The 72089-nt window shown below is 44.0% G+C and overlaps 1 protein-coding gene across 1 annotated transcript; it reads right to left on the bottom strand.

The window, feature by feature from the left end:
• Nucleotides 1–1350: 1350 nt before the first annotated feature.
• Nucleotides 1351–45017, bottom strand: ATOH8 (atonal bHLH transcription factor 8). The gene is made up of 3 exons (XM_069976377.1): nucleotides 44198–45017; nucleotides 27063–27254; nucleotides 1351–1965 (listed from the first exon to the last, which is right to left on the bottom strand). The coding sequence occupies exons 1-3, from the start codon at nucleotides 44765–44767 to the stop codon at nucleotides 1960–1962; spliced, it is 768 nt and encodes a 255-aa protein (XP_069832478.1). The 5' UTR covers nucleotides 44768–45017; the 3' UTR covers nucleotides 1351–1959.
• Nucleotides 45018–72089: the final 27072 nt, after the last annotated feature.

Here is a 72089-nt window from a genome sequence, read left to right on the forward strand (position 1 = left end):
TATTGTGAAGCTAGCAAAGTTGCACATATGGCGCACAGTGACAAGTAGTGTGGCTCCCCTGCGCTGGGCAGCACGGCGGTAGACGTTACTAAGTAATCTGTGTATCACACAGTGAAAACAATTGTCTATGGCTCTATCACAACCCTGCAAATACTTTTGCTTCTGGCGGTGCTCATGTGGTTTCAATCTTGCAGGCTGGTATAAGTGCTGGACAGTTGCTTGCATTGTATAGATTTCACATCTATCTGCCAAGATCTAATGAGCAAAAAAATTCTGTAATTTACTATGATTTTGGACTTTCCATGTATTTAGATAAAGTCAAGCGTATCGGAGACTAAACTTTCAGTACACGTTATGGTCCTGATTTCGGAAACTTTAAACATAATCTTAACAAAAGAGCAGAGGAATTGATCCATGGCTGTATGTTTGTACCTCTCTTAGAACAAATAAGGATACTAAAATAGTGCATAGAAGAGAGGGAAACCCATAGCCAAATGGGATTAAAAGGAGCCCTCAACTATGGTGCCATACGGGACAAAAGTTTTTGAGAAAATTTTATCGTATCATATTTGAGAAAGCATTGTATTTGAGAAAATATCATAGTAAAATTCTGTATCAACCATGTGTCTCCATGGTTACAGACTACAAACAAACCCTGTGTAGTCTGGTTCTGCAGTCATTCTCCTTTTCATCCTTTACTTCTTGAAAACATAACATTTTCTACATATGATTGAGGACATGTTAAAAATAAGGCTGCATTCCGTTAAATTGTCCGTGGTTGTGGATCCATGACCACGGACAATTTTAGGAGCCATTCAAGTGAATGCAGCCACTCACGGGATCTGCACAGCAAAAAAAATATAAAATGTCCTATTGTGGATTGGAGCACAGATCACCCCTCTCGCCCAGCAGCAGAGATGACAGGAGTGCAGAAGACAACTACTCACCTACTCCTGAACATGTGAGCCGGTCGGCATGGGGGGGAGTAGCCAAGTAGTTGTCTTCTACGCTCCTGTCATCTCTGCTGCCGGGCGGCGGAGGGGCTGCACTCATCTTGGGGGATTCGTCCCTCCTCCTGCGTGGATCGCGGCATGGATCATGTGAATGAGGCCTAAGTTATACTCATGTACCCTGATCCCCTACCGTTACTGTTCTGACTCCTTCGGGTTCATGCTTGTCACCACTGCTTCCTGGTGATGAGCCGCTTCATCACTTGGTCATCCGAGATCTTGATCCCCACATAGACATGCATTCTCAGCTATACTCTAGCCCCCATACATACCAGTTGGTCAAATGATCTAAGTGGGTTGGATCACCATTAATCTAATGGGAATAAGAGTGTGTACACCATTCATTTACAATAGCAATTTATAGTGTATTTAATTGGCAATAGCATCTTATTATTATTTCCACTACGATCCATGAAGTCCCATGCAAGTCCATCATTCCATCAGGACTTTCATTAATAAATCTGGATCAATATGTGACAAAAATATACAGTCAATAAAGCACAGTCTGGTGGAAGCCTCTGGTAGTCAAGCATCATGGCCCTTAAAGGGGAACTCCATCATACACACATGATAATAAATATGTTTTGTGTAGGAGCTGAATGGGAAATCTCAGCTTCTTTGGAGGGGGGGGGGGGAGAAAAGTAAAGGATGTATTGAGGCAATAAAATGACGCAAAGCTTCGCAAAATCTTTGGCACAAGAACAAATAAAATCAATCTGGCTGTGCGATGAAGTGACAGAAAAATATCCCAGGCGAACACGGGGGGTTATGGCGAGATTGCACAGGATAAGAAGCTGAGCGGTGGTTTTTGTTCGCTGTCTTTGTGTTAGAAGCTCGAGATCCAGATGTCGTTGTGAGGAGTCTTAGCCAGGAGCTGTCTGCAGGATTTACCATCCGACATTCGCCAGAGGAGAGAGAGGGAACCCGCGCTAGAAGAGGACGAGCGTCATTACTCCTAGGAGAGAACAGAACACATTAGAGGGTTATACTGTCCAATATATATCTATATACAGCTGCTCCTCAGAAATGCTTTAGATCTATCTATCTATCTCCTATCTATCTACCTGTCTGTCTATCTATCTCCTATCTACCTGTCTATCTATCTATCTACCTGTCTATCCATTATCTATCTATCTATCTATCTATCTATCTATCTATCTATCTATCTATCTATCTATCTATCTATTATCTCTCTCTCTATCTATCATCTATTTTCTGTCTATCTTCTGTCTATCATCTATCTATCTCCTATCCAGTGTCAGACTGGGGTACCTTGGGCCTACCAGGGAATATTTTATTCTAGGGGCCCAACCTACATACACCAGATATACCCAGCGCCAAACCTTTCACATTACTATAACGACTTTGTACAGTGCTGTGTATGTGACCGGCAATGCTCGCTCACTGTTAGTAACTGATCAGACACTCTATGCTAGGGTTGGGGAAATCGTCAGCCTTTCAACTGTTGCAAAACTACAATTCTTCAGCTGTCCAGGCATGATGGGAGTTGTAGTTTTGCAACTGCTGGAGGGTCGAAGGTTCCCCATCCCTGCTCTATTTAAACAGCACAGCCATCCACATAAGTTTCTTGAAAGGTGAAGTCCAATGAAACTAACTGGGGGATTATATGTCATCCTGAAGCTGCTAAGCAGGGATGCAGACCTCCTGCTCAGGGGCCTACCAATGGGTAGGGCCCACTGGGGGATTCCCTTGCTACCCTGTGGGCCAGTCCGAGCCTGCTCCTATCTATCTATCTATCTATCTATATATCTCCTTTCTATCTATCTATCTATTCATCTATCTATCTATCTATCTATCTATCTATCTCCTATCTATCTATCTATCTATCTATCTATCTATCTATCTATTATCTATCTATCTATTATCTATCTATCTATCTATCGATCGTCTATCTATCTATTATCTATCTATCTATCTCCTATCTATCTATCTATCTATCTATCTATATATCTCCTTTCTATCTATCTATCTATCTATCTATATATCTCCTTTCTATCTATCTATCTATTCATCTATCTATCTATCTATCTATCTATCTATCTATCTATCTATCTATATCTATCTATTATCTATCTATCTATTATCTATCTATCTATCTATCTATCTATCTATCGTCTATCTATCTATCTATCTATCTCCTATCTATCTATCTATCTATCTATCTATCTATCTATCTATCTATCTATCATGTGGTGGTTAGAACATCCAAAACCCTGTGATCAGATATTTAGATAAATATTTTCCATATGATTCATCCCTTAAAATGTTTAAACAAACTAAATAATAATAATAATAAATTATTATTATTATTATTATTATTATTATTATTATTATTATTATTTATTGCTGCTGATCATAATCAGAGATATAGGGCTGTGACAACCTTTCATTTGTCTTCAGAAACATTGCGTTACCCCAACATTAGTAATATGGGCGGGGCTGTGACAACCTCCTATTCATCTCCTGTTCATTTATTCCCTGCCACTATTTCTGCACTTTGATGCCAATACTCTTCCATGTATCCCTCATTCTCATGTATCCTGGGATAAGATCTCATACTCATCGTACATGTGACGGCTTCTCCTACCATTTTGCAGAGAGCTCTCTGAGCAGCTGATAACGTTAGCAAAGATTGTGCAGAGGAAGCAAGACATCTGAAATGTAATAAGCCTGATGCCAGCATCTCCTTCTGGGACACAGGCACATCATCCATCTCCCGCTGTGAGATGATGCTGAGAGGAGCCGCAGGAACAAACAGCAAGCTTAAAATAGACACAAGGACTACGTAAGGAAATCAGAGCTAAAATAAAACCTAAAAAGTACTTTTCACTTCAAGGCCAAATGCAATGGCTGATTTCCTATGAATTAAAGGGCAACATCATACAACTTAGATTTTTAAAAATATGCTACCAGCAGCCATGTACAGCATAAATATGACATTAGGGACAGTTAAAGTGCAAAATACTAATAAATAATAGCACCAAGTCTATGTTCACACTACGTAAAAGTACGGCAACAACGGCCATACTTTATGCACTGGGGAACATTTCCTAGATTTCTATGGGATCCCGGACGGAATGTATACACATTGTATACGCTCCCTCCGGGATCCCGTGCGGCGCCACAAATGACTGACATGTCAGTTTTCTGCGGCCGCAATTCAATGAATTGTGGCAGTAGGAAACCCTGTCAGTTCACACAATGAAGCGAGCAGCTCCGGTCACTCGCTTCACTGTGGGCTATGGGAAGCTCTGATGCAGGCATCAGAACGCTGCGGCCAGAAAGATCATCCGGCCAGTACTTAAGTACCATCCGGGATGATCTAGGCAGAGACTTGCCATGTGAACATAGCCCTATACAGTAACAGGGCTGGACCAAGTCGGTAAAGGCCAATGGGCTACACTTTATATGTCATATAGAGCTTAAATAACTCCGCTATAGGTGCCAAGCAGATAATGAATTCTGTCAGCCACTTGTCAATCAGCTTTACCGTAGTATTATACTGGGATCACAATAGTGAGGTGATTGGGTGGTGCAGGGTCGGGGATAATTGTCCCTTTTTGTCCCTTTAAAGAGGATAGGGTTACACAGCGATGTTGGCTGTGACATGTTTTAGTCACGGTAATGTAAGAACAGAAAGTGGCTGCAAATAGATAATCCATTCTGAATGGTATTCTGGTGATGTTGGGTGGTGGCTACTTGTGGGTCTCAATATAGTCCCATTCATGTACCATGGAGCATTACACAGAGATTTACCAAATCACTTGAACTCTTTGTCTTTTTTAAACCTTATTAACTATGTAACTATGAGCAGTGCATAATCCCTGATATTGCAGCCCATATTTAGTTGAAGGTTTTTGCCTTCTTCTGGATCAACACAATAAGGTTATAGGTTGGACTTGATGGTCTCTTCTCTTTTTTCAACCTTATTAACTATGTGACTATCAAGCCCTATTGTAATCTAGCCAAATGGTCGTTAATTAATAAAAAAAACCTGTGCTGTACCTATAAAGTGGTAGGGCCCTATTACGCCGATCTAAAAAATAGGTGCTCGTTTATTAAAATGATTGGGTTGTAGTCGGCCCATGTAATAGTACCCTTAGTTCAGGTCTATGGATAAGTGAACTGGACCCAAATTCTAATAAAATGGAAGAAAATATTCCTTACCAAAGCAGAGTCTCCTCCATAAGGACTATAGAATAGTATGGGGGCTCTTTCTCCTGGAGGAGAGCTCATTTGCATGCTGTTCTCCCATTAGGCACTGCCTGAGAAAAAATAATCCTCCTTACACCACAGGGTCTCTTCAATTAGAATCAGTACTGTGACTAAGCTACAGTACTGAAAAGGAAAATGTAAGGCCTCCAGGTGACAATTGGTTTCTTGAGCCCTGCGTGCCTTAGAAAAGAACTGAGAGAGGGAAATTCAATAAAAACTGATATTTCCTTATTTTCCTGATTTTTGCCTGATCCCAACATACACTGACAACATGGACAAAATGAGATGTGATTAGGATTTAAAGGGTGTTTTCCATGAAGATAAAGAGATCTCAAGCAATGCCTTATGTTAAATAAAACATATTTCAAATGTACAAATATTACTGAAAATGTCATTTTTGAGAGATATAGACTCACTAATCCCCAATGTGCCTACATTATTTTGATAACCAGTTGCCCCTAGTTAGGACCCACTTTTGGGTATTAGCTAAGTTGGGTCAGTTCCTGACTTGTCCCATTAGTATTGGCAGTTAGTCTTCACTGCACATGCGAGCAAAGAGGATTGTGGGAAAGTGTGTACACTGTTGCATGGAAACAGCAGGGTTACAGTTCAGAGAAGAAACCAGGAAGTGATCAGATCCATGAAGGAGAAGAACAGTACAGGTACGTGAGTTACGTTACTTGAAAACAGCACATATATACTGCTTTACATATTTGTGCGTGGTACACATCTGATTTGACTAACTTAGCTTTGTGTAACAAATGCATATTCATTCTGTGGCAGAAAATGTTATACGGTGAAGAAAAAAAAGTTTATTACCAGCTATTACCTGCAGGTGGTGCTGTCTACTATAGCTGCTCATTAGTTATCAGTCTCCTTCATTTTAAGTCGGAGGATTTAGTAACAGCCCTCAAACACTTGCTTGGCCCCAATGCAAAATTTGTAACAGGGCCCCTACCTACCTGCTGTCTTCACATAGATGGTCTCCTGAGCCCCCTGAGGAACTAGTGTTATGGCTAACCCTGTACCCCCTATATCTGACGTCATGCAGAAATGCAACAGAAGGATCTAGAAACAAGCTGCTTCATATCTGATTCCATATTGAAATAAACTGTAGAAAGGGATTGCATGGGAAAACCATGTGTGAACATACCCCTAGAGTAAGGGAACTTGCAGCCCTACAGTTGTTGCAAAACTACAATTCTCATCATGCCTGGCAAAGCTATGGTTGCCCGGGTATAATGGGAATTGTAGTTTTGCAACAGCTGGTGGGAGGCAAGTTCCCGCTCTATGGGATTCCGGCCGGAGCGTATACAAAATGTCCAATGATTGAATTAAGAATAGAGAAAACAGGGGTCATGCAGGATTAGAAAATCATAGCTGCTTCCTCCTGAAACAGCGCCACCACTGTCCTCGGTTTAGTGGTGGTATTGCAGCTCAGTTCCTTTGAAGTGAATGGAGCCTAGTTGTAATATTACATACAACCTGATGACAGGTGTGGCACTGTTTATGGATAAAAACAAGCATGTTTTTCCTGGAAAACCCCTTTAAAACTTGATGCAGACTTCACTTGCAGATTTCCATGCATAAAGCCCAAAGAGTTTATGCTACAAGTGACGATATCCTAATTGTGGATTTTCCTTAGTCATAACCTATATTAAAATTGGCAAGTGGCCCCATTGCTTCAGACTTAGCTCAGGATTTCCTTCAGATCCAAATCCAAATTGTGGTTCGTCAAATGACAATCTGCACCAATACAATTCTTTTAGCCCTCTAGTATGTGAAACACCTTTAAGCCTAGATGATATATCAATAGTGTTTCCCTATGTCTGCATCCCCTACACCCCCCCTTTATAATTCTATATCCTCCTCGCCTGCCTCACTCATTTGGCACTGGTTGTGGCACTGACAGCCCGGTCTTCGGGGAGGCATATACAATATTTGGATTGTCACCCGGCGTCACAATCAGAGTGACAGCTCGTCTCAATGGTGCCAATTTGTGGACAGCTGCATCTGTTTTGTGTTCGGGCAGCTGAGTGCTGGAGCCGGCAGTCACAGGCGAGCGGCTTTCCAGCTGCTGGAGATCTGCAGGTTGACCACCTCCGCCTCAGGCTTTGCGTTCTGCACTTTACTACTATTGAACAAAATATCTCTTTGAATCTCTAGCCCTGTCCCAGCAGCCACCCAGGGTAATGAAGCGAGGGTGGCCTATGGCGCTTGGGCTTTGTAGTTCTGCTTTTAGTGATCCAGAAAAAAAAGTATTCATTATACACACTGATCCTTGTAAAGGGCTCTCTGACTATTTATTTTCTAAAGAATTACTAAGCCGTAGCAGGTAACTTTTAAAGGGGTTATCCAGCGCTACAAAAACATGGCCACTTTTCCCCCCTCTCTTGTCTCCAGGTCAGGTGTGGTTTTTAATTAAGCTCCATTTACTTCAATGGAACTAAGTTACAAACCCGACCTAATCTGGAGACAAGAGAGGGGGAAAAGTGGCCATGTTTTTGTAGCGCTGGATAACCCCTTTAAGATATTTTGTGTGTGTGTAAGGTGTAGTGCTATTTCTGGCCACTTATATACCATTTTTCACCAGTTTTCCTCTTTCTAATTTATCCCTGGGCTAATAAGTGGAGTCTAGTTTTTATGATGTCTCCCATACATTGCGCACACACAGAAGATATTCCTGCTCTTTATCTCTTTATAATGTACCCTAAAAAGCAGCAGCAGCATAGAGGGCATTACAGAGCAGTAGTGAGCAGTAAAAAGTGTGAATCACGCACTGGGTGAAATATAATACTTAGCTTGTGCAGTTCTTTTGCACTCTGCCTCTGAACCATCCTACCATCAAATGCCTCATACTTCCCCTTCCCAAACTTGTATGGGCAGCATGTAATGTTATCTCTCAGTGAACTGCTATTCACTAGTCTAACCACAGGATGGAATTGAGTTTTTTTTTTTTTTTAAAGAGTAAAGAAACGTTTTGCAGCTTGTGTAGTCCTTTTGCATGCTCTCTGTTGGCCTCCGCTCTCTACCATCTCACCCCCCCCCATACTGAGTTTGTGGCTATTGCGAACGACTGAACAACGTCTTATTACACCGAACGATGCACAGACGATTCGCAAACGATCAACTATAAAAATAGGTCCAAATAGGTCCAACGTTGGCCGTTAAATCGTCGTTTGCTATTACACAAAACAATTATCGTTCAATTATGAACGATTTAACGATTTTTCGAACGATAATCGTCCTGTGGAATAGGGCCCTTAGGGTTGACCCCTGAGATTAGCAGCTGTGGACCCTAGCTTGTGTGTGCTTCTGATCTCTGCTACCAAGGATCTCTGACTTTTTCTTTTTAGAACCCTTGAACCTTAGCTACTGTAGATCCTTGGTTGAAAGATTAAGATCCTCATACATGATACTGTGAACAAATAAAATAACATTTCAATAATGGCGCCATCCCAAAAACTGGTGAGTCACATGTTAATATAGGCGGAATAGGCAAATTCAAGTGCAACCTACTTCATTATGTTCCGTTGTATTCACGTGAAATAAACACGTCTGTGGCTGTGTACACACTTCTACACTTACATCATGCAAAGTCAAAGTAGATCGATAAAATTCAAACTCAGATCCCCTTTATAACGGGACAGATGTGCTAATCCCAGAGCCACCCTGACGCCTATTCCTGTTGTATGCCATATATTTCCTGTATTATTAACTATTATACCCGCCACACGCTGCACCTTTAATTATTCTGCTCCCTTCGCCTGTCAGCCCCAGCAGCTGTTTAACATAACTTTATCTTTGATCAAGTGTCTTAAAAATCCCCCAAGATTTGTTGTAACTTCACTGGTTGTTTTTTCTGAAAAGCGCAAGGATTAAGAGCTTACTGTGTTATTCCTTTGGAGACTTCGGAAAACGACTATACTCTACTAATCCTGTGGGATGTACATCTAAATATTTATGAGGCAGGTTACCGGAGGCATTCTGTCTGACCAAGACACCGATTATGATTATTATATATCAAAGCCGCTCATATACCGGCCTGTTTGGTCCCCAATTTGACCAAAATACTAATATACAAGAATAAAACTACTATGATAATGCTCCTATATAAAGAATATAACTACTATAATACTGCTCCTATATACAAGAATATAACTACTATAATACTGCTCCTATATACAAGAATATAACTAATATAATACTGCTCCTATATACAAGAATATATCTACTATAATACTGCTCCTATATACAAGAATATAACTACTATAATACTGCCCCATATACAAGAATATAACTACTATAATACTGCTCCTATATACAAGAATATAACTACTATAAAGCTGGGTTCACACACTGTATATTTCAGGCAGTATTTGGTCCTCATGTCAGGTCCTCATAGCAACCAAAACCAGGAGTGGATTGAAAACACAGAAAGGCTCTGTTCACACAATGTTGAAATTGAGTGGATGGCCGTCATATAACGGTAAATAACTGCCATTATTTCAATATAACAGCCGTTGTTTTAAAATAACAGCAAAAATTTGCCATTAAATGACGGCCATCCACTCAATTACAACATTATGTGAACAGAGCCTTTCTGTGTTTTCAATCCACTCCTGGTTTTGGTTGCTATACAGCCTCACAAATACAGCCTCAAATATACATAGTGTGAACCCAGCCTAATACTGCTCCCTATACACAAGAATATATCTACTATAATACTGCTCCTATATACAAGAATATAACTACTATAATACTGCTCCTATATACAAGAATATAACTACTATAATACTGCTCCTATATACAAGAATATAACTACTATAATGTATGGTGGAGACGGAGCGGCTGGCACTACTACCTGCACAATCAGACTGCGATGCAACGGACAGGCAAGCTCTAAACTGGATAAAATATACGGCTAGTGGAGGTGCCCAGTGCCAAAGAAAAACAGTCCAACTAGAATAAGATAGAAAAATTGAGGCGGTCACTCACCACTTTAGATGCCGAGGATACTTTATTCATCCAGAAATGAACATAGCAGGGAAGGGGGAAGGTGGAGGAGCGGGTGCAATCAGACAAACGTTTTCGCGGACTTCCAGACCTGACGAAGCGGAAGTCCGCGAAAACGTTTGTCTGATTGCACCCGCTCCTCCACCTTCCCCCTTCCCTGCTATGTTCATTTCTGGATGAATAAAGTATCCTCGGCATCTAAAGTGGTGAGTGACCGCCTCAATTTTTCTATCTTATTATAACTACTATAATACTGCCCCATATACAAGAATATAACTACTATAATACTGCTCCTATATACAAGAATGTAGCTACTGTAATACTACTCCTATATACAGGAATATAACTACTATAATACTGCCCCCTATATACAAGAATATACCTATTATAATACTGTTCCTATATACAAGAATATAACTACTATAATACTGCTCCTATATACAAGAATATAACTACTATAATACTGCTCCTATATACAAGAATATAACCACTATAATATTGCTCCTATATACAAGAATATAACCACTATAATATTGCTCCTATATACAAGAATATAACTACTATAATACTGCTCCTATATACAAGAATATAACTACTATAATACTGCTCCCATATACAAGAATATAACTACTATAATACTGCTCCTATATACAAGAATATAACTACTATAATACTGCTCCTATATACAAGAATATAACTACTATAATGCGGTTCAGGGAAGAAACAGAGTGCTGCACCTCACACCTATGGCTGATACTAGTGCCCCTAGGCTAAATAAAAAACACATCAGAATTTTGTGTATGAATTGATCAAGCCATACTGCCCCATGTACCTCGTGCCGGTATCTGATACACATGGGTCCCTACACTAAGTCCACACCGTGCCAGTCAGTGGCCACCAACCCCGCAGGCGCGCACAGTCAGGGAACGGGGGCCATGGGACGGCCCTGCGACCCCCATGCCACAGGACCAGACCCAAAAACACCACACCAGAACCCGGCCAGCGCCGCCGGCGGAGAAGGTCGCCCCCAAACAGCACAAGTCTGGATGAGGTATTGCGCTCACCATAGCTGCAGCAAACAGAATGGGAAAAAACAGGAGGGATTAAAACCATGTGCACTCAGGTGTCTCCTGCTAATTGCGGTCATGTGGGTCTCACCAGGAGGAGTGCAAAAACACGGAGAAAAGAGAGAAGCAAAATGCGGTTCAGGGAAGAAACAGAGTGCTGCACCTCACACCTATGGCTGATACTAGTGCCCCTAGGCTAAATAAAAAACACATCAGAATTTTGTGTATGAATTGATCAAGCCATACTGCCCCATGTACCTCGTGCCGGTATCTGATACACATGGGTCCCTACACTAAGTCCACACCGTGCCAGTCAGTGGCCACCAACCCCGCAGGCGCGCACAGTCAGGGAACGGGGGCCATGGGACGGCCCTGCGACCCCCATGCCACAGGACCAGACCCAAAAACACCACACCAGAACCCGGCCAGCGCCGCCGGCGGAGAAGGTCGCCCCCAAACAGCACAAGTCTGGATGAGGTATTGCGCTCACCATAGCTGCAGCAAACAGAATGGGAAAAAACAGGAGGGATTAAAACCATGTGCACTCAGGTGTCTCCTGCTAATTGCGGTCATGTGGGTCTCACCAGGAGGAGTGCAATACACGGAGAAAAGAGAGAAACAAAATGTGGCTCAGGGAAGAAACAGAGTGCTGCACCTCACACCTATGGCTGATACTAGTGCCCCTAGGCTAAATAAAAAACACATCAGAATTTTGTGTATGAATTGATCAAGCCATACTGCCCCATGTACCTCGTGCCGGTATCTGATACACATGGGTCCCTACACTAAGTCCACACCGTGCCAGTCAGTGGCCACCAACCCCGCAGGCGCGCACAGTCAGGGAACGGGGGCCATGGGACGGCCCTGCGACCCCCATGCCACAGGACCAGACCCAAAAACACCACACCAGAACCCGGCCAGCGCCGCCGGCGGAGAGGGTCGCCCCCAAACAGCACAAGTCTGGATGAGGTATTGCGCTCACCATAGCTGCAGCAAACAGAATGGGAAAAAACAGGAGGGATTAAAACCATGTGCACTCAGGTGTCTCCTGCTAATTGCGGTCATGTGGGTCTCACCAGGAGGAGTGCAAAAACACGGAGAAAAGAGAGAAGCAAAATGCGGTTCAGGGAAGAAACAGAGTGCTGCACCTCACACCTATGGCTGATACTAGTGCCCCTAGGCTAAATAAAAAACACATCAGAATTTTGTGTATGAATTGATCAAGCCATACTGCCCCATGTACCTCGTGCCGGTATCTGATACACATGGGTCCCTACACTAAGTCCACACCGTGCCAGTCAGTGGCCACCAACCCCGCAGGCGCGCACAGTCAGGGAACGGGGGCCATGGGACGGCCCTGCGACCCCCATGCCACAGGACCAGACCCAAAAACACCACACCAGAACCCGGCCAGCGCCGCCGGCGGAGAAGGTCGCCCCCAAACAGCACAAGTCTGGATGAGGTATTGCGCTCACCATAGCTGCAGCAAACAGAATGGGAAAAAACAGGAGGGATTAAAACCATGTGCACTCAGGTGTCTCCTGCTAATTGCGGTCATGTGGGTCTCACCAGGAGGAGTGCAAAAACACGGAGAAAAGAGAGAAGCATTTTGTTTCTCTCTTTTCTCCGTGTATTGCACTCCTCCTGGTGAGACCCACATGACCGCAATTAGCAGGAGACACCTGAGTGCACATGGTTTTAATCCCTCCTGTTTTTTCCCATTCTGTTTGCTGCAGCTATGGTGAGCGCAATACCTTATCCAGACTTGTGCTGCTTGGGGGCGACCCTCTCCGCCGGCGGTGCTGGCCGGGTTCTGGTGTGGTGTTTTTGGGTCTGGTCCTGTGGCATGGGGGTCGCAGGGCCGTCCCATGGCCCCCGTTCCCTGGCTGTGCACGCCTGCGGGGTTGGTGGCCACTGACCGGCACAGTGTGGACTTAGTGTAGGGACCCATGTGTATCAGATACCGGCACGAGGTACATGGGGCAGTATGGCTTGATCAATTCATACACAAAATTCTGATGTGTTTTTTATTTAGCCAAGCGGCACTAGTATCAGCCATAGGTGTGAGGTGCAGCACTCTGTTTCTTCCCTGAACCGCATAACTACTATAATACTGCTCCTATATACAAGAATATAACTACTATAATATTGCTCCTATATACAAGAATATAACCACTATAATATTGCTCCTATATACAAGAATATAACTACTATAATACTGCTCCTATATACAAGAATATAACTACTATAATACTGCCTCCTATGTACAAGAATATAACTACTATAATACTGCTCCTATATACAGGAATATAACTACTATAATACTGCTCCTATATACAAGAATATAACTACTATAATACTGCCTCCTATGTACAAGAATATAACTACTATAATACTGCTCCTATATACAAGAATATAACTACTAATAATACTGCTCCTATATACAGGAATATAACTACTACAATACTCCTCCTATGTACAAGAATATAACTACTATAATACTGCTCCTATATACAAGAATATAACTACTATAATACTGCCTCCTATGTACAAGAATATAACTACTATAATACTGCTCCTATATACAGGAATATAACTACTATAATACTGCTCCTATATACAAGAATATAACTACTATAATACTGCCTCCTATGTACAAGAATATAACTACTATAATACTGCTCCTATATACAAGAATATAACTACTAATAATACTGCTCCTATATACAGGAATATAACTACTACAATACTCCTCCTATGTACAAGAATATAACTACTATAATACTGCTCCAATATACAGGAATATAACTCCTATAATACTGCTCCTATATACAAGAATATAACTATTATAATACTGCCTCCTATGTACAAGAATATGACTACTATAATACTGCCACCTATATACAAGAATATACCTACTATAATACTTCCTCCTATATACAAGAATATCGCTCCTACGGATAACAGTATGAATAGTCCCAGAACCATGTATCTGACTGGAGGTAGCTCCGCACAGGCTGCACATCTTACCATACCCTACTTCATGCCATGCCCAGTGATGTATGTAGTGTTCGGTGATGACTTATAGACCCACATCCCTGGCCTCTGAAATGTAAACCCTCTTCTCCGCTATCAGCGCACCACAAACAGGACAATCCAATGACAACATTCAATAAAAATGATGAAAGTGTTTATCATTGTGAAGAACAGAGGATGATGCGTTGTGAGGCATAAATCTGCTGACAGCTCACTAATGGCCCTAAGTGAAAACTTCTTTCCTCTTCTGTAAGGAGAATTAACACCATCCACTCCTTGGGAGCCCCTGCATTGTGCTTGGGGGGCCCCTGTATAGGATGAAGTGACCCAATGATAGCGTGGACCCTCAGCCAATGGTCAATATAGATAATTGATATACAGTATAACCAATGATGTAGCTAACGCTGTACATAGGAGATAGTATATAGTTTGGGGAATACCTAGTGTACATTCAGGCACACACACATGCATACATTTACTGTTCATACAATATGCATTGTAGTCATCAACCTCTGATGCTTCCATCAACATCTGACTGAGACAAGCCTATATACCGAACCATGGGACGAATAATACCGTAATATACCCACCGTAATAACCTACAAACCCTCCTTCCCTTGAAGCAACAGCATATTAACATGAACAGTAGATCGATACCAGATGCCACACGTGAGATTAATCACTCAGCGAAACAAATAGCTTATTAAATTTGTAACCCACATCCATACACGTCGCCTTCAAGATATGCAGGTGGCTTTGTCAGTCGCTTAAAGGAAATGAGTCAGATTTTTCCTTTTAATTTTTTTTTTTAAATAATAGAATGTTATGATAAACAGTTATGTATGAATTTTTATTTTTTTATTTATATAAAGTTTTAAAGGGAACCTGTCAAGAGTCGTCATGCACAGGCGGCATAAAACGGAGACAGGAGAATTCATTATAACATTCAATGATTTACCTTGAAACTGGTTTCTAAGACTAGTACTGTGTTTCCCCCAAAATAAGCCAGTGCCTTTTTATAAATTTTTTATTTTTATTTTGGAGGAGATTTATCAAATATGTCGTAAAGTGAAACTGGCTCAGTTGCCCCTAGCAACCAATCAGATTCCACCTTTCATTCCTCACAGACTCTTTGGAAAATGAAAGGTGGAATCTGATTGGTTGCTAGGGGCAACTGAGCAAGTTTCACTTTACACCATGTTTGATAAATCTCCCCCTATGTCTTATTTTCGGGGGAAGTCTTATTTCTCTCGCCCCCCAGACCCCCTATCCCTAAAGGACTCATCAACATCCTCAGTGTGAGCAGCAGCGGTACCACGAGCGTTCGTGAGGACATGCATCACGAGTGTGCGACGGGACGTGGGTCATGGACTAGTATGCCTGTGGTCTGCCAACTGTGAAGGTCCATGAGCGGATTAGGCGAGTCCTGGAGGGGTGGCCGGGGCCTTACTTTTGGGGGTGCCTTACTTTCAGGGGGTGCCTTATTTTCAGGGGGATTCCTTACTTTAGGCTGGTTGGTAGACTAGTTGGGGTGTCTTATTTTAGCTGTATGTCTTATTTTGAAGGAAACACGGTAAGATCCAAGATCCACCATATCTGGTTATTAAGTCCTGCTGTCCAGTTGTATCATGAGGCAACAGTTATTTTTTCCACTTTCTTTCCTCTAAATTATTAATTCGTAAAGCTTTCAATTACTGGTGTTCCTTTCCGGTTCTGGCTTGCAGCCATTATGGGGTTTTATGACAATGTACAATGGCATTTCACTTTCGGTGATCCTGAAACTCTTTGGACGGAAACTGGGCGCCATTACAATCCGGTTAGACAAACTATGAGAAGTAAAGATATGTTCCAATAAAGACAGATGAATAGCCAGATCTCACCATGGCCCATCAGGTAAGTCGGTATGTATGACTGGTTCCGCTTTTGGTTTGCTGCCCACTAGACATGCCTGATAGAAGACCATATGTTCCACATCCAAAGTGGCTTCTCATGTTATCGCTGTGTGGTGCTCACCCACCTGTGAAGCCCTCATGGGTAGAATGTAGAGGTTGTCTTTGTACATTTTGAGGAACCAAAATTTGGTTTACATGTAGAATAAATTTCGCTTCAAATTTTGGTTTATGTTTAGGAGTTTTTTCACATCATGTTTGTGACCTCCATGTATACATCAGCAAAATGTTAAAATGAGATACTGATGTATTTGTACACGGACAGGCATGAGCCTCATTGACTGCAATGGCCATTGTGTAATTAAACTAAAAAGAGACAAAGTCAAAACTTAAAACAAAGTCACTAGCTGACTACATTTGGGCCATTTAGTTCAATGGGTCTCTTGCTTGTCTGTGTCATTCATCCACAACCCATTCCCTTTCTCCCAAAACTACAAACGCCAGCATACTTACCTCACCCACTTTCCTGTCAATGCAGCTGTCATATCCTCAGGTCTGAGCTGCAGTGTTGAAGTGTGGATGGGAATATACGGCAGCTGCCGGCCAGGGAAACAGGGAGGTAAGTATGCGGGTGTTCTTTTTTGGAATGGGGAAGCATATGGTTATAAAATCTGTCAGCCGGCAGGGGTGAATTTGGTAAGTATGAACTTACCTCTGCTCACTCCCATGGTGAGCTGCAGGGCGACCGGGTTGTACACGTCATGACCCGGCTGATGGACTGGCCACTCAGCCAGTCAGTGTCTGGGGCAGGGCACCGCTCCAGTCACTGATTGGCTCAGCGGCCAGTCTATCGACCGGGACAGACCTTCTAGTGGGGTCCTACGTTCGGTCCCACGGCTCACCACGGGTACGGGGAGAGGTAAGTTAGTACTTGGAATCAATATCTCCCCTGCCCCTGACGGCTGCAGGATTTTATAATCTGCTGGACTTCTTCTTTAACTATGATGTTTTCATGGAAACCCTCTTTTACGCCACAGCGCTAGCATCAAAGACAGGATCAGAATACGCTAATGTTCTGGCACAAGTAAGGCCCTGTCTGGCTGTTTGCAGCATATGTTGCCTATATACCCTACGATACTGGCAAAAAGCTGTGCTGACTGTAGTGTACCCATATCATGTCGTTGACATTGATGTTAAAAAAAGTAGTACTTACTTGTGTTCAGACTCCCACCCATTAGGAGAACAAGCCAGGAGAAGTGGGCACTTAGCACATTGTCTCCCGGTTCAGTGTCACATGATCAAGACAGCCACACTGTAATGTACGGGAAAGGTCCTATTAGACGGCCCCATATTAGGAGCAAGCGAGCGCCGACCTGTCAGGTCATTGCTCGCTTGCTCCTTGTTCTCCGCTTGCTGTCTGTGCTATTACATTCCCAAACGTGCCCAGACGATCTTGGAGCTAGCTCCATAGCACATAGAACGACGGCAAGTAGACCGTCGCTATTGTTATCGGGATTATGGACCATGTTTTAAATGAACATCGTGCATGTCAGCTGGTTATCTCCTAACTAGAGATGATTGATCACCGGAAAAAGTGAGGTTCTATCGAATTCAAACCTTGTCAAACCTTCCGCATTTGATTCCCATTGCCTTCCCGTTCTGTGGGGAAGCAGGAGACAGCCCGAGTACCACCTGGAATTCCAGGATTCAGCCTAGGTAATAGCCTGTATCCCAGAATTCCAGGCGGTACTCGGGCTGTCTCCTCCTTCCCCACGGACCGGGAAGGCATCGGGAATCAAATGCGGAAGGTTCAACAAGGTTCGAGTTCAATAGAACCTAACTTTTTCCACTGTTCGATCATCTCTACTCCTAACATGACCAATTACACCAAATGATTATCGTCTGGAACAGCTAATAATCGGCCAAGTACAGCCAATGATCGATTGGTGTAATAGGGCCCTAAGTCTATGAAGTCATCTCACAAACATCGAGCAGTGAGAGAGGGTCACAGTGACTCGTGTCCTTCCCCACTCATACTAATAATCGGTTGTGGTCTCATTCAGGTCCCAACAAAGCAAAACTTTTTGGTGTGTCCATAAGACATGTCAGAGGTTTTCCAGAATGGCAGGTAGGCTTTAATGGCTGCCGTGGGTACATACAGTATGCAAGCATAGCTTTTTGCTAGAATTCTGACATATACCTGAAAAACACCTTAAGGGTACAAACCCACACACCGTATACGCAGCTTATTTACTGCTGCGATACGCAGCAAACACGCAACAAACACGCAACAAATACGCAGCAGATTAGATCTAAATAACTGAACACAGCATCAAATCTGCACCACCAAATCTGCTTCAAATCTGCTGCGTTTTTGCTGCGTATCTGCTGTGTATACGGTGTGTGGGTTTGTACCCTAAGGGTACGTTCACACCTACCGGATCCGCAGTGGATTTGACGCTGTGAGTTAGCAGCGAAATCCGCTGCGGATCCAGTACTGTGAATTTGAATGGGTCCCATACACGCAGCGGATCTGCTGCATGTATGGGTCCGGCCCCTTTAACCCCTGCGCCGCCGGCCGAAAGCTTGCCCACCCGCACCGCCTGTCGCCCAGAGCATACATTACCAGCTCGGCGCCGCGGCTTGATTCAGGCTCCCAGCTCCTCGCTCCTCTTCAGCCAATCAGGGCTGCCGTGCGCTGATTGGCTGAAGAGTAGTGAAGGGAGCCGGGAGCTTCACACAGCCGCGGCACCGAGCTGGTAATGTACAGTATGCTCGGGGCGGCAGGCAGTGCGGGCGGACGGACGGGGGGCCGGGGCTGTGGGCGGGCAAGCTTTCGGTCGGCGGCGCAGGGGTTAAAGGGGCCGGTCCCATACATGCAGCGGATCCGCTGCGTGTCTGGCACCCATTCAAATTCATAATACTGGATCCGCAGCGGATTTCGCTGCTAACTTGCAGCGTCAAATCAGCTGCAGATACGGTAGGTGTGAACGTGCCCTAAGGGTGCCTTCACACGTAATGTATCGCTGCGTATTTATTGCTGCCAGTTTCTCGCAGATAAATCCACAGTGATAAATCCATACTGATTGCTATAAAGTCAATGTATGTGTATTCTCGCTGCATGTTTGGTGCGATTTTGATGCTTGTTTGGTGCGATTTTTACATGCGAGTTTTGATTTTCACATAATTTCACAGGAGAGTTTAACACGACAAAAACGCAGCTACTTTCTTGCGACTTTCGTGCGAGTTTCATGCGTTAAATGTGTAAACGGTACGTGTGAAGGCACCCTTAAAATGTGACGTGAATGGTGTTAAAGCAGGACCCCACTTCTATGAAATTGCTCTATGACTTATTTACCCCAGAGGTAATGTTGTGCAAACTTGCCAAAATAATTCGATTCAGCCACATTCTCCAGACCCGAATGCTCTACATTTGACTCCCGGTGGCCAGAGAAGTAGCTCCCCCTACTGGTTCAATGATGTCAAGTTCCAGTCCATAGGTGATCTCTGTCTGTAAGGAAGCCTAGGTGTTACCTGTGCAATATACTTACATGTAGGACAGCGTAAAATCCTTCCGTCTTTATATCCCCCTACCAGTGTATGAATATAAGCAGCCAGCATGTTGATCTCTTCCTTGTTTGCATCAGGTCTGTTCCTAGGACCCCTGGCTCCATAGCTGTTAGTCGGCAAAGCTGAGGAGATCCTTTCCCATTAAGAGTAAAGAATTCAGTCCATCGGGGGATCTGGTGCCATGTGTTTGGACATGGTGCACAATTTGCCCTTGAGCTGCAGCAGAATACTGGCGCCGTATGTGCAAATCTGCTTGTTGGATCTACGCAATGTAATATTTTTTTTTCTGCTTTTCAGAATGTTAGAGGGAGCCAAGTGCATAACATTGCAAATACTATCAGAATCATTCAGTACATGAAGGTCTATGTAACTAATCGCCATTATGTATTGTACGGACACAGCTTATCAGCCCCAAGCTTCAGCAAGTTGCCTTACTCTGTAGGGACCTAGTTGGGGTAGAAGATGGTAGTAGTGAAAGAAGGTCTGACTGGGGTAGGTGTTTATCATGCTAAGGCTATACTTAGCCCCAGTGCCAAAAAGGATAGGGGTGGTGCACTAGTCAAGAGGCTGAAAGAGTGACTGTATTGCTGTTGTCCTTGAGCAGCTAATGATAAGGTATATAGTTGCAGTGTCCTGATACCCGTTTCACTGCTGCTGAAAGTGTAGTGTTGTTGTGTGGCTGATGAATACTTTGCACTCTAAACAGTCTTTGGGTATTGTATATACTGTGTATATACTGAGTGACATGTGACTGGCACTACTGCATGGCCTCTGATATGTGGTGGCAACTATACCCACCTAATATTATAACATACTTCTATATTGTTATAGTATATAACTAGCATTATTATTGTACAGTAACATACACTCTGTACAAGCTGCTGTATACATGTATTTTACAGTGGTGTAAAGGAGACTCAGAAGATGCCGGCAAGAAATATTCCACATTTTTTTTTACAGACGTGTCTCTTATTTCTTCATGACGCCCCACCAGTGTTCTGTAAGAAGCATCAAGGTCAGTTTCCTGTATGATCCTGAAAACAATAAGAATTCTTCAAAAAGTCATGTGAAGGGAAGTGCTGGTGTTCTGCCTCGTAGCATGATACTGTACAGAAAGTGCTCAGCCCAAGATCCACAGCCGAACTATCTATGGGCATCACAGGAAAGTTATGGGCATCTAGGGGTTAACTTAGCTGTAATACAGGCACAAGACTGAAACTGTAATACATTTGAAAGCAATCTATCTATCTATCTATCTATCTATCCATCTATTAGCTATCTATATCCTATCTATCTATCCTATCTATCTATCTATCTATCTATCTATATTCTATCTATCTATCTATCTATATCCTATCTATCTATCTATATCCTATCTATCTATCTATCTATCTATCTCCTATCTATCTATCTATCTATCTATATCCTATCTATGTATCTCCTATCTATCTATCTATCTATCTATCTATATCCTATCTATGTATCTCCTATCTATCTATCTATCTATCTATCTATCTATCTATCTATATCCTATCTATGTATCTCCTACCTATCTATCTATTATCTCTCTCCTATCTATCTATCTATCTATCTATCTATCTATCTATCTATCTATCTATCTATCTATCTATCTCCTATCTATCAATTATCTATCTATCTCCTATCTATCTATCTATCTATCTATCTATCTATCTATCTATCTATCAATTATCTATCTATCTATCTATCTATCTATCTATCTATCAATTATCTATCTATCTATCTATCTATCTATCTATCTATCTATCTATCTATCTATCTCCTATCTATCTATCTATCTATCCATCCATCTCTCTCATCTCTCCTTCCCTCCATCTTTGGAGAACAGTTTGTTCTCAGAAGACAGAGCGCCATCCACACCACACAAACGCCGTCACGCGGCACATCCTGATCTGGCAGACGTCACGCCTCGGCTATTACCTTTTGTCATTAATACATAAATCTTTTTTTTTTCCGTGTAGCCACATCTCAGCTCTATTTATTTTATTATTATGATCCCCCCCCCCCCATCTTCGTCTCTCTTCTCCAGATCTAGTTTCGTCGTGATAAAACCCATAGAAATATCAATGTGACACACGCGGTGAACGAATTCCAAAACCGCAGCCTACAAGTTTTATGAAGCCCCAACTGTTCTGCTGTTCTTCATAATCTGGTTTCCTCTCTCATAAAGAGACCTTTAGCACGGTTTTTCCTTGTGCCTCTGAAACAGCTGCTCTCACTGTAGTATCCTGAGTGATGATGAGGTCCTGAAAGTGTTTTTTTGGAACAGATGGCCAGGAGAGAGCTGTAGAGCATGCCAGCAAAATGCTGGGGAATGTGCCAAATCCAGCAGAGACTGAGTGCTTTGGGTTCCAGCTCGCGTGCCTTTCCTCTGCCCTCTGCCCTGAGTGGCGCCAGTAGGACTTCCCAACTAGCACTCTGAACATCTGGAGTCTGCGACTGCCAGAGAGACGAGGGGGGTGGCGGTGGAAGGAGGAGGGAGGGGGGGTAGGATAAAAAAGAAAAAAGCATGCTTCAGCTTAGGCCTGTGCTCTTAACAACATACTGCCTGGGAGAACACATGAAAAAAAAGATTAAGAATGGGACCTTGCAAGCTTATTTAACAGCTGCGGTCAAACAAAAAATACATATACGCCCGCTGTTCAGGATCCGGGGTTAGGACTGTAAAGAGTTCACACGTTCATAGACGGACACTTTGCCTATATATATGTATACACACAATTCATAGGGTTTATATTGGGTGTGGAGAGGTAAAACTATTACAAAGGCCTGTATTGTTTTTTAAAGGCATTCTCCACTTGGAATATTTCAAGATTCTCTTGATAATAAGCTGATCACTAGTTGTCTCTTTACTGGGATTCCAGAACTAAAGGCCCTTTAACACAAAGCGATTATTGGCCATACTTGGCCGATTATCAGTTGTAATAAGAGGCAACAAACAATGTTGGCTGATCGTTGTCTTTTAATGTCTTTCAACATATTGAAAGACCAAGAATCCGGATGACAACTATCTGCTGCCGCTACGTGGAATTGGAGCAGCGGCAGCAGACTGCTGCTATCTTCTATGGGCTGCCCGGATGATTTAATAATCACCCGGGTAGCCACACGCGCCCTCCCCCTGCTCTTACCAGTTCACTGCCGTCATGTGTAATAGCACCGGCAGTGTGTGTGTAACAAGGAGAAAGCAAGTGCTGATCTGACAAGTTGTCACTCATTTGCTTCTGCTGATCACCTCGTATAAAGGGGCTTTACCTGTGGGTAACCTGGCATTAGAGGGGTTGTCTAGGTTTATAACATTGAGGGTTTACAGGGTAGGTCGATCAATGTATGACTGGTGGGGTGCCAACACCTGAACCCCTGTTTGCCAGAGCTGCGGCATCGGCACCCATACACAGCAAATGGCCCTGGGAACCCACTGTCTACTGTGTAGTGGTGGTGCGGGTTCATGCAGTTCAGTCATGGGTGAATAGGAGCCAAGGCTGCAGCACCCCTCCGGATTTGAGCGTGCTTGGAGTTGCACTCATCTCTAAAGGTGCCCATTTAAATCGAGTCTAATGCACAGGTCCTACAGAGTAAGAGACACTCTTTGTACCCGCTGACCAAGAGATGGGGCCCCTAAAATGAAGACCCCCTCCCCCTTTAACTCCCCAATAGGGTATAGGAAAATGTGTTTTCTAAACTTGGCAATCCAGGAGTAATCCCATGTCAGTACAAGATGGCTTCCCAGCACAGTACCAAGAGCTATGTTGTTTGTGTAACTCTGGAACTCTGATTGATGTCAATGGATATTATGCATATGGTATAAGACAGTTGGCTTCGCTGCTTTCAGCTTCCCAGCTATCTTCGGCAAACAGATCACAGGGGGCTGAGAAGCGTTCTTTCACTGACATGGAATTACCCCTTTAAGAAACTTTTTCAAAAATACAATGGGCCATAACCACATGCATAGCTGGAAAAGGAAAAGAGTGGCCAAGAAAAAAAATGCAAATAATGAGTTTGTTAATATTTGGGGATAAGGGAGGGAATTGAGTGTATCTGGTTAATGCCCAACACATGCATCCACAGTTCTTGGACACTGTTAAGCTCAGGAACACCCACCCACAGGTTGTTTGGCAGGATTGCACGACAATGGAGGGACATGGGTCAAAAAGACTGATTGAGGCAGCCAGCAGATAGCCAAGGTGTCAATCAACAGGCAGTCCTTACTATAAGAGTGCATTAACTGGGCACCGTTATTCATCATGCCTCATAGGAAAGCCACAGAGCCCATAAAATACATGCTGCCATACAGTTACACTTTAAAGGGAATCTGCCACTAGGTTTATGCCGCCTTAAATGAAGACAGCATAAACTAGTGACAGAAATGTTGAACAGATCGGTGTATTACTTACATCATTCTCTACATGCAGGAGAATGGGCTTTATGCTGTGCTACTCCCTCCACTCTCCAGCTGCTGATTTACAGCTGACTGCCTATACACAGCATGGATAGTTAACCGCCAATCAGTGGCTGGTGGGCAGAGTTTGCTGTTGCTCATGAATATACAGCACTACTGAGCACATGCACATATTGGAGAGGACTAGTTATTTTCCATGTTATTCAGGAGGATCTCTGAATCTGCTGCACAGAACAATGTGAATGATACATCATTCTGTTCAGCTTCTCTGACACTACTTCATGCTACCCTTAGATAGGACAGCATAAACCTACTGACAGAGTCTCTTTAAGGTTTGTAAACTGACCAAGATTTTGCTGTTTCAGCAACTGTTCTACAATTTAAAGATAAAACAAATCTGAGTCTTTTTCCTGTTATTTCCTCTGGCAGCAGAATTGCTGAAAATTATTTTATCAGTTTTTGGAAAGGGATTTTCACATGTGGTCCATAGAATAAAAAAAAAAATCATTAAAATCAAGTATTAGAGCAGAATCTTGGTCCAGCTGGTTACATACTTAGTGTAGCCTACAAGCAGTAGCCTGTGAAATGCGAGAGCATGATTTAAGCCTCTATGTCTGGGTCATTGCCTGATGATCGTATATTATTCTCATAGGCTCAATATTTAAAGGAACAGAATACTAGACTACTATATAGCATTTATTTATCTCTTCGCAGTTACTGGTACACAGTAACCAGCATGAAAAGCTGTACCTGAAAATTTCTAAATTATTGAACGAGAGAAGGCCACCATTTTGACCTCCAGTAATGGTGAAATGGTACAGTGCCCCTAGTGGCCAGAAAATTGCAAAGAAAATGGCCCATGTTTACTATGTATCCTGTGCTAAAATTGTACAACACAGAAATCGGGAAACACAAAAAGAAGAGGGAATGCTATTGGATATCAACAGGGCATGGCCTACCAGGAACGGGTATCAGGGGCGGAAAGGGGTATGGCCTGCATAATGGGGCAGGTGTCACGGGCAGCAAGGGGTATGGTCTAAAATGTCATGTTCACATATCAAAGGAAAACACACATGTTAAAAATACAACAAAGATCCAATGTAGTATGCAGTATTAAGCCCCTTACCCACTTCGGACTATGGGATTCAGCTGACCACGAAGTGCCAACTCCTTTGAACACCTCTATCTTTAAAACCAGAATCTGACTGTCCAATAAGTCGGACAGTCCGTCACTATATATTCAAATGTTGTTTCCATGGCTGCAGTATTTGTTTGCAATGACACAGGGGACAGTAAAGATGGAAGAGTAACCCCCCCCCCACACACACTTCCCCGCTCACTGACACTGACCAGTCCATTAATGGTCCGAACTGAAGATTCCAGAATCCGCAGGGAGGTTCAAGTGAAGTTTACAAGCCTCCTTTTGTAATAATACTGCAAGCACAAACATCAATCACCCTCTTCTTATTCATCCATGTTATTTTCCGAAAGGAAAACTGGCTGAACAGTTGGCTTCCTCTCTAACACGGTTTGATGATGATTTCATGTAATTGGTTCAGTGTTAAGTAACCTGAAGGAATGTGATTCAGTAATTAGACTCTGTGCTGTTTCCTTTAGATACCCGCTCTTGGCTACGTGTCTTCAGATAAACCTGCAATTAGCTGCTACTTGTGGGAACGTAAATTTTAAGAAGACCACTGGATCCAAGAAGCAATCAGAAAATGTGATTCATGGTATTTCGCTGGATTCGCTAAAGTTCACAAAGAAAGGTGAGAAAGCATTTAACTAGATGAAGACATCTCATGTTCTTATGCCCTATTGAAGCGTATGAGATCTCAGGAGAGAACCCACGCTTGAGAGACCAAGAAGCTACTGTACTGCAGAGCTGCTATGTAAAAGTGGCTTCTGATTTGGTTTACTTGAGCTGTTTATGGCTATCATTAGGCAGCGGCTGTCCCTGGTAAGATCAGCTGCACAGAATCCAATATGAAAGAGTGGGAAAGCAACTTGTTTAATCCTATTTTTCTAAAAATGCAACACTAGGTTTATGTTCTTAACATCCAGGAGGTACCTTAAAATTTCTTTCTTGCTGCTCCTATCAATGCACCATTTTTAAGGTACCACAATGGGTCCCAATGTTGGCCAATGATATAATAAGAGAACAAAACCTTTTGACTGGAAGGTTACACACAACCTAGGATGGTTCTCTTTTCTTTAACTTCTATATTAAGAAGGTAGGGAACAACTGTGATTATCCAAGGGCCTTGAAGGAAACAATTTCTCTGAGTGGCATTTTTGTTGCCCCCATAGCAGTTCCAACTTTTTTTAAGCTGGCCGAACGCATATGGTAACTGTCAGCCAACAACTATCTTTCACAATTCAACAGCTATCAGTCCCAATTTTGATGGAGATTGGGAAGTTGGCTTCTGCCAGACTCCTCTGGCAGCAATTAATCCTGAGATCCAACATTCCCAATTCTTCTGTCTCTGGCATCTGCCAATGGGGTAGATTCAGGAAGCCACCGCACACATTAGATGGTTGGCCAGAATAATAGTTCTGCAAACAGGTATCTAATATATATGGCCATACTCAATACACATGGTCAAATGATTAAGGATTGTAACAATATTTATATTATTATATACCTAAACAGTAGATTACATGCATATTATATGTCATTCTTGTTTATTATTCAGTTATCATTGATCATTTATGGCTTTACAACTAATTCACTGCTTTTCTATGAATGAAAACAAGTGGTTATTGATAGATCCCTGGGGATTTCAAGTTTTCCATTTCTTACCTTCCTCTTTTTTGACCTTCCTTCTGACTGTAAAGTCCTAGTACATTGGTCTACACACTCGGAAAAACTCAAGTTACTATGATCAGCACTGTAGTCAAGGTCAGCCAGTCGCGCCAGGGAGAGGATATAGTTACAAGCTATTCTCAAAATGGCCAATTTAGAAAGCTTCTGTCCGTATGAATAACATGGCACCTACAACAGAAGAAGAAGAGCGTATCAAACATAATATAATTAGCAGTAATAATAGTTGTAGCAGTACATAAATTACAATACAAACCATTTTAGCATACATTTACTTTACATAGTCTTAAGAGGTTTAACAGGTTACCAATCATTGTGGCTAGGAAAGTTTATTGACTTTAATTATGTCATGTTCTGCCGTCTCTCGTCATGCAAAATACCATTCTATTCATTGCAGTGTACAGAGGAGAGAGAACCTTCTAAAATACTCAATGCAGAGTCATGTAAATACAGGGCCTGAAATGAGAAGAAAATACTTCTAACAACTATGTACATATAAACTACTACATATAAAGATATTCAGTAATTAGGTGAGTAAAACATACAAATCTTCATCACTGATCTAGGCAACCAATTACAGATCACCAATGATCTACTCCACCAATTACAAATCACCAATGGTCTAATCCACCAATTACAGATCACCAATGGTCTAATCCACCAATTACAGATGACCAATGATCTACTCCACCAATTACAAATTACCAATGGTCTAATCCACCAATTACAGATCACCAATGGTCTAGTCCACAAATTACAAATCACCAATGGACTAATCCACCAATTACAGATCACCAATGGTCTAGTCCACCAAATCACCAATGATCTAGGTGAAAAATTACAGATCACCAATGATCAAGGCAATCAATTACAAATCACCAATGAACTGGCCACCAACTACAAATCACTGATGATCCTATCTTATTTAATTCTGGTCTGCAGTTATCATGGATTGTCTATAGGTTCTAAACGTGTTGTATGTGACCCATGCCATTTTTCTAGGGGGTACTCTCGCCAGGCTAATGTTGTGCTTTAAAATGTATGATAATAGCATTGGGTGCACAATTATGTAATTGTTTAAGTAGAAGACAACTAAGAATTATTAGGAAGCTCAATGTCCAGTTTATAAATTCAGTTTACCAAAGGTCTACAGAATTTATTCTGGTCACCACTACTCTCAGCCAACAATTCAGATCAGTACCATTTCTATAGGTTTCCAATGATTTCAGCTGCCAATAATCAAGGACACTAACTATAGTCACAAAAGACCTAGGACACTAGTTTGGGTCACCAATGATCTAAGCCACCAAATCTGTTTGTCAGTGATCTGAGACATCAATTTAGATTTCTATAGGTTTAGGACAAAATTATGCTTACCAGTGACCTAACCCACCAAAGCAGGTTGCCAAAGACCCAAGCCATCTGTCTAGGTTACTACTTATGTAGGTCATGGGCAGAAAAATAAAGGATCCATTGACCAAAATGTGATATGACTTTGGCAACAAATTTTGGGGCTTTGGAGACCTAAACTGGTCACCAAAGCTGCAGGCCCTCACTCTAGGTTTCCAATGATTTAAGCTACCAGTAGTCCTAGTGTCAGCCATTGGTGTGAGGTGCAGCGCTCCTTTCTCTCCTTGGCCATATTTTATGTTTCTCTCTTTCCTTAGTGTTTGCACTCCTCCTGGAAGACTCGTGTGACCGCAATCAGCAGGAGGCACCTGTGCACACATGACTAGTACCTCCTATTTTTCCCATTCTACATGCAGGAGCAATGGTGAGTGACAAGACCATGTTCACACTTGTGTTGTTTGGTGGCAGCTTTCTCCGCCGGCGGTGCCTTCTGGGTTTTGGGGGGGCCCTTGGGGATTGGTCCTGTGACAGTGGGGTTGCAGGGCCGTTCTGTGGCCTCCCTTCCCTGTTTGTGCTCGCTTTGCGGGGTTGGCGGTTGCTGACTGATACAGTGGTGAGTTAGTGTAGGGACCCATGTGAACCAGGGGACCTGCATGGGATACAAGGGGCAATATGGATGGATCAAATTATATACCAACATCCTGGCGTTGGTTTTTAAATGTAGCTGAGAGGCATTAGTGTCAGCCATAGGTGTGAGGTGCAGCGATCCATTCTCTCCGCAATAGTCCTAGTGACTAATTCTAATCATCAATGATTCAGGACACCAGATCAGGTCAACAATGACCCAAGCCACCAAATGGGTTTGTCAATGATTTAGACCAACTATTTGGCCAAAGGTCTAGGCCATAAGTTCTGTTTGTACAGAAGCAATTTGTCAAAGATCTAAGACATCTGTCCAAGTTGCCAATAATGTAGGGCAGTGGGTGAACCTTATAAAGTATACAGTAATACGGTATAACCTAGCACCCAAATATCCTAAGCCACCACACTTCAAAATTTGTGGGAAAACATGAAGGCCCTTAATCTAGTTTTTCAATGATCTAATGATCAATGATAATTCTAGTCACCAATCAGCTAGGGCACCAGTGTCAGTCAACAATGATATAAGCCACCAGATCTGTTTGTAGAAATTCTTGGCCATCAACTCTCATCAAGATCTTTTCCAAAATCAATTCTAGTCACCAATGACCTAGGCTACCAGAGCTGGTTGCCATGCCAAAGACCAAAGTTATCTATCCGGGTTGCCAATAATGTAGGCCATTGGCAAACAGTTAAAAGGGTGTACTGACAAAAATCTAACAAACTCCATGTATTGCACACTCCAACACAATAATAGAACAAAGTAGTGACACATATGAGGGATCAGGACAATTCGATAATTGTTGAGTCCTCTTTACACACCTCGTGCAGTCCTCCCGTTCAGCTGCCACCAGATGCCACCAGATATATGCTGACAATCTTAGTTATTCGCAACAAACACAACCTATAGATCAAGCACTCTATACATCTACAGCCCAGCTCCATCTGCTCCATTTATCAAGTCACATTTCCATCAGCTGAAAAGGCCTTTCCATTCATGATCTTGCATTCAGCCGCTGGAATTTCTAAGAGAGCTAGAAGAACGAACGGCTCCTTCTCAACACATGGGCTGATCTACGGCGTCCTACTCATGGCATCCTGATGAAATTACATGCACTATGGAAAATAAAAGCAGAAGATAAACAGTGCACATTTGGAAGATGTATATAGATCAATCATATTTGTAGCTCATCTGGGGGGGCAGGGGGGTGTTATTGTAATGAAGACCACCACTGTCTAGAAAAAGAGACTGAGCAGCAGGCAGGCATATTTGACTTGATTTACTGACCGTTACTTGAAAGGAAAGCCGTCTCTGCTTATTTATCAAGCCGTCTGCTTGAGACGTACCAAAGTTTTACTTTTTGAGGAAGTCGTTCACCAGTAACATACTTGGGTTTGCTCATGAAATGTAACATGGAAGTCAATGGAGGTCAAGTTCTTTGTAGCTAACCATAAAATCCCTTTAAACCGGCACCCACTCGTCTGATATTTTTGAGCCAAATTATAGACAACTTTTGATCCAATTGTTTGCCCATGGAGAGCAGCAGACCCATCTCAGAGTGGCCACCTCTCCCCATGGACAATCCAACCAAGTAAGGTCTCTAAATCTTATAAACAAACAGAACAGTGGACCTCAACCCAAGTGTCAAGTTGCTCTATTCTCCTCCAAAGGATGGGAAAGGTGAAGGGTGACGAGGTGTAAGTCCTAGTTATCCTGGCATGGGAAAGTGAGTCTGTCAGCAGTTTTGAGCCATCAAAACTGCTGACAACCCTATACAGAGGTCAGGGAGAGGACTGTAAGGATATCTGGTATCTCTGTCATGCAACTTCCACGAATGAGAAAAGCGTTAAACGCCCTGGTCGCTGTAACGGCAGGTGTCCAGGACATTACACAATGTTTACTTGCCTATCCAAGTTGCATCACGGCAAAACCAGGTATCTGGTTTCACATAGGCCCCACAACTCAGCATAATTGCCATCTGGTGTACAGACATTGAATAAAAAATGTTGCTTATAGGGTTATTTGATGAGCCAAAACTACATTTTTAGACACCTATGCTAGACAGTCTATACGTCTGCCTATGGGCCATAGATGGACAAAGTTAATTTTTTTTCTTTTTACTGTCTGTCCTACAACTGGAATTGTTAAAAGATCCTGAATGTGATAGTAATGCCCTTGACCGACACCATGTGCCAATGTTCTGGCAGTAATTAAGATGTGTGTGGCAATGGCTGCACTGTAGGTTGAGATAACATTCAGTCCTCCATAATGTTACTATAAGGCTGCGTTCACACTACGTATATTTCAGTCAGTATATGTATATTTCAGTCAGTACATTTCAGTCAGTATTGCAACCAAAACCAGGAGTGTATTAAAAACACAGAAAGGATCTGTTCTCACAATGTTGAAATTGAGTGGATGGCCGCCATTTAATGGCAAATATTTGCTGTTATTTTAGAACAACGGCTGTTGTATTGAAATAATGGCAGTTATTTACTGTTATATGGCGGCCATCCACTCAATTTCACCATTGTGTGAACAGAGCCTTTCTGTGTTTTTAATCCACTCCTGGTTTTGGTTGCTATACTGACTGAAATATACTGACTGAAATATACGTAGTGTGAACGCAGCCTAAATATGTATAATGATCCATACAAAGGTGGTCAGTATGGTTGGCTTATGGGAGATTTTGGCATCAGTTATCTCTGGGTCAAACAGTGGCTAATCCAATTCCAGACCCTATTGAAGGTGGTCATACACCTTCAATAACTGTTGACCTAATGATTGTTGAGGGAACAGTAATCTCTCCATGGCCAACCTGAACAACCAGGTGTTCTCTATGGGGAGGGGAAAGGTAAGCTGCGGCCAGACTTCTCCGGCCCTGGTTTATCAGTCCGGGAACAAAAGGGTTGGGTAGCATGACCCTTGTCTCTACTGTCATCATCAGTTGTTGAAGAATCAGGAGGTTACCATAAAATAGCATAGGTGGGTTTGGCCGACTTAAAGGTTTGGCACCTTCAACACGGCCATACATTTTCATTAAGCCCACCAACTAGACTCCGGTGTACCATTGTGATTTTTACATGGATTGATGGGCGCCAGCTCAGAAATGCTGGTGCTGCGGTCCTTTTTTTTAACCGCGGCTTGGTTCCTGCTTAAGGCACTAGTCTATTACCAAGCACCGGCCTAGGGTGAAGCACAGTGGAAGGAAATCCCCTCCCCTCTGTTACGCAGCTCCATTAGAGTCAATGGAGCCGCGCCACAGAGGGGAGGGCCAATCACCTCACTGGGGGAGGCCGGGCCTGCCTCCAGTGCTTCACCCCTGGCCAATGCTCGGTAATAGACCAGCATTGTACGCGAGAACCGGACTGTGGTCCAAAAAATGGACCACAGCACCGACATCCCCGGTGGGGGTGTGGCTGGCGCCAGTCTATTCATGTAAGAATCACAAAAGCGATTTATTGCTTTAGCAAATTACTAATTCTATTTAACCTCTATACTGTATCTACTGCCCTGCTTTCATATATACTAGATTACTGCTGAGATCCACCAATAGTAATATAAAATGTATGGGAAGCACATTTAGATGTATCATGAATACAGACTATTCTTTTTTTGTCCCTGTCAATAAGTGGATACAAGTGGCAGCTTTGTCTGGTAAGATATTGATTGTAATTATCCGTATTCCATGTTGTAATAAACCATAAAACTAACGTCTGGATGAAAATGAGTGCATTGTGTCTAAGCCAACACCAACACTTCTCCGTATTGTTCTTCTTTGTGCGTTAAATAAAACTCGACTTCCATATAACACCTTAATGACCTTGTATTTGGCACACTCGAAGGAACGTTTGTTACACTCAGGCCTTTTTATATAACATTTACGGCAATTCCCTTTCTATATTACCGTTACCTGGATCAGTCCTTCTACAAACAGGAGCGAGTTGGGTAGAAGAGGAGAACTGGTGCAGGAAAATGAAATTTCCCATGACTGTTCTTCCTGGCAGCAGTCTAAAGAATAAAGGAGCTGTTTATGGTAGTGGTATTATGTCCATCACATTACGTCTTTCAGTTCAGGGCCCTACTACCGAGATTTCTACCATCGACATAAAGAAATATATAAATTTATATGTGTGAATTTATGCTGAATATGTATCACTCACCCCGCTTTCTATCAGGAACAGACAGTTGTAGGTATAATATTACCGGAGGAAGTTCCTATTGGCGCCAGAGCAAATTACAACTCCATTATCTTCACTATAACAACTCACAAGGTTATAGAAGGAAGGATACGCGAAGCTAATACGGTTAGACGTACTGTAATGTTAATAAATGTGTGGAATAATGGGAACCTACTGGGTGTCTCCCGATGTAATATAGTTAATTCCCTTCACAGTAGAAAGGCTTAATGTTAGATCAATAAGGATCAAGTACTGGGGTGTTCCATGTCTACTGTATTCTGTATCTAGGCAGGGAAGAGAGGGAGGTGATGAAAGTTGAGAAATATGGAACCAGCCAAGACTGTGGACTTGATAGTTTCTAAACACTCCTGGAAATTCAATCCACATCACACTGAAACAGTCCACATACATATGTTTGGGATTCTAGAACCCTGTTCAGATACAAAAGTATATCTACGGTTATGGAGAAAAACTTCTCACAGTTTGCCAGGACTGGATTTAGCTTTTCCAAGCACCCAGGGAGGAGCGACATGGAGATGCTGATCTACGATTGCTGAGCTAACTAAGCGATTCACTTTGTTTGTAATGTAAATTTACACATCTCTAATGAAGGGGTTGGCAAGTTTATAGTAAAATAGTTAAGTGTACAGTATTAGTAAGTGTACTCACTGTATATACTGACAGCTACTCCCTGTGTACCTGATAGAGCTAAAATCAGACTTCCCTCCTCCAGGCTGTGCTGCCCTGCTCTGTGGTGAGTGTGTCCATAAGATGGCTGACATGGGAGAGCATGTGACCATGCCCCCCCCCCAGTGTCCAACACTAAGTCTGTGCATGCCTATGGTGGACACTGGGGGGCGTGACATGGTCACATGCTCCTCCATGTTGGCCATCTTATGGACACACTGACCACAGAGCAGGGCAGCACAGCCTGGAGGAGGGGAGTCTGATATTAGCTCTATAAGGTACACAGGGAGCTGCTGTCCGTAAGGGCAGTGAGTACACTAATACTGTACAATGAACTATTTTACTATAAAAGGGCCAATCCCTTAAAGGGATTAAGGTGTACTAGTGGTTACTTGGAGCCATGAGTGGGGATAGCTTGAGACCTACCCTCCCTCTATACACATCATTTACATGCTTTTACACGCGCCGACAGTGAGTGGGTAAGAGCGGGGTGGGGAGCTGCAGGGGGGCAGCCCTTAGAAGATAGTGGGGGTCTGCTGCCGCTGCTCCTGTTACATAGGGTGACAGCAACAGATTGTTTCTATCTGCAGGGCCGATTCTGTGGTCTCTGCCGCCTGAGGCAAACCTCAGGGGGCCGCCCCGAGTGATGGCCGGCATCACCCCCCTACACCCCCCCAGCCACTCACCTGTCCCACGCCGCAGCCGGCCTGCGCTCTCCGCTCTCTCCACATCCCGTCAGGTCCCGTGACGTCACCCTGCAGCTGTCACGGACCTCCAGGCTGTGGTGAGTGAGTGGGGTGATCAGGTCGCGCGGGGACCCGATCATTCCAGCGCGTCCCCCACGACCCCGGGCACTCACCACAGCCTGGAGGTCTGTGACAGCTGCAGGGTGATGTCGCGGGACCTGACGGGATGTGGAGAGCGCGGGCGACGGGACAGGTGAGCGGCCGCTGTCATTTTTGTTAAGTGATACTTAACAAAAATGACAGCACGGGGGACATAATGCCGCCCCCCTGCCAGACCGCAAAATCTGCTGCCTGAGACGGAAGGCTCATTCCGCCTCATGGCAGAAGTGGGCCTGTCTATCTGCATAGTTTCTTTTTCAACATGTTGAAAGACAACGATCAGCCGACATGCACATTGCTTTTTATAACACAAAGCGATTATCGGCTGTATTGGCTGATAATCGCTTTGTGTAATTGGGCGTTAAGAAATAGACCCTAGGTGTAAGAAATCAGCTTGTCTTCTTCAGGACCTTCGGGGCCCAGTACTGTGTCAGAGTAAGAGGATCCTCTGGTGGGCCAACCTGACCATGGCATACCCTTGGCTGCATGCAGTCTTCTTTCCGAGTTAGTCAGTACCTTTAATCCTGGACTCTCAGACACCTACCGATCACCCATCTGTGTCTATATGTCTATTTTTGGAATCCTCCTCATACTTGATTCTAGAATGAATATCCTTTCAGCAGATATCCCTGGAACTTTTCCTTTTTCTGCGCTAGCCCCGACTGATGTAAGAAATAACATTGTGTGGAATTTTTATTTTTCCCTCAAAAAAAAAAAAAAAAAAAAAAAAAGGAAGAAAAATAAAACTACATCTGTTTTTCAAGCAGACGGCAAAAACTATGCTTTTTTATAAGGCGGGCCGGGGGATATCTTGCTTAGAGCTGAGTCGACTTTGTTCCATAATAAGCTGCTGAACTCCCATATCTTCTAATTCATTCAGTTTATTTTTATTCGGGGAGTTGAAGTATTTTAAAGTCCCACTGGGGAGGTAGCTGGCCCGCTCTAGATGAGTCCATTGGAACGCTCTGTGTAACTGAACTGTCTCTGTTTCAGCTGCGCAAGACGCCAAAAACGTCTTCCAGAAGGTTCATATAAATGTCCACTCTCGAGCACTTCTGGCTTCATTACGTCATTGGCTTTTCAAAAGTATTTCTTCTTTATTATAAATAGGAGCACTTTTTTTTTTTTTTATTCCCCCCTCCCCCTTCTCCGGTTGGAGAGGCTGCACTAATTCCCTCCAGAGCAACATTCATACTTGTTAAATCCAATAACTTATTCACCTTTTCACAAGTTGTGTTTTTTTTAACCCTGTTCTACATGAGCGCCGGGGTCTGCTGGATGCTTCTGGGGTTTATTACACCCATACATCGTGTTTGATGTCGCCAGGTTCTCCACTGTTGGGGGTCATTCTAAAGGTCTAATAAAGGGGGCGATTATCAGTACCACCTGTCCAATAATAATAATAATCATCACAATTTTTGGTTCATGATGCCCTGAATGTGCCACCCTATTAGTATGTAGGGGTAAATGGGCCCATTTAAATGCGTCTTTGCATTAAAGAACATTCCACAATGTAAGGTTGGGTTCTCACTTGTTATGTGAACTACAGTCGGGGGATATGTCGGCATACTGGCAAAAAAGTATGCCATGCCCATTAAATTCTCTGGGCTGAAGGTAGTCTACTGGTATCAGTCCACACTTTAGGTATCTGTATACTGCGGCCACTTTATGATAGATGGATGTCCTATCGGAAGACAATGGAATAAAAGTGAACACCTATTTTTTTCCCACCAAAATCAATGAGTGGTTGCTGGGACACTTTCCTTTGAAGACCATGAGCCGAGATACCTCTCCATTGGCTTCAACAGGAAAACGCAGTCACTTTGAATTAGTTAATGGAGATGTCCTCCCGAAAGTTCCAAAAGGAGATACTATATGCATTGCTTCATCTGATCTTGTACTATCAATGAAAAAGCTAAATTACTCAACTTTATAGATCAGCAGCAACAGCAACTGGTGGCCACAATGACCCCAAGACTGCCAAACCCCCTGGACTATCAGTGTTCTGAGAAATACTGCTAACAGTCTATCCTGTATATGCTATCAAGGTGTGACTGTAGGAATCAAGTGGTCATGGTCCCTACTTAAGGGGTCGTGAGGGTAGAACCACCTTTCCTAATAGATTAAGTCATAGACATAATTTCCCAGAAAATAATTTATAGGGATTGTTTCATGACAGCAACCACAGTCTACAGTATATGCTCCTCTATGTGGCAGAACTAGGAGCTAAAGCAGTCCCTAGTTTGGTGGAGCCAGTCCATCCATGCTACATATTGACTGGATAAACACCAATCTAGCTGATCTTTTCTTTAACACTAGGCATCGGGCAATTTGATTACTACAACGGAAATAAAAAAAAAAAAAAACAGCTGTCAACTATATGAAATCTTACACCAGGATACACCTTCTGTAGGAGTCCAAATGATGCTAATTTGGGGGTGCAATAAGGCACCCCATATGTTCTATACCCAGCTAATCTGCCCATTCACAATCACAACAGCATCCTGAGGTGACACCTCTGGTAAAAGTTTAAAGTACATATACCCATCTACATCTTGATGTGCTCAAGTATGTAAAATGGTTACATACAACGGCTATAGGAACCTACATACATTCTGGCTACCAGTCTGGAATCACTTTTGGGAGAGTTCTCTGCAATAAAACTAAGAGAAAACCTTCTTGGATGCCGTATAGATTCTCCATCCAAACAGAATGTGCAGCCAACACTCCGCAGAATGACCTGAGATGGGATTTCAGTATTCCGCTAGATCTTGGAAAAAAGCTTAGGTATGTAAGATCTGAAAAAAAAGACTACCTCCTGCTGCTGCTGTTCGCCTCTCACATGACCCCTGTAATGTTGTTCTCTTGTTCTCTAAAGTTTACTTTTTTTCTAGTATTAAACACAGCTACATTGTCAGACTTTTAATACCATCATATAACCAAAGACAGGATCTTAAAGGAACACTCCAAGTAAAACTAATATGGACCTTGTGTAGGTCCAGGGGGAAGCATCAGGGATTCTGTCTTGTGCTTAGGAAAGAAACAGCAGCATGCTAAATATGGAGGAAGGATGGAGGGGGATTATATTCAGGAGGCAGCTCTGTGTACATACAGTAGTGGTAGCAGGAGCTCCAGCTGCCCAGAACGTGGTATGGATAAAAGGGAAGTGTTTATTTCCTTTCAGGATGAGCGTGAATCCTCTAGAGCAGGCACATAGACTCAGTGTGTATTCGTTTCCTACACATAGCACTAACCAAGCCCCACCCCCATATCTTGTGTTCTGTCTTGGTCTCTCTGTTGTCAGAGAGGGAATTCCCCTAACAACAAGCAGCGAACAGAAGACTGCAGAGAAGTGAGACACCTAGTGGCCAAGGCTTTACACCTTTTTTTCCAGGCAAAGAGAGATTTTTAGTAAATGAATTGATTTACAAATATGTTCCTGCTCACATAGGCAAATACATGGAGGCAAATACATACTCGCCCTTATATTCTGCAAAGTCTCTACAAAACTGGTAGACTGGAGCATAACGTTCTGTTTTCTGTTATCTCATTATTTAATATATTGACAATACCCTGAAGTGAAGACACCTTAGCTCCCCTGCCCACCCTCATCATTCCAACATGACCTAAAATGCACATGACCTTGGAATCTGGAATATTTATGTCCATCAATACAGACTTTTGAAGATAACCGACACCCATGAAATTCCTATATCCTGATCAAGATATATTGAACACACATGCACATATTACATAGACCTATGGTAATAATTTGATAATAAAATAATAAAGGACTGAATGCTGTGGGGTCAGTAACAGGTTCCAGATGACAACTCGGCTCATTGTTTAGTCTAATCTTCTATTTATCCCAAAGTCAGTTCCTGTGCTAACAGACAGAACAATGGAGGTAAACGCCAACCAGCTCTTAAACGGCAAAGTTTCTGTACAACTAGAAGTCCACTATTCAAAAACATTCAGAAAGGAATTTTTGGTCCCTGTTATCGATTATGTTACCACAAGCAAAGAGTCACTGTACGGAACAGCAATGATCTCCAACCTGTGGCTCTACTTTTGTTTAAATACTACAACTTCTTTGGCTGGTAGGGCATGCTGGGGATTGTAGTTTTGTAACTACAGTTGCAAAAAGTTGCAGTGTATAGTTTTTGACCAGACCAGAAGACTGGACCTTGTATGGTCTACTGAAAAACTTTGAGTTTTGTAGGAACTCTGCAGAATGTATGAAGGAAATTGCATGCTCAGTCAATCCTCTTACAGCCTGGTGGACACACATGCTCAGTCACTCCCCACAGCCTGGTGGACACACATGCTCAGTTACTCCCTTCATCCTAGTGGACACACATGCCCAGCCACTCCCCACAGCCTGGTGGACACACATGCTCAGTCACTCCACACAGCATGGTGGACACACATGCTCAGTCATTCTCCTTACAGCCTGGTGGACACACATGCTCAGTCACTCCTCTTACAGCCTGGTGGACACACATGCTCAGTCACTCCCCACAGCCTGGTGGACACACATGCTCAGTTACTCCCTTCATCCTAGTGGACACACATGCCCAGTCACTCCCCACAGCCTGATGGACACACATGCTCAGTCACTCCCCACAGCCTGGTGGACACACATGCTCAGTCACTCCCCACAGCCTGGTGGACACACATGCTCAGTCACTCCACACAGCATGGTGGACACACATGCTCAGTCACTCTCCTTACAGCCTGATGGACACACATGCTCAGTCACTCCCCTTACAGCCTGGTGGACACACATGCTCAATCACTCCTCACAGCCTGGTGGACACACATGCTCAGTCACTCTCCTCACAGCCTGGTGGACACGCATGCTCAGTCACTCCCCACAGCCTGGTGGACACACATGTTCAGTCACTCCCCACAGCCTAGTGGACACACATGCTTAGTCACTCTCCTCACAGCCTGATGGACACACATGCTTAGTCACTCCCCTTACAGCCTGGTGGACACACATGCTCAGTCACAGCCCACAGCCTGGTGGGCACACATGCTCAGTCACTCCCCACAGCCTAGTGGACACACATGCTTAGTCACTTCCCACAGCCTAGTGGACACACATGCTTAGTCACTCCCCTTACAGCCTGGTGGACACACATGCTCAGTCACTCCCCACAGCCTGGTGGACACACATGCTCAGTCACTCCCCTTACAGCCTGGTGGACACACATGCTTGGTCACTCTCCCCCACAGCCTACGGACACGCATGCTCAGTTACTACTCTTTTCTGCATAGTGATCCTCTGTTCATTGCCAGGGCAGCCCATAGGAAGAAGCTTTTGGGAAGAAGTAGATGCTCTGCAGTACCATAGCGGTGGTATAACTATAGTGCCAGCTGCCAGAGTGGGAAGGAGACTGATTCTGTCCAGAGCCCACCCCAGCAGCATGGCAGTAAAAAGTGATGAAAAATATTAATTTAATGCTAGAAACACTATAACCAGCATTGTGTAAAAAAGGATTCATGAGATAATCCCTTCAATATCTCCACAACATAAAACAGTGGGAAGGGAGGGCGGACATTGACCTTAGTGTAACGCTGTATCTATATGACCACTTCTAATCACATCACAGTTTTCTTTCTCATTCCGCATAAAAGAGTAAATATTGAAATACCCGGCGTTCTCCGAGAACAAACTGTACCAATTTCATCAAAACACAAGCTGGCAGCCCCCTGTGTGCCAGCCGGCCAAGTCACAACAGCACCTCCCGAGTCTGGACATCCCTGACAGCTCCTGGATGACGGGTGTAGCTGCCGGCACCAACAAGAAGCGTATTGACGTCTGAGAATGGCTTCACACGCTGGGATTTGGGGGAAAACATCATTCCTCTGTAGTTTTTTTATATGGTTTTTTTGAGCCAAGGCCATTCAGGGGGAAGGAGAAGTACTGTATCAGGAATGGGGGGGGGGGGGGGGGGGGGCTTTCCCGAAATGGTTGTGTCCTTAAAGGGGCATTTGTCATTACGAAAATGTAGTGCACCCACTTAACACCTATTCCCATCGAGGGGCGGATTAACTTTACTATGGGCCCCAGGCTGTTCACCAAGCTTGGGCCTCTCCAACCCACTGTAACTATGGCAGCACTAACTTAAGTCTTTTTCCTCCATAATGCAGCCTGTAAAGGACCTGTGGTGACATCATTGTCACATGATAAGGTCCTTCAATATATTTTCTAATGTTACTGCATTGTCTCCTAGATGCAGTTTTGCCCTAATTTATGCAAAATTGTGGTAAAAAGCAACAATTTCAATGCAAATCATGACTGAACATAAATCTGTTTGGGAGGCATGGGCCCCTCAGGAGCTCAGGGCCCCGGGCTACCGCCCGAAATGGACCTATTATTATCGGCTACTGCTTCCATCCCCCACTGATAGACCAAATGTATTTAATGTATTCATGTATTTTGGCTGAGTTATATCTATTTTAGTCACTTACAGAGTTGTTATTCAGCTTTTCCTGAATGGCAAACGTAACTACACATCTATCAATGAAGAAAGTCCCAGCTGCCAATGCATAACCTGACTGATTTAGGGATCCAGGAAAGCAGGATGATAAACCCTTTGAGTAAATGGGGTTTATATTGGCTGTCACACAACTTTCCAAGAGACCTGAATGGCAAACATACTTACACATCTATCAATGAAGTAAGTCCAGCGCTCCAAGAAAGCAGGGTGATAAACACTGCTGGTTAATAGGGTCCATATTGGCTGTCACCCAGCTTTCCCAGGAACAGATAAAGTTAAGTAATAGCTGTGTAGACATTTTGATAACTTTAAAGCGTTGGTGTCACTTTAATAAATGTCACCGCATGCTGGAATGAACCGGGGCCACTTTTCTCTCCCGCTCGCTGCTCTCTGTCCCGCTGCAAGAGATGGATTTTATAGTCCATGGAGCCCTCCCAGCAAGACAGAGAGAGAAGCGCTCAGTCATGCGCTTCACTTGCCTATATGTAGTAAGTCAGTGGAGAACTTACCAACATAAGAAATCAGTAAGGTTTTCATCTGTCAAGTGATCCGGCAACCATGTCAGGTTGTGCCGCATCAAAAATGTTGCAGGCAGTGTTTTATTTTTACCATGCCTATAGGACAATGGATTGGACAACAAATCCACCTTGTCGCATGAAGCAGATCAGGGTGCAAGACTCCAAACGATTTAAAGTGAACATCCTGTAATCCTTATTCACAGTGATGTGGAAGAGTAACCCAATGCAACCTATGTTTCCAATCCTTCACAACGTGCAGCATCAGGTTACAGGCGGGAGCTTGAAATCCTCAATGGTGCAGTAGGAAGCTATATAGTGCATATAGCTGGTGGGAATGGAGAGATGTCAGACCTTGCCCACAGCATTACACATATATCTATCTGACAACCTTGACAACCCTTTTTCCCATGCTCCCAGGCAAAAACAGTAAACCAACGCTGCTGTAAACCACAGGTTTATGGGTTGGGAGAGTGAATCAGAAGAGGGAACAGGTCCAGCAATTGGGTTTATTATAGGATCTCAGACAATGGAAAGACATTGACATCAGTGGACTACCTGGAGCTAGATTGAGCACAATGGCTCGGCATCTGTTTCAAAACTACAATTCCCATCATGCCCTGACAGCCGAAGGCTGTCAGGGCATGATGGGAGTTGTAGTTTTACAACAGCTGGAAAGTGACAGGATGAAGGAACTCCATTGGTATTGAATCCGCTAGTCACCTGCTGGATCTATAAGTCACACCATATTCTGCCTGTCAGAGCCTGGAGCCGGAGCTCCGCACCATCTGGTCACCATCAGGTTGTCAATGTCAGCTCCATCCACTGAAAGTGCTGGCACCAGGATTAAGTTATCTCCCACAATGACAGACGAACAGTGACCTGTAACCTTTCCTTCCCAGTTACTGCCCTGGCTGATTGATATAAAGGTATACATGATTACCATTTACGTCATCTCACCCAATATAGGAGATGTGCCCTTTGCACCCAATTACCAACCAGTGTGGCATCTTACTTATAAAAAAACTAACCAATGGGCGAGCAACTGGGCAGCGGCAAAAGGGTTAGGGGTCTAAGGGGCACAACAGATTTCCATAGTCAGCTGCCATATTGTATTGGACCAATGGGGGAGATTTATCAAACATGGTGTAAAGTGAAACTGGCTCAGTTGCCCCTAGCAACCAATCAGATTCCACCTTTCATTTTCCAAAGAGTCTGTGAGGAATGAAAGATGGAATCTGATTGGTTGCTGGGGGCAACTGAGCCAGTTTCACTTTACACCATGTTTGATAAATCTCCCCCGATGTGTTTACGGATGAAAGGGGAGTTCGAAACGCGTTGGTTTGTTGTTAAGGACATGAAACATCGAAGTTTTATCTTTGGAACTAGAACTCCTTATCATTCAAATATGATAATATTACTAAACGTATGGTCCTATACTGTAATAGGCAGCATCATTCCTGACCGACTACTTGCATTGTCGCAAATATATATATATATATATATATATATATATTTATATATATAGATGCCTGTGTGTATATATATATATATATATATATATATATATATATATATATATATATATACACACGTTATAACAATAGAACAGATTCCTATTGATCATTACCCAGATTACTTGTCATTAACCATCGTATGACCCCAAATTGTCACACCCTAAACTGGCCCCATTACCTTCCTATAGAGTGAATCAGTGCCAGAGACATCTGCTGTCACCAAGTATCCTACAAGCAGAGTTCAGACAGGAATGAAACAAACTTTCAGAGCCGGTGCCAGCTTCCCCCCCCCCCCCCTTCAACCCTGCGACCATTGGTCACATTTTGACAGCCGACCTCTTGAGCTGCCTATCTGGTGTCCATAGTGTTGTGGATCTATACTACCATGTATGAAGTATGTAAGGACGCTCCAATATTTTAAGGGTTAAATTGTTTGCGTCTATGCTCATTCATTAACCCCGCTACACCAGGCTGGATTGCAAGCTCTGCTGGCCAGATGTAGTATTGCAGTTATATCTAACATTAGAGTGTCAGCTTTGTGACTAATAAGGTTAATACTGCACTAGAGCAACGTGATGAGTACTCAGGACTATAGGTTGTGCTGCGATAATATTGTACATACAGATTAGATTGCAAGCTCTGCGCCCAATGAGGCTAATGATGCAGTCAGTTTTATATTAGTGAAGAATATTAATGTTTTTTAAAAATAAAAATAATAAATATAAATATAAAATACAATAATAATAATATAATAAATAAATATAAAAAAATAAATAATAAATAATAATAATATAACATTGTAGGTTGTTCTCTCATTCATAGATGTAGACACATATGACCAGGGGGGTCTTATTAGAGGGGGGCCCATACCTGCTTCCTGAGTGCCTCGAAGGCGGCGCTGATGGTGTGCACCCTGGTCCTCTCCCTGGCATTAGCCAGCAGTCTCCTTGTCTGCTGGATGGCTTTGATCTCTGCAGTCTCCCCCAGTCTCTTCCTAGGAGATGCACAGGGCTCTGGACTGTTGTTGTTGTTGTTGTTGTTGTAAGTCACTGACAAGTAGGAGGTCTCTGGGGGTCTGTGACACACCACCACCCTGGACTGCACCCTTTGCTCCCCAATCTCTAACTCTGCAGGAGAGGAAGCAGCAGCAGTAGGCATTAACCCCTTCTTCCCTGGAAGCACCCCACTCAAGTCCAAGGCATCCTCAGTAACCCTGCTGTCCATCACAGCAGAAGCAGACTTCTCCTGTCCTACTGCAGGCTCCCCTTTGACATGATGGTGAGGATGAGGAAGATGATGATGACCACCTAAGTCCACTTTAAAAGTTTGGTAGCCATTGACCTGCTTGAGGAGCTCCCTGTTCTTCCTCTTGAGCCTCTTGATGTCCTTGAGGCAGTGACTCTTCCATTGGGGGTCTTGCAGGATCTGGAGGTTCCTCATAGTTGGGGAGCAGTGGAGGATGATGAGGAGGAGGAGGATGATGGTGGTGAGGAGGAGGAAGGCTCCTGTGCTGTGTGCAGGGCAGTCACAGTGTCATTTGATGTCCCTGCTGCATTGGCAGCATATTTGGTGAGTGCACACTGAGCTCCCCATCTGTGTTTGTTTAGCCTCAGCTTACACAGAAGCCCCTGTTAGTGAGATCAGTCAGCATGCCGCCTGCTCCACACAGCCAGGAAGACTTTCCAGCCCTGCAAGCCACACAGATGAGCTGCTCTTTAAAGGGGCAGGAAGCCTTTTTCTTCTCTCCCTCTCCCTCTCTCTGTATAACAGCTGGGCTGCCAATCCCCTCTTTGTTCTGTGAATGGTGAATAAGCAGCTTCCTTTAGAACTAAGGAATCCCAGGAAAATGATACATGATATTATTATTGTGCAGACACAGTGCACCCCTTCCCTGCCAGAACTTATTAGCTACACTGAAGTTTTAGGAGATCCAAAGTCTTAGCAGGATGCAATGTACTGAAGTTATGGTGGCAGACAGAAGTTATAGCTGCTATAGGTTATCTGTATATTACACAAGGATCTAGGTACTGGTCATGTGACAGCCTATTTCTGCAGCACAGTGATGTCATCATCTCTATTTAGAACAGTATTGATGTCATCAGTTTTCAGTACAGTAGTGGTGACATCTTATACTGGAGAACAGTATGTCACCTCTGGGCGAGGAAGAGAGATGATGTCATGTCTTATATCCAGATAGTAGTGACGTCATCACTTTTCAGTACAGTAGTGATGGCATCTCATATTGTCACCTCTGGGGGGAGAGAAAGAGACTCTTATATCCAGATAGAAGTGATGTCATCTAAAACTGAAGAACAGTATGTCACCTCTGGGGGGGTGGAAGAAAGATGATGTCATCGCTTAAATCCACATAGAAGTGATGTCATCTCATGTCTGTACAGTTGTGATATCATTGCGTATCAAGAGAGTTGTAATGTTCTGAGTAGTGATGGCAAATAATAAGTAAAAAGTAGCGATGACATCAAAAAAGTGAACAGTAGTAATATTATTGCAGCTGGAGAGCAGTGATGTCCTCTCTTACCTGAAGAGTAGCAATATATTTCACTATATCTGTAGGAGTGATGTCATTTTTTTAATCCGTATAGAAGTGATGTCATCTTTTTCAACCGTATAGTAGTGATGTCATCTTTTTCATCCATATAGAAGTGATGTCATCTTTTTCATCCGTATAGAAGTGATGTCATCTTTTTCATCCATATAGAAGTGATGTCATCTTTTTCATCCGTATAGAAGTGATGTAATCGTTTTCATCCGTATAGTAGTGATGTCATCTTTTTCATCCGTATATCAGTGATGTCATCTTTTTCATCCGTATAGAAGTGATGTCATCTTTTTCATCCGTGTAGAAGTGATGTCATCTTTTTCATCCGTATAGTAGTGATGTCATCTTTTTCATCCATATAGTAGTGATATCATCTTATGTTTCTACAAGCCAATCTCTCATCTACACTCTCAAAAAGTAATGATACTATGTTATAGTTGTGCAATGGTGAGGTTATCTCATATCTGTCCAGCACAGATATCATCGTAGTGATAGTAGTGATGTCATCGTTTACGTCTTTTTCTTTCAAATCAACTGGTTTCAGAAAGTTATATAGATTTGTAATTTATTTTTATTTAAAAATCTGAAGTCTTCCTATACTCATCAGCTGCTGTATGTCCTGCAGGAAATGTTTTCTTTCCAGTCTGACACAGTGCTCTCTGCTACCACCTCTGTCCAAGACAGGAACTGTCCAGAGCAGCAGCAAATTCCCATAGAAAACCTCTGCTGCTCTTGACAGTTCCTGACATGGACAAAGGTGGCAGCAGAGAGCACTGTGTCAGACTGGAAAGAAAACATTTGCCACAGGACATACAGCAGCTGATAAGTATGGGAAGACTTGAGATTTTTAAATAGAAGTAAATTACAAATCTATATAACTTTCTTAAACCAGTTGATTTGAAAGAAAAACATTTTGGCTAGATAACCCCTTTAATGTCCCTTCTTACATTTGTACATTCATAGTAATAACAGATAATGTCATCTTCTTCCTCTACTATACAGTCTGGTATCTATCTTTATTGATGTCACCTCATATGAAAAAAGTTGTGATGTTATCTCATGTGTGTACAGTGGTAATATCATCCCATATCTGCACAGCAGTGATGTCATTGCAGCTGGAGAGCAGTGATGTCATCTCACTTACTTGAAGAGTAGCAATATCTTTCCATATGGCCTGACAACAGTGATGCCACATCTTGTATCTGTAGCTGTGATGTCATCTTTTTTGTCACTATAGTAGTGACATCATCCTATGTTTCTACAATCCAGTCTCTTATGTCATCATATATCTAAAAAGTAGTTATACTATCTCATAGTTGTACAGTGGTGAGGTCGTCCCATGGCTTTGTTCACACACACAGTATTTTGGTCAGTATTTCGGTCAGTATTTGTAGCCAAATTTAAAGGGGAACTATCAGCAGGTAAGAGAAATCTAACCTGACGATAGCCCCCTATATCTTCCTCCTCTGCCCCATCCCGCGCTGTTAGTCGGACTAAATTCCACTCTGGAGCACCCTTAGGACCACTGCCAAGTAATTTGGACTGTACCCTCTATTGATAATCATTAGAAGGATGACGTGACGGATGACATGGCAGTGCTCCTGACGGTGCTCAGGAGTGGATTTTACCCCAACTAACAGCACACGTCCAGTGCCAAGGAGGAAGATAACACACATACCTTCCTCCTCAGCATCCCCGGCACTATAGGGGGCTATTAGCAGGTTAGATTAGTCTAACCTGCTACTAGTTCCCCTTTAACCAGAACCGAGAGAGAAAAGCCTGCGGCCCGGGTATAGTATGCCAGGGAGAAGGCTCAGATTCACCCCTCCTCCCTGGCGTATACCAGCCGTATCCCCCGAAGTGTGCACCTCTTAGTAAATCTGGCTGGGGAAAACATGGTTCCATTTATGTGGTACAACATATAGGGGGACATTTATGAAAGTTATGGGATGTACGCCAGGGAGAAGGTATAGATTTGCCCCTTCTCCCTGGCGTACGCCTGCCGTATCCTCCGCTGGCCTGATGGGCGGGCGGGGGGGGTGCGTCAAGATAGGGAGGAGGCGTGGCCTTCTCCCGCACCTCATTTATCATGATATACACCTGCTTACAGTGAATTCGGCCAGGGAAAAGGGGTGAGGCCTAACTTAAGACTGGTGTATAAGTACGCCAGTTTTGATTTATCCTCCCCCCCCCCCCCACCAGGGATGGAATTATAATAGGTTGAGAGATGAGCCACTCTTGGGTCCTCTTGTCTCAGGGAAGCCATTGGCCCCCATTGCTTCCTCTGCAGGACTATAAACAGGACATAATAGTTATGGGGGCCCCCATTACAGGCTTCACATTGGGACCCAGGAGGATCAGGTTATGTCTCTGCTCTTCCCGATGCAGCAGTCTATAATAACCCCATAGAGCTGTTATAGTCTAATGTTCTCATCATTTCATGGTTCTGGGAGTTCCAGAACTAAGAACACGGTAAAAAGCTGTTGTCATGGTAACCACAGCCAAGACTTTACTAAGAAGCTTCCTCCAATATAAGTTAGGCCATGTAAGAAGTTGTTTGGTTAGGGCATCATGGGAGTTGTAGTTTTGCAATGGCTGGAGAGCCACAGGTTAGGGAAAGCTAATGTACACATATATGACATGAAAATGAATGAGGTGTTTATGAAATTTCAAGGCGGAGCAAAAACGATGGGAATTGCTATATCTGGAACACACAGGCAGGAAATAAATGAAGATTCATATAAGCGTTCACTGCTGCGGATGATGATAATATCTGAGCTCAGCTGAGAAATGGAGCTCTGAAAAGCCTGAATGAGAGGAGGGGGGTGTTGCTGCGTTTGATATGTAGGTGGTGAATGATAGCCATTGGCAACTATACATCCTGTGAGGCACATGGTGACAGCTAGAGGGCAGCAGAGAGCGGATTCAAGTTTTCGACAAATGTTGAAGGTAAGAAATGCCGTGCATCTTTATCGTGTGACGGATTATTACGATTTGTGTAAATGCACAAAGTATATGCTCTCAGTGTATAAGAAATTATGATTATTATGTGCACCCTTAGGCCGGGTTCACAGAAAGGCTGGTGTCAGAGAAGATCATCCCGGCCGTTACTGCAGTACCGGCCGGATGATCTTCATTTCTGTTAAATTGGAATTCACCACTGCACACAATCGAAAGTGCGGCCGTTATTCAATGAATAGCGGCCGCACAAAACTGACATGGGCAGCCAGTTGGAATCCCGGCTGGAGCGTATACTATGTGTATACATTCCGGACGGTATTCCATTCATTCAAATACAACGGCCGTGATTTATGTAAAAGATACGTTGTGTGAACATGGCCTTATGGTGCAGGCGTTCATTATGCTTTATGTGAAGACACAAAACAAATACTTGTCTTGAACTGAAATCGCGTCCAGTGTATAAGAAAATCTGATTAAAGGGGTACCCCCCCCCCCAAAAAAAAAGTCAACTAATGTCAGAAAGTTATACAGATTTGTAAATTACTTCTATCTCAAGTCTTCCAGTACTTACCAGCTGTTGTATGTCCTGCAAGAAGTGGTGTATTCTTTTTAGTCTAACACAGTGCTCTCTTCTGCCACCTCTGTCCGTGTCAGGAACTGTCCAGAGCAGGAGAGGTTTTCTATGGGCATTGGCTATCTGCTCTGGACAGTTCCAGATAGGACAGAGGTGAGATGGAGAATTGCATGGCATGGCTGCTGCAGAGATGCTTTGGCCATTCTACAGTATTCAGTGCCGGTCTAGATTTAAAGGGGTTATCCAGCACTACAAATACATGGCTGTCGCACCACTCTTGTCTCCAGTTTGGGTGTGGTTTTGAAACTCAGTTCCATTGAAGTAAATGGAGCTTAATTGCAAACCGCACCTGAACTAGAGACAACAGTAGGGGGAAAAGTGGCCATGTTTTTATAGTGCTGGATAACCCCTTTAAGCTGACCAGCTGAGTCATGTCTGGCAGTCTGATTGCTTTTAGGGAGAACACACCATAGAAATGGCTCATGAAGGAAGGGGTCCGAGTTTGTGAACTTCTCTCCAGGTGGGTCTTGTTGTTCGCAAATTAGGCAATGGGAAGTAAGCCCAATGTCACAAGTTTCTTTGGAGATGGATAGGAGGATGAGCAATTCTGCATATTCTGCCAGAGTTTGTCCTTCATTCCTTTGGTGTCTTGAAGAGCCTACAGGCCCCAATAATCACAGAGACAGTGTATGAAATCCAACATGCCTGACCCTCCTTTCCAGTTGTCAGAGGATCTTCAGGACCCCATGCACATTAGATGGTCCTCTAGTCCTGCTGAGATTAGAAGGTTATTGACTGTCTCTGAATGTCTGTACATCCATGCCAAATAGAAATGATCAGATTCCACCTTTCATTTTTCAAAGAGTCTGTGAGCAATGTAATTTACTTATCAGCTGCTGTATATCCTGCATGAAGTGATTGATTCTTTCTGGAGAGCAGGAGAGGTTTTCTATGGGGATTTGCTGTGGCTCTGGAAAGCTCCTGATATGGACAGAGGTGGCAGCAGAGAGCACTGTGTCAGACTGGAAATAATACACCACTCCATGCAGGACATACAGCAGCTGACAAGTACTGGAAGACTGGAGATTGACAAATCTCTGGCACTTTCTAACACCAGTTGATCTGAAAGAAAATTCTTTTTGCTTCAGTTGCCCTTTCACCTTTGCGCCATGACATGTACACAAGTCAGTATTACCAATGAACTGAGGACTGAGAAGGGACAGGAGGGTTTGACGGGACTGAAACTTTCACTTATTGCCATTTAATTATTAAAATAATAATAATAATAATAATAATGTATATATATATATATATATATATATATATATATATATATATATCTCAGCAGCACCAATCTCAGAATATTTGTTACAATGTATGAGTATGGCTATGTTCACATATACTATTTTGCGGCAGTCTTTTGGTCAGTCTTTTTTCAATCAAAATCAGTGAAATTGACAGGGCAAAATTATAATGGAAAGATTTGCCTCACTCCTGGTTTCGGTGAACATAGCCTTAATATGATCTGTATCATTCTGTTTATATCCAGACCGAATAGAAATGTAGCAAACCCTTAGTTGTGAAAAGTATTAGGTGTAATGTAAACAAGAGGGTTCCCATTCACTGATAGCAAGTAGAGGTTATCATGAGTCGAACGCAGAGAGTCACCATCCTTTTACGCCTTCAAATTTGTCAACTTTGTAAATGATCTTCAATCACACCCGTTTATGCATGTTTTCTCCAGTAGATGGCGCTCTTACTGAACATGACAGGCAGATGCTGGCTTCCATATTATAGAAGTCAACCTCCTGTTTTTTTTTTTTCTGGGACTATATACATTTTTATTCTTAAAAACACATAATCATGCATGCAACTTAAATGGATTAAGGATAGGATATTTATATATTATTGTACCAGGCCATATCTATGCTCATATCCTTGTAGACTATTGTGACCTTGTCACGTGATCAGGGTGTCTTATGCCTGTAGCACTTATGGCTGGTGCCACAAAGGGCAGCATGCCACCTGTGCCACTTTATGATCTCAGTCAGCAGCACCAGCATCATCAAATATCATACCAGCAGCTGACATACAAAAAATGGACATGTCAGTGATATATATATATACATATATATATATATATATATATATATATATATATATTCACAAGAGTACAGTTGTCCAACTCATACATGCTCACCAATTCTACATATGTTACATTCAATGGCCATGTTCACACGATGTACGTTTAACATAAATCACGGCCGTTGTTGCAACTCATTGAATAGGGGTCGCACAGAACATGTCAGTTCACACAATGGAAAGTGCAGCTCAGGACGCACGCTCCATTGTGTGCAGTGGTGAATTGAAATGCGGGCACACACCAGAAATGAGCAGGATGATCTTTAGTAACACCGGCCGTTCTGTGACCCAGCCGGTAACGGCCGGTGTTATACGCCATGTGAACATGGCATATATATATATGTGAATATGTTAATGCCAACACCACACTGGCGTCTGAGAGTAGGTTCCTTCCAGACAAAACAGACTGATGTGCCATCTCCATAGAATTCAGCCCTTATAGTACTTACTAGTGGCCTTAAGAAAGAGTGCAGCTCCTCCCAAAGCATGAAGAAATACTAACAGGGAGTAGAGAGCGACCAAAAGCTGTAGTCAATGTAACCACTGGTCGCTAGATGGCAGAACTGGGCCACACTTATAGCCATCACCTTTCTTGGATCCTAATTGTTGCCACCAGTACTCAGATACCCCCAAGACTTGCAGTATGACAAGTAGAGAGTCACAAAAAATACATATGTGTACATATTAATACTGCCAGGTAAAATACCAACTCATTAATAGATGACAAGAACCAGAGATATTGGAATACACGATGGAACAAAGGAATGATAATAATGGCAGTCAGGAACAAAGAAAAAGACAACAAGCCAGGAACAAATACAAGGACTCCTTTAAAGAGGTTATCCAGCGAAAATCTTTTTTGTTCAAAATAACTAGTTTCCAAAAGTTATATAGATTTGCCATTTACTTCTATTTAAAAATCTCAAAACTTCCCATACTTATTAGCTGCTGTATGTCCTGCAGGAAATGTTTTCTTTTCTGTCTGACACAGTGCTCCCTGCTGCCACCTCTGTCTGAGACAAGAACTCTCCAGAGCAGGAGCAAATTCCCATAGAAAATCTCCTCTGCTCTGGACAGTCCCTGACATGGACAGAGGTGGCAGCAGAGAGCACTGTGTCAAACTGGAAAGAATACACCACTTCCTGCAGGACATACAGCAGCTGATAAATATGGGAAGACTTGAGATTTTTAAATAGAAGTAAATTCCAAATCTAAATAACTTTCTGAAACTGGTTGATATCACTGATTACAAGACATTCTAGCATGGGGCCTGGTGCAGATACACCATTTTCCCTATGTTAGAGCAGCTCTGGAACCCGCAGCATGTGTAGATGTACGCCTTTGACCATTTTATAGAACTTTCTTGACATATTATTTATGCAGTAGGAAAATGCCGATTACATGATACTGTATTACCAGCCGCGAGAATATATTTCAATACAAGGAAGTCATGATGAATCATAGGAGATCGGGCACATGGATGTTCGGAAACAAATCGTATTACCATGCGGTAACACATCTGAGGAGGAACTACACGCCCAAAATAAATTGCCCTTAATTATCCTTAAATAATGTAACATCAGCAGTGGCCAAGGAGAAGAACAGCTGTGCTCCTGATGGGAGGCTAATCAGACGGGACACGGGTTCGGGAAGGCTTCGTAAGGCCGGAGGAAAGACACCATGTGGTGTGAAGAGGGGTGGTGGCGGCATCGTTTTTTGCGGACAGGTCTTTGGAGGACGTTTAATTTTTCCAAGAACCTGCAATTTAAAATTTGAGCAAAGAACCTTATATGAAACCTATTTGTATGCCTAAATATCATTAGTCAGTGGTGGGTATGTCATCTGTTCACACCATGAAAGTACAGTGGTAATTCGGTTTAAGAGTAGCCCTTTTCAAGAAGAGCTCACAGTTTTTAAAAATTGTGACTTGGTTTAAGAGCATTGCCTTGGTGTAAGAGCTCCCTGTACTGGGTGGGAAGCGGATTGGAGGAGGGGCATGGTCTGCATAGCGGGGTCTACAGCAGTGTAATCTGATCCAGGATGTCTCCCTCACCTTCCAAATCATAGCAGATCCACTTCAGGCTGGGGCTTACATCAGGGGACAGGACTGTGGAGGTAATCTCTTCATAGCTGTGACCCCTCTCTCCCCTGACAGAGAGTGCTGCTATACTGTGCCCACATATGTCCTGCTCATTCCTTCATACTCCCTGCAGTCTCTGTCCGCCCTTGTGTTTCCCATCCTCTCCATTCCTGCTATTGTGTGCCTGTACTTACACTTAGCTATACACATTGCTGCTATGTGTCTGCACTCACACTCAGCTACACACACTGCTGTATAGAGAGTTTCTGTCACTGTCCTCCTGCACCGCTTTGTGATTCTAACTTCCTGATTGGTCAATGCTGGACACACACCCCTTCCCCATTGCTGTCATGTGACCACACAGACCTCTGACAGCAGCCCTGCTTCTCTAATCTAGTCTGTGGAACTACACTATTGTATTATGAGGATCTGCAGCTCCATCTGCCATGGTGGCATCCAAGTGGTAAGACAGAAGGAGAGAGCTGCCACTCCATCAGCATCACTCTCCTCCATGTGAACAAGGGGTGCTGCTGCTTTGGCACTTGGAAGCCTTAAAAGGGATACTAGAAAGGAAGAAAAATCACATCAACTGGTGTCAAAAAGTGTCAGTGCTTTCTGCTGCCACCTCTGTCCATGCCAGGAACATTCCAGAGCAGCAGCAAATCCACATAGAAAACCTCTCCTGTTCTGGACAGTTCCTGACATGGACAGAGGTGGCAGCAGAGAGCACTGTCAGACTGGAAAAAATAAACCACTTCCTGCAGAACATACAGCAGCTAACTGAGAACAAAGGGGTCGGCCAGTGTTTTTCTATCATGCCGCACCCCTATATCCACCAACATCATCTGTCAGTAGACTGTCATACTCCTTACACCATATACTTGATGCCATGCAATATTTTAGCCACTATACCCTTTCCCAGTCATTGCCCCCAGTAACGATTCTTTGCACACTGTACCATTCAGCCATTATGGTGTCTCAATGACTAGGCCGTGCATCTGCTTGCTATAAAATCTGGATCTGCAAACTGTGAACAACATTTGGAAATGTGGTTTGAGTAATCTGACTGATGTTTTTTCATTAGCAGAATTTCTCAAAAAAGTAGGAAACAGATCGGTTTAGCGGGATGCCCCAGAGACGCTGCATGTGTTCACTTATCATCTTATGTTTTAGAAAAATGATAGCTGGAATGTGATGGGTCCCTGTGGACTATACCACTGCCTTTTCATGTGTATTACATTGTGTGGTCAGTGGCAGCATATGGTCCATGCATAGTCTCCAGCCTCACTCATCCTAAGCAGGGACTAGCTCTTAAAATCAGAGATTTAAAAAAAAAAAAAAAAAAAAAATATTATTATGATTAAAGGGATGTTAGGATATATAAATTATTTTATTTAATGTGCTCTCTTTGGGGTGGAAAAAAATTAAATACTTACAATTTTTCTGGGAACAGTTGCTTGTTTTGATTGGGTGCACCTGTAGATACAGACAGCGCCACTCACCTCTGCATGCAATACGGTGGTTTATTATATACAATCACCGACAAACATTGGTGAGAGACAGAACAATAGTAGCAGGGGTGTTCCACAGGTGACGGCCCGTTTCGCGCGTCTGGTTACATCAGGCCAGTAGAAGTGCGTGACGCGCAAAACAGGCCGTCGTTTGTGGAACACCCCTGCTACTATTGTTCTGTCTCTCACCAATGTTTGTCGGTGATTGTATATAATAAACCACCGTATTGCATGAAGAGGTGAGTGCCGTTGTCTGTATCTACAAGTGCACTTTTATATCCAAGTCTAACTGCAGCAGAGCACCACACTGGTCGGCCGACGCTTCATCCCATTGAGTTGGCTACAAGCTCCTTCGCACACCTTATCCACAGGTGATACAAGCTGTGCCGGATTGCTGTCTCTCTTTTATTGTTTTGTATGGGGTTCGCAACATTCCTCAGTGAACAGTTAGGGTGCGTTCACACGTACAGGATCTGCAGCAGATTTGATGGTGCAGATTTGAAGTTGCAGATTCAATGCAAAGTAACTCTGGGCCATCAAATCTGCTGCGGATCTGCTGCAGATTCAAATCTGCGCCATCAAATCTGCTGCAGATCTGCTGCAGATCCTGTATGTGTGAACACACCCTTAGGGCTAGTTCACACGGAGTAAAACTGGCGGAATTCTGCCAGTTTTACTCTTGTGTGTACTGGCCCTTAACCAGTAGCCAAGGCAGTGTCCTGCCCCCGGCCACTGATTGGCAGTGAGTGGGCAGTGCATGTGGCAACACAAAACACAACAAGAGTTGTGCGCCAGTACTGACTACAAGAGATTGTGGCGACAGGAGTGCGGGAAGTAAGTATATGCTTTTTTTAAAGTGATTCTGTCACCCCTTCCTTTAGTGCGGTTCTCTGCACCATCCACCAGCTTAGATTCTGCACATTCAATATATACCTATATAAAACTTATCTGCCTTCTTTCTACTCTGAAATAGCAGCATTTCATTGGTGGACGGTGTCACCTAGGCGGCCCGCCCAGGTGACACTGTTATCTGATGAAACAGAAATGCTTTATAAGGGTTTTTGGGAACTTTTTTTTAATGATGGTCCATCCTTAGTATAGGCCATCAATATCAGATTAGTGGTGGTCTAACCTCTGGCAGCATTGTCGATCTACAGATTGAATGGGCTACTGCAGTTAATAGGACAGTTCCACTGCACCATGCCACCCTGACATTTCTACATAAGGATTAGTACTATTTCTTATTATTGTATGGCTTATATGCCATTTTACGCTAGTTTTTCTCTGCAGGCTCAATCTCTAGTTTTCAGCTGTGATTGGAGACTAATTGCTATATCATACACTTCACACATACAAATGAGGTGATCCTGCACCTCGGTACCTGTATAGCACACCCGCAGAAGCAGCATGAAGGACATTATAGCACAAGCCAAAAAGACAGAAATGGCTGCACATCGCACCCATGGCTGACACGAAAGCTTATTCAGCTACATTTTAAAACCAACATCAGAAGTTAGTATATAATTTGGCCAAACCATATTGCCTCATGTACCACGTGCAGGTCTTCTGATACACATGAGTCCCTAACCAAAAAACATCACCGTGCTGGTCAGCGACCACAATCCCCGCAAAGCGTGCGCAAGCAGAGAAGGGGGGCCACGGAATGGCCCTGAAACCCCATTGTCACAGGACCAGACCCTAAAGGGCCCCTCCGAACCCCGCAGGCGCCACCGGCGGAAAAAGTGGACGCCAAGCAACACAAGTGGGAACAAGATCTTACCTCTCTCCATTCTTCTGCAGGTAGAATGGGAGAATACTAGGAGATCCTCCCCTTATGTACGCAGGTGCTTCCTGCTAATTTGGATCACATGGGTCTTACAAAGCACGAGTGCTAGCCACAATGAAAAAAGGGACAGAATACATAAAATATGCACAAGCCAAAAAGAAAGACATTATAGAGCAGTGCTAAACAGTTTAAGCTGTAAATCCTGCAATAGGATCATAACTAACAATAACTGGAGCTTTCAATGGTCTCTCTTGTCCTGACTCACTCTGTAGCTCCCTTCGCCCCCATACTCTAAACACAATAGCAAACACAATAGCGAAGACAAGACGACTGCAAGAATGATCGTAAGTCACGATTATCTTTCCATGTAAATAGGTCAACGATTTCAGGTCTTTCGTAATAGCGGTCGTTTGGATCGTTTATCGTTAACCATTATGCGAACGATAATCGTCCCGTGGAATAGGGCCCTAAGACAGGAGAGAAAAATGACCTTGCACTGGCTTAAGCTCTTGGAAAAACGCCAAAAGAACATACCATGGCGTTTTTGTTTTTTTTGCAAAAACTTTTTTGCAAAACGGCCAGATGATAGCTAACTGTGGCGTTTTCTCTACCATAGTCTTCAACCGGATTGATCTGGATGTCTCAAAAACTACATTGCTGTTCTTTTTCTGGAATCTTTGTCACCTTTTGTGGTCCAGCAACTAGGTCATGCGATGGCAGAGGGAAAACAAAAATTAGCACACAAAAACGCCTAAACCACAAAGAAGTAAAAAATGCCAGAAAAAAACACATTGGCTGTTTTTTTTGGCTTTTTTTTTATAGGCCTGAAAAACGCCAGACAAAAAGTGTGTGAGGTGTGAGGACACCCTAAAGCTTGCCGAATCAAGTACTCTGGGAGGAGAGAATAGGCAGGTGGGCAGGGGGCACCTATGAGCAGCATGCCAGTACTTTTTTTTTCCCAGTCAAAATCAATGGCCTGAAAATATGGCTTTTTCCTCCTTTTTCTAAATATAGTTGGAGTTCTTCTTTATGTGAACTGTTTTGGAAAAATGTGAATTCCTAATGACTTTCTGGGAAGTATAAATTTGGACTGTAATAAGCTTTTCACATATTTTCTTCCTGTCAGCACTGTATTAGTTTCTTTTTTTAATCTGGGAATTTCTAATTATAATCTGGGCTGTTTACTTCCTAGAACTCGTGCAGATTGGCCCGTTCCCATCAGTGCTGACACAATCTACAACATAACGCTATCCCTCTGTTATTACAGGAATGTCAGCTTTTGACCACAACTAAAATGAATTACTCGTACTCCTTCTTTGTCAACAACAACAAATAAAAACAAAAACAGGATGTTTGTTAGAGGGGGAGTTTATGATCCTGCCACCCTACAACCAATAGAGGTGTAACATGGAGCTCTTGGGCACCGGCTAGAATCTCTAATATGTTCACCCTCTTACCATGAAAGCCATGGAAGCCACACAGCAATGTCTCTGGCCCACTAGGAGCAGAAGGGCACTTTTTCTTTTCTTTTCTTCCTTATGACTTTAAAAAGTTCCAGTCTCAGAAGTGGATAATGCATCTTAGAAGGTGTCCTTTCAGCATGGGCAGCTTGTGGATATATATATATATATATATATATATATATATATATATATATATATATATATATATATATATATTAGTCCCACTAGGGGTGTTACTATTATCCACACTCTTTGTAAAAATTTGTACTTTTTGTAGTCCTATTGCAGATTAAATGTTACCAGAGATGACCACTAGATGTCGCTGTATTGTATAACTGAAGTGTGAAGGCTGCACAGCTGAAGTGTCTCAAAGGGTTATTGTGTTTGTGTATACCAGATTCTGTGCACCAGTAGGATCTTTACTTTCTTCTATCCTATCACCTTTTCCCTTTCTGCTCTTCTGTTGCACTCTTTCCACCCAACCACAGCGTGCCACACACGCTCGTTAGGAAGTTAGTCCCTTGGGTGAGGGAGAAGTCTTAGTTGAGATTCTGTGGAGAAAGGACGCAGCTCAGATAGCTCTCCACAGTGGTTTTGCCTGGGACCTGGCCCTGTGCCAGGTCCCCTCGAACAACTCTTAGTCAGTACCCCGCATGGTTAGGACGCAGGGCACTGCCTGCTTACAAACTTCTTTTTTGAAGCACCAACATGTTGTGTGATGCAGTGCTAAACCCATCAAGAGAGGACTAGCCAATAGATCATCTCAACCTAGCCATGGACTAGAAGTAACTACAGCGCATGACAATATCCACAAAAGAGCCAAAGAGCTAGGAACTGATCCGGGTGGAGCAAAGTTACTTAAAGTCTGTGAACTCCATCTTGCAGCGTAGGTGTAACCAGAAAATTCTGACCATTCCGCTCATCTCAGGTAACAGGGTCTGGGGCCTGTGTCACCCAGACACTATAACTATAGGAAAAGGTCAATACAAGGGCACAGGTTGTTTCTTCTTCTTCTTCTTCTTCTACAAGTATCTTTCTACACACTTCAACATCCGGGCAGAGCACATTACTACTAGAGCTGAGCGAACCTGCCGGATTTCTGGTTCGTATGAACCAGAAATCTCGGCATCTGACTCCCGCTGTCTGCCAGAAATCCGTCAGGTTCGCTCTAATTACTACTTGGGTTGAGACTCTTACGGCACCCTGCTCTCTACTACGCTACCTCAGTACAACTCTATCAAATCTACTACATCCTACTCAGCACATATTATTGGAACTGTATCAAGTGTATCTCAAGATTCGTTGTATTACCCGCTGCACATTTACAAGTAGTAAACCCAGTCAATGTTATCAACTAAGTCTGTGATTATTCACTACCACCTGCACAGCACCTATACCGCAACCTTGGGACATCTCCCTTTTCTGTGGGTGGTGGGTCCTACCAATATTCGTGAGGGTTACTACACCACTCTGGCCACCTGTGACTACACTATCCCAAGGGACCATGCAGCAACCCGACAGGACACCGACCACAGGGGAAAAGGGTACAGCTGGCCTTACACTCTAAAATCAGGTGTGCCATCCCACCTGTGTTCCCACCAGGCATTGGCGTCACGTGACAAAACCCATAAGGTCCGGCTGTATCTCGGCCATCCACCACAGGAGTGGCGTCACACTTCCATCTAGCAAGTGACTGTCCGTCCCACCGCTACAACATCATCCTGGTGCATACCACATATATACTTCACACAATGCTGTGAATGACCCAGGCTGAGTAGACCTAGTTAACTCGGACTGTTTAACTGGCAGAGCCAGGACTTAGGTTCTGTACAGCAGGCATGCTGACAGATAGAAGCTCATAGGAGCCCCTACCCTGGCCAAGGCTTGATTTAGACTCTCTAGTTTCTTCTAGTGACCCAGGACCTGGTGAACTCCTCCTACAGAACTTTGTAATGTCATCCATGAGAAGCCTGTTTGGAGAGGATCATGTGACCCTCCTCTCATATGCTTGGCCTAATGCCTACAATGGCGATGTGGTGTCACAACGGGGACCACAGACCTGATACAGCATGATAGAGACACATATGTGAGGAACCCCCAACTCTCAAGCGAAACGGATGATACAAAAAAACGCAAAATAAAGACACAAAACATTGTAATCAGGTGTCAAACAAACAACAGTCAAATTTTATTTCAAATCATGACACAGAAAAAAAGACAGACCCACGACTCACTAAGAGTCACTCTCCAGCACTCAGGCGAGGAAAAACCCCCTGTGGAGGAAACCTTGAGGGAGCTATGGCTAGAGAGTTGCCCCTCCTCTAGGCTTAGGGTAATACCAATATAACATAGTTTAAGAAATTTAGCATTTTATAAGATTTATAGGCAATATTAACAAAAAATACATTATAAATATACTACACCGCATGTGAGACAGATCTGGTTGCCATATCTATCAACTTATTAATGGTTGTGTGGAAGCATCTTTTTTCGTTTACATCCAGGTTCCTCTCTCTTGAAAGTAGAGACTCGATTGAAGGGAAAGTCTAAAGAAGACAACCCAATTTTCCCTGCTAGTACCTTTAAATTACATCATGGGTTGCGGAGAGTAAAGTAGTCAAGCTCAAGGTCCTCTGCCGCATCCAAGATGGCAGTGATCCAGGCAGCGAGCCTTTCTTTTATGGAACCTTCTTTATGACATAAGCGATTGTCCTCACAGTTCACCGTTGCTATGGTTACTTCAGGTGCCAACAGTGATCTGATGTTTTTACCCATGAATGACTGGCAAAGCAAGAGGTCAATAAACACACTTGTGACCAAGTAGCTTATGGTTAGGGCACCAAGAACACACCAGAGATTACACAGGTAGCTGTAGATGTGATATACCGGAGCCCGGCCCTGTAACCTGCACAGACCTCATAACTTTTTGGACTAAAGAGAGACACATATAGTCAGTACACTAACACAACCTGCACACAACTACAACTGCTCTGTAACTGTCAGTGATTGCATCACATGCAGCATTTGTGGTTGTCATGGTGATGCTGCCACAATTAAATATGGCCACTTATCTGTTTTGCAGGACCTTGTGCTGTTAGACCTTACATGAGATGGCAGCAGCGTGCTGGATAGATAGATAGCTGACTCCAGGTTTCAGCTAGCCCTTGGGTCCTCTCTACCTATTATTAATGGCGGATCCTTTCTTATCTGCATCCAGTTTTACAATACAGATTCAACTTCATTGTAAGGCTATGGTCAGACCTCGTAAGAGACCGGCCGGGTCACGGAACGGCTGGTCTCAGAAAAGATCGTCCCGGCCGTTACTGCAGTACCGGCCGGATGATCTTTAGCGCCGCAGAGTTTTGATGCAGGCGCATCTGTGCACGCCCGCATCAGAACTCTCCACTGTATACTATGGAGCGTGCGGCCGGAGCCGCTTGCTCCATAGTGTGCACTGACAGAGTTTTCTGCGGCCGCTATTCACTGAATAGTGGCCACAGAAAACTGTCAGTTTTTTTTACGGCGCCGCTAGGGATCCTGGCCGGAGCGTATACTTAAGTACCAGCCGGATGATCTTTGCGGCCGCAGCGTTCTAAAGCGGGCGCATCAGCGCGTGCCCACATCAGAAGCTCCCACAGCTCACAATGAAGCCAGCGGCTGGAGCCGTTTGCTTCACTGTGTGAACTGATGGGGTTTCCTACGGCCACAATTCATTGAATTGCGGCCACAAAAAAACTGACATGTCAGTTATTTGCGGGGTCGCACGGGATCCCGGCTAGAGCGTATACGATGTGTATACACTCCGGCCGGGACCCCACAGATGAACAAGCTATGTTACACTCCACACAAAGTATGGCCGTTGTTGCCGATGGCAACAATGGTCATACTGTTACATAGTGTGAACATAGCCTAAGGGTGGGTGCACACTACGGAATGGTGACGGAAAACCCGTTGCGCATTCCGCAGCTTGCACTCGCTTGCGGACTGTGGCGGGCGCGTGCGTCTCCGCAAATGTCATAGACTCCATTCTATGCACAGTGCAAGCTGAGGAATACGTGACAGGTTTTCCGTCGACGTTCTGTAGTGTGCACGCACCCTTATCCTGACTTCAAAGCGTACACAGCACAAGCTGTAAAGTGACAGGACAAGTTATCTTCTGATTCCAGTGTTTAGTAGAATAAACATGATATATAGTTTCCCTGTGGCTCCTGGTCGCCCTGGAATAGTGCAGGCAGCCCAGCACATGTGATACATTGCATCAGGTGAGACATTCAGAGACTGTAAAAAATGCCCCCGGCTATGGCTTAGTGCTTGGCGGCTGAGAGGTCAGATCCATGACATCATATCTGTGTTAGCGGCTGTTAATAGCTGCCACGGTTTACAGTCGCACAGGTGCAGGATATACACCATGTGACCCAACAGCTGACAAAATAAAGGCATCTCTTGCTTTCCTCACTTGCTCAAGTGTGCTCTCATCTCTCTTCCTTCCTGAGAGCGGCGAGAGAGACGGCGGCTGTCTGTCCAGCCCGCCAGAGCCAGCGCCATTGTATACATTAGCCAGCATTATATAAATAAGCAGAGTCATTTACGGAGAATCTCACCTCGTATTTTTTCACTGCACAAGAGGCTCAAAATCAAACAAAAAATAAAAACTCTGCTATGAATAAATGTGGAGCAGACAGTCAATGAGATCGGAGCTTTTTTAAGCACTTTTTTAGTATGCTTTGCCATTTCCCATATATCCGTCTGCTGTAAATGAATGAAGACATTCTTAGTTCTACCGAAAGACAAAAAAAAAAAAAATTCCTATACTTCTCAAGATGAAGAATTGGACGCTGTTATATCCAGTCTGGACAATCCTCTGTGTGTGGCACAGTTTAGTTAGCTCACAGAGTATTGTCTATACTGGTTATAATTGTAGCAAACAGCTCTGAGAATTTATTGGACTGAATGTTTCCTAGTGTCTAAATGCAAGTGAGTTTGCAAATGGCTGTTCCAATTCACTGACAGTAAGCAAAGATCTTGAAAATTGTGAGAGAAATTGTCAAAAAGTTATGTGCTTATAAATTTCTTAAAGGGATGCTATCAGCAGGTTAGACGAATCTTACCTGCTATAGTGGTGTGGGACGCTGAGCCCCGGTCCCATAATAGGTTAAACGGAGCTCCGGAGCACCGTTAGGAGCACTGCCACGTCATTTAATCCACCCCTTTTAATGAAAATCAATGGAGGGGGCAGTCCGGTTGACGTGGCAGTGCTCCTAAGGGTGCTCCGGAGCTGAGTTTACCACGACTAACAGAGCGGGACCAGCGCCAAGTGTAAGACACATATCTTCCTTAGCGCTCCTGACGCCAGGGCTAGACAGGGACTGAAAATCAGCCCTGGCATTTCATAGCACACAGGCCCACTTGCCGTGCGGTGAAAAGTTATAAGACAATGTTGTGAGCGCAGCATGACTACATGTTGTATCATCATGGTCATGACTGGAATTACAGATAATAACACAGTAAATGGGCACAGAAGCTTCTGTCTCTGTACTATGTAGCTGAGCTGCAGTTACAGGTCGTCACCACTACACAGTGTATAGAGACAGACTGCTTCCGGCCTCGGTCACCGTGCTGAGATTAACACCACCACCACATACTGACTAATACCACCGCATACTGACTAATACAACCGCATACTGACTAATACCACCACACACTGACTAATACCACCACACACTGACTAATACCACCACATACTGACTAATACCACAGCATACTGATTAATATGATTAGTCAGTATGTGGTGACATTAGTCAGTATGCGGTGGTATTAGTCAGTGTGTGGTGATGTTGGTCAGTATGTGGTGACATTAGTCAGTGTGTGGTGGCGTTAGTCAGTGTGTGGTGGCGTTAGTCAGTGTGTGGTGGCGTTAGTCAGTGTGTGGTGGCGTTAGTCAGTGTGTGGTGGTGTTAGTCAGTGTGTGGTGGTGTTAGTCAGTGTGTGGTGTTAGTCAGTGTGTCACCACATACTGACTAATGTCACCATATACTGACTAATACCCCCAGATACTGACTATGACCACCGCATACTGACTAATACCACCGCATACTGACTAACTCCACCGCTGCTACTGAATAACATCCACTATACACAGATCACTATCACCTCATACAGTCATATAGAGGTGGACACAGCTCTACACAGGTTCTGTACACCATATACAATACACTGCAGTTATATTAGGTGACTCACAGGGGACGTCTTCTCTGATCAGAGTTCTTCCCTTTTCATTTTCTTCTCCATCTGCCCTGGGCCATTAGAACTTCTCCAAGCCACGAATCCACAGAATCTGCCAGAGAAACATATTAGGCTCCTCACTGTGTCACCCTCCTCATCTCTCTACACACTGCACATCTGTATTGGCCCCTGTACGCCCTCATTTAGTGGGTAGGCTGACTCTATGTGATCCCATTTTAGTATATGGCCCTCCTCTCTGTAACTCATATAACTTATAACTCATAACTTATAGATAGCCCCCTTATGTTGCCCCCCTTATAGATGCCCCCCCTTACAGATGGCCTCTCCTATGTTGTCCTCTTATAAATGGACCCCTCTCCCCCTATATTGTCCCCTTATAGATGTCCCCCTCTCCCCCAATGTTGTCCCCTTATAACCCCCCTCTCCCCCATGTTGTCTCCTTATATATGGCCCCCTCTCCCCCCTTCCCTTATAGATGCCCCCCTCTCCCCCTTCCTTATAGATGGCCTCTTCTCCCCCCCCCTTATAGATGGCCCCCTCTCCCCCTATGTTGTCCCACCCTCCCTTATAGATGCCCCCTTCTCCCCCCCTTTATAGATGTCCCCCTCTCCCCCCTTCCTTATGGATGGCCTCTTCTCCCCCCCCTTATAGATGGCCCCCCTCCCCTCCTTCCTTATAGATGGCCCCCCTCCCCTCCTTCCTTATAGATGGTCCCCTCTCCCCTCCTTCCTTATAGATGCCCCCCCTCCCCCCTTCCTTATAGTTGGCCTCTTCTCTTCCCCCCCCCCCCCCCCCCCCCCCCCCCTCCTCACTCATAGATGCCCCCTTCTCCTCTTCTCCCCCTACGGCTTGTGCAAAGCAGGTTTTAAAAAAAAAAAACTCACCTAACAACGCGCTCCCCCGTCAAGACTTTCTTCTCCTGCAGCCTCCATCTGATGCGCGGCTGCTGGGGGTGTAGCGTCCTATCCCCAGAAGCGTGCGTATCATAGAGTTCTCTGTGTGCCGGTGGCCGCGACTTCTGGCACAGTGAGCGTCTCTGTGCCGGAAGTCACGGCCACAGCACACGCCCACAGAGAACTCTATGGTACGCACGCTGCCAGGGATAGTACGCTACACCCCCGGCAGCCGCTCATCAGATGGGGGCCGGATGGAGCGCTGTGGGCCTGTCCCGTGCTCCTCGTGCCCAGTGACTTGTTTTCCCTACGCTTGGGGAAAGGAGTCGGCGGGTCAGGAGGAGAACAGGACCGGCCCCCGGAGGCCTCCGGCCCTTCTGGCATTTGCCAGAAGTGCCCTTTGGCCAGTCCAGCCCTGCCTGACGCTATAGGGGGCTATCAGCAAATTAGATTTGTCTAACCTGCTGATAGTTCCCCTTTAATATAACTATATAGTATAGAAGTTACAACTCAGTTTTTTCTGATACAGAGATAAAGTTCATTGGCAAAATTATGTGTGCCAGTAGCCACCACTAGGGGGAGCTTATTGTATACTGTTTTGTTTTTGGGTTCACTGTATATATGAGATTATCATTTAAATCTAAGTACAAGGTATTTGGTGCACTGTATCACATAAAGAGGACTCCAACCTCTGTAGAGATTTATTATAATAACAAATTAATCAGTGGAATAATTATGGAATTCAGAATATATATATATATATATATATATATATATATATATATATATATATATATATAATGTGGAAGTATTGGGTACTTGCTTGACTTATCAGGACAGAATTGAGAAAGTAGCATGTATTGTCAACAACAACCTTAAAGAGAGCCTGTCACATTAAACTTACAATCCGATCAGGTTATAGAGCAGGAGAAGCTTTGGCTCTTTCTGGGTGGAGAAATTACTTACTAAGCCAAATAATAACACTTTCCTGGCTCTGATCTCTGATCATAAAGATCAACACCAGGGGCAAAAGTGATATGTGAGCAGCTGCTTGCTGGAGTCTCACGTATCACATCTTGTCAGTGTGCCAAGATGGTGGTGTGAGGAGCAGGTGACCAAATTTTTTCCCTTCATTAATTTAAACATATTCGCTGTCACTTTTAATGGGGACCCTGCAGCAGGCATTGTTATTAGCAGCACTCGGTTAACACTGTTAATGGGGACGTACTGACTGACACTGTTAATGGGTTTACAATAATCTAATTAATGTTGCACTCAGAATAGGCACTGTTAATAGGGACACTCTGTTGAGATGGATATTGAGGGGACTCTGCTAAGGTTGGTTAAAGGGGTACCTCAGCTGACATCATTTATGAGGGAATTCTGGATCTTTCAATACGGACACCCTGACACTGTTATAGAGGGCACCCTGAGACCCTGACACTGTTATAGAGGGCACCCTGAGACCCTGACACTGTTATAGAGGGCACCCTGAGACCCTGACACTGTTATAGAGGGCACCCTGAGACCCTGACACTGTTATAGAGGGCACCATGAGACCCTGACACTGTTAAAGGGGTACTCCAGATAAGGGGCTTTTTTTGATATATGCTTGTGGATGGGTTGTTTAAAAAATAATAAATGACACTTATCTCTATGGCTCCTGCACAAATGCCAGTATCTTACCGCTCCTTGTCGCTGTTTGGGTGTTTCCAGGACCCGTTGTCGTGGCGTTGAAGGCCTGCCCAGCCAATCAGTGGCTGCAGCAGTGTCCCGCTTCTTTTGCTTATTGGCTAGGCGGGCCTGCAATATCACGACAACAGGAAGCAGCGAAAAAGTGCAAGGTAGGTGTCCTTTATTATTTTTTACTAACCCATGTCCAAGCATATATATATAAAAAAGACCCTTTAATAAGGGCACCCTGATACTGTTAATTAGGGCACCCTGAAACTGTTAGTGAGGGCACTCTTACACTGTTAGTGAGGGTACCCTAGCACTGGTAATCAGGGTGCTCTTACACTAATAATGAGGGGAACCTGACACTGTTAATGAGGGCTCTCTTACACTGATAATGAGGGCACCCTGACATTGTAGGGGGCACTCTGACACTGGTAATGAGGGCACTCTTACACTGCTTGTGAGGGTACTCTGACACTGTTAATGAGGGTATCCTGACACTATTGAGGGCACCCTGACACTGTTAGTGAGGGTACCTTGACACTGGTAATGAGGGCGCTCTTACACTACTAATGAGGGCGCTCTTACACTAATAATGAGGGCACTCTGACACTGGTAATCAGGGTGCTCTTAAACTAATAATGAGGGCACCCTGACACTGTTAGTGAGGGTACCCTGACACTGTTAATGAGGGTACCTTGACACTATTATTGAGGGCACCCTGATACTGTTAGTTAGGGCACACTGATACTGTTAGTGAGGGCACCCTGACACTGTTAGTGAGGACACCATGACACTGTTAGTGAGGACACCATGACACTGTTAGTGAGGGCACCCTGACACTGTTAGTGAGGACACCATGACACTGTTAGTGAGGGCACCCTGACACTGTTAGTGAGGACACCATGACGCTGTTAATGAGGGCACCCTGACACTGTTAGTGAGGACACCATGACACTGTTAGTGAGGGCACCCTGACACTGTTAGTGAGGGTACCCTGACACTGTTAGTGAGGACACCATGACGCTGTTAATGAGGGCACCCTGACACTGTTAGTGAGGACACCATGACGCTGTTAATGAGGGCACCCTGACACTGTTAATGAGGACACCATGACACTGTTAGTGAGGACACCATGACGCTGTTAGTGAGAACACCATGACGCTGTTGGTGAGGGCACCCTGAGATTTTTCAAACATGGTGTAAAATGGAATTGTCTTAGTTGCCCCTAGCAACCAATCTGATTCCACCTTTCATTTTTTAAATAATCTGTGAGGAAAAAAGGTGGAATCTGATTGGTTGCTAGGGGCAAATAAGACAATTCTCCCTTACACCAGCTTGATAAATCTCCCCATTGTGACTTTATTGGGCCTCTGTGTCTGACACTGTTTATGGGGATATTATAGTTGACACATGTAATGTCTGACACTATAATTGTGGGCATTGTGGTTATTCTCTGCACTATTCGGAATAACTGGACAGTCTCTTGCTCTCACATTAGTATCTGATATATAGCCATATATGACTTCCCTGCTGAGTTGTTGCTCTGACATTGTTGCTCATGCTATTATTACACCCCTCCTGCACTTGTTGGGGGGGGCCTGATACTCCCCTGAATGCAATCTTTGAGTGCTGATTCTCATTCTCGATTGTGCAACACACATTCATCTAGTTGCTTGGCTCGTCTCTGCCAGTCACTGAAGACCTTTCATGGGCCATTGATCTCAGTGTTTATCATGGGTAGCCTGTTTTTGTAGGCCACTTATATCGGAGCACAATGATATACTTGTATGTGAACACAGAGGGCCAGCGATGACGTGGAGGATGACATTTACCTCCATGGTGTCCGGTTAGAGGTGGCTGCACGTCTGATCCTGCTTCATTACTGGATGTGATGATGCACTGATTTATTGCGACCATCAGTGCATCATCACATCCACCTACTGTGATACTGACATGGGGTTTACATTTGGAATTTTTGAGGGCATTTTACTCTTTCGGGTTTACCCCCTGGCCCACTTTGAATGAAGGATATCGTCTTTTTCCTCCTCTCCCAGAGTGACAGTACAGATGGTGTCTATCAATACCTTGGTCCTGCTAACAGTATTGGTTTGAGTTCCCCTCTTAGAAGTTAGAGGGGATGAACTATTACTGAGTACCAAAGACCCCAGAGAAGATATCAACTTGTCAAGGGGAAGAACCCCTAGTGGACCTTTATGCTGCAAATTTCCCCATGAATAAGTAACATAAGTTCGCATGCGAAACATGTAGATTTTGCCATGAATTATATGGTCATTTTACCCTTTACTGTTTGCTCTTCCGGTTCCCGCTCAGCCCACAAGAGCCCCTGGTGCAGTTTTCCCTCCCTCCCAGCCTTTGTTTCTTTACTAAAAAAAAAATTATACAACTTGTTATGGCCCACACGTTGTACGGTCCAGGCTGCTTTTACGAGGTAATCGAAGAGTTTTGTATTTCAGATGCGGTTGTCAATTGTGAAGTCACAGCGGCGGAAATTTACACGGTGGTGGGGTGACCCCACGGGAGAGTATAGGCCCCGGATAGCCGAATACACCAGGTCTGGACTGGACCCGAATGAGTTTAGAGATATCTGACAGAGGAGCACAGAGAAAACGACCTTCTCCCTGGAAGACTAGGGAGGAACAACCTTCTCTTCTGAGAGCAGAGAGGAAACTGAAACTAACCCCAGCCAAAAGCTCGATAGCTATTGGAGTTACTATGGAAGCCGGGGAAAGTCACGTGACCAGGGCCGGATTAAGGTTGGTGGAGGCTCCTCGCTCCTGGCTGTATGGCTCAGCATCCTCCTCTGTTATGCACAAGATGGTCACTAGAGGCTGCAGTGCAGAGGAAGATGCCAGGCCTAGAGACAGGAGCAGGGAGGGCTGACTGTTAGATTGTGTTCTCACATTGTGTTAATAACTCAATGTGGGAACCCAGCACTTGACAAAATACCGGAAAAAAATGTAATTCAGTAACTCACAGGTGAAGTCTTCTTTGATCTGAGGCAATCGCTCTCCGTTTCCTTTCCATCTTGCCCAGACCTCCATGATGATTTCTTCAAGCTACAATTCATCTCTTCTGAACCTGTCAGACAAACATCTTAGACTTTGCACATTTCCAGCAACTTCCTTCCCTTTTTCCCACCTATAGGCTCCTATACAGTAGTAACTCCGCTGTTTGGTGTCATGTGCAGTAAAGTAAGGAGGTTTGTGGGTCCCGTGCTGTGCCCCCCATATAGTAATAATGTCCCCATGCTGTGCCCTCCATATAGTAAAAATGCCCTCTGTCCCCATAGTAATGCCCCCTGGCATGTCCCCATTGTAATGCCCCTGCTCTGCCCCCATAGTAATGTCCCCTGCTCTGCCCCCATAGTAATGTCCCCTGCTCTGCCCCCATAGTAATGTCTCCTGCTCTGCCCCCATAGCAATGTCCCCTGCTCTGCCCCCATAGCAATGTCCCCTGCCCTCCCCCATAGTAATGTCCCTGCTCTGTCCCATAGTAATGTCCCCTGCTCTGTCCCATAGTAATGTCCCCTGCTCTGTCCCATAGTAATGTCCCCTGCTCTGCCCCCATAGTAATGTCCCCTGCTCTGCCCCCATAGTAATGTCCCCTGCTCTGTCCCCAAAGTAATGCCCCCTGCTCTGCCCCCATAGAAATGCCCCATGCTCTGTCCACATAGAAATGCCCCCTGCTCTGTCCCCATAGTAATGTCCCCTGCTCTGTCCCCATAGTAATGTCCCCTGCTCTGCCCCCATAAAAATGCTCCATGCTCTGCCCCCATAAAAATGCTCCATGCTCTGCCCCATAGTAATGTCCCCTGCCCCCATAGTAATGTCCCCTGCTCTGTCCTCATAGTAATGTCCCCTGCCCTGCCCCCCATAGTAATGTCCCCTGCCCCTATAGTAATGTCCCATGCTCTTCCCCCGTAGTAATGTCCCATGCCCCCATAGTAATGTCCCCTGCCCCATAGTAGATTCCCCCCTGCTCAGCCCCTATAGTAATGTCCCCTGCCCCATAGTAGATTCCCCCTTGCTCAGCCCCTATAGTAATGTCCCCTGCCCCATAGTAGATGCCCCCTGCTCAGCCCCTATAGAAATGCCCCCTGCTCAGCCCCTATAGAAATGCCCCCTGCTCTCTCTCAACGCAAGAAAATAAAAAAATAAAACCATACTCCCTAATCCTGGCGGGGGACAGGTCCTCTTCTCCCTTGTGTGCACCTTGTGGATCCACCAGCAGGCGTGATGACGTCATCGCTCTGCGCCTGCTGGTGAGATCGGATCCACGCAGGGATGAGACTAGAATGAAGTTGCTAGAAGGAGGTCCTCCCCCTGGAGTCTGTATTCTAGCTGGTTCTCCATAGAGCAATGGAGTTGCCAGACATTATAGCAATCAGGAGGCATTACATGAGGTATACCGGGGGGGGGGGGGGGACTACAACTCCCAGCATGTCCAGCCTGTTATTATGGGAGATCAGAGGACATTACAGGAGGAGGTATAAGAGGACTACAGCTCCCAGCATGTCCAGCCTGTTATTATGGGAGATCAGAGGACATTACAGGAGGCGGTATGAGGACTACAACTTCCAGCATATCCAGTCTGTTATTATGGGAGACCAGAGACATTACAGGAGGAGGTATAAGAGGACTACAACTCCCAGCATGGCCATCCTGTTATTATGGGTGATCAGAGGACATTACAGGAGGAGATATAAGAGGAGGACTACAACTCCCAGCATGGCCAGCCTGTTATTATGGGAGACCAGAGACATTACAGGAGGAGGTATAAGAGGCATACAGAGGGGAGGTATAAGTGAGCCCAGCCCCCTCAAGTCACATGACAATGATCACAGGTCCT

Source organism: Dendropsophus ebraccatus, chromosome 7 (genome assembly GCF_027789765.1).
Source record: "Dendropsophus ebraccatus isolate aDenEbr1 chromosome 7, aDenEbr1.pat, whole genome shotgun sequence".
Classification (NCBI taxonomy): Eukaryota; Metazoa; Chordata; class Amphibia; order Anura; family Hylidae; genus Dendropsophus; species Dendropsophus ebraccatus.

Excerpts from the sequence above, each read along its gene's own strand:
- ATOH8 (XM_069976377.1), bottom strand. The coding sequence starts at position 44,767 with ATGAGGAACCTCCAGATCCTGCAAGACCCCCAATGGAAGAGTCACTGC. Across the intron at positions 27,255-44,197 it reads TCGAGGCACTCAGGAAGCAG|GTGCCATGTTATTCATACGG; the intron begins GTATGGGCCCCC and ends CTTCTGTTGTAG.